Here is a 72,089-nt window from a genome sequence, read left to right as displayed (position 1 = left end):
GTCATTTGTTATCGAATCGACTTAAAGCCAGATCGTCACATTGGCCGTTCTGCTCTCGGAAACACTTGTACTTATCGTCTGCAAAGCTATGTCGCGTGTTGCCGTAGGCGGAAACAGGAAAAGCATCATAGTAGAACACAGATGAAGCTTCTAAGTTGATGTAATAGCCAGTAAGAAGTAGTCCATTTCAAGTTTTAGGTATCGATTATTGACTTTTTAGCTGGCTTTGGTGCCTTGGACATGAGCTAGGACCTTACGATTCTGCATGAAAGGAGGACTGGCAGCCGAGTTGCAGGGGAGAATGTGAAAAGTGTTCATATGTAGTAAAAACCTGAGAAATCCGTCCGTTTTCATCATTTGTTATCGAATCGACTTAAAGCCAGATCGTCACATTGCCCGCTGTGCTCTCGGAAACGGTTGTACTTATCGTCTGCAAAGCTATGTCGCGTGTTGCCGTAGGCGGAAACAGGAAAAGCACCGTAGTAGAACACAGATGAAGCTTCCAAGTTGATGTAATAGCCAGTAAGAAGTAGTCCAATTCAAGTTTTAGGTATCGATTATTGACTTTTTAGCTGGCTTTGGTGCCTTGGACATGAGCTAGGACCTTAACATTCTGCATGAAAGGAGGACTAGCTGCCGCGTTGCACGGGAGAATGTGAAAAGTGTTCATATGTAGTAAAATCCTGAGAAATCAGTCCGTTTTCGTCATTTGTTATCGAATCGACTTAAAGCCAGATCGTCACATTGGCCGCTCTTCTCTCTGAAACGGTTGTACTTATCGTCTGCAAAGCTATGTCACGTGCTGCGGTATGTGGAGACACTAAAAGCACCATAGTAGAACACAGATGAAGCTTCTAAGTTGATGTAATTGCCAGTAAGAAGTAGTACAATTCAAGTTTTAGGTATCGATTATTGACTTTTTAGCTGGCTTAGGTGCCTTGGACATGAGCTAGGACCTTAAATTTCTGCATGAAAGGAGGACTAGCAGCCGCGTTGCACGGGAGAATGTTAAAAGAGTTCATCTGTAGTATAAACCTTAGAAATCCGTCCGTTTTCGTCATTTGTTATCGAATCGACTTAAAGCCAGATCGTCACATTGGCCGCTCTTCTCTCTGAAACGCTTGTACTTATCGTCTGCAAAGCTATGTCGCGTGCTGCGGTATCCGGAGACACTGCACTCACCATAGTAGAACACAGATGAAGCATCTAAGTTGATGTAATAGCCAGTAAGAAGTAGTACAATTCAAGTTTTAGGTATCGATTATTGACTTTTTAGCTGGCTTTGGTGCCTTGGACATGAGCTAGGACCTTAAGATTCTGCATGAAAGGAGGACTAGCAGCCGAGTTGCACGGGAGAATGTGAAAAGTGTTCATATGTAGTAAAATCCTGAGAAATCAGTCCGTTTTCGTCATTTGTTATCGAATCGACTTAAAGCCAGATCGTCACATTGGCCGCTCTTCTCTCTGAAACGGTTGTACTTATCGTCTGCAAAGCTATGTCACGTGCTGCGGTATGTGGAGACACTAAAAGCACCATAGTAGAACACAGATGAAGCTTCTAAGTTGATGTAATTGCCAGTAAGAAGTAGTACAATTCAAGTTTTAGGTATCGATTATTGACTTTTTAGCTGGCTTAGGTGCCTTGGACATGAGCTAGGACCTTAAATTTCTGCATGAAAGGAGGACTAGCAGCCGCGTTGCACGGGAGAATGTGAAAAGTGTTCATATGTAGTAAAAACCTTAGAAATCCTTCCGTTTTCGTCATTTGTTATCGAATCGACTTAAAGCCAGATCGTCACATTGGCCGCTCTTCTCTCTGAAACGGTTGTACTTATCGTCTGCAAAGCTATGTCGCGTGCTGCGGTATGCGGAGACACTAAAATCACCATAGTAGAACACAGATGAAGCTTTTAAGTTGATGTAATAGCCAGTAAGAAGTAGTACAATTCATGTTTTAGGTATCGATTATTGACTTTTTAGCTGGCTTTGGTGCCTTGGACATGAGCTAGGACCTTAACATTTTGCATGAAAGGAGGACTAGCAGCCGAGTTGCACGGGAGAATGTTAAAAGAGTTCATCTGTAGTAAAAACCTTAGAAATCCGTCCGTTTTCGTCATTTGTTATCGAATCGACTTAAAGCCAGATCGTCACATTGGCCGCTCTTCTCTCTGAAACGCTTGTACTTATCGTCTGCAAAGCTATGTCGCGTGCTGCGGTATCCGGAGACACTGCACTCACCATAGTAGAACACAGATGAAGCTTCTAAGTTGATGTAATAGCCAGTAAGAAGTAGTACAATTCAAGTTTTAGGTATCGATTATTGACTTTTTAGCTGTCTTTGGTGCCTTGGACATGAGCTAGGACCTTAAGATTCTGCATGAAAGGAGGACTAGCAGCCGAGTTGCAGGGGAGAATGTGAAAAGTGTTCATATGTAGTAAAAACCTGAGAAATCCGTCCGTTTTCGTCATTTGTTATCGAATCGACTTAAAGCCAGATCGTCACATTGGCCGCTCTGCTCTCGGAAACGGTTGTACTTATCGTCTGCAAAGCTATGTCGCGTGTTGCCGTAGGCGGAAACAGGAAAAGCACCATTGTAGAACACAGACGAAGCTTCTAAGTTGATGTAATAGCCAGTAAGAAGTAGTCCAATTCAAGTTTTAGGTATCGATTATTGACTTTTTAGCTGGCTTTGGTGCCTTGGACATGAGCAAGGACCTTAAGATTCTGCATGAAAGGAGGACTAGCAGCCGAGTTGCAGGGGAGAATGTGAAAAGTGTTCATATGTAGTAAAAACCCGAGAAATCCGTCCGTTTTTGTCATTTGTTATCGAATCGACTTAAAGCCAGATCGTCACATTGGCCACTCTTCTCTCTGAAACGCTTGTACTTATCGTCTGCAAAGCTATGTCGCGTGCTGCGGTATGTGGAGACACTAAAAGCACCATAGTAGAACACAGATGAAGCTTCTAAGTTGATGTAATAGCCAGTAAGAAGTAGTGGAATTCAAGTTTTAGGAATCGATTATTGACTTTTTAGCTGGCTTTGGTGCCTTGGACATGAGCTAGCACCTTAAGATTCTGCATGAAAGGAGGACTAGCAGCCGAGTTGCACGGGAGAATGTGAAAAGTGTTCATATGTAGTAAAAACCTGAGAAATCCGTCCGTTTTTGTCATTTGTTATCGAATCGACTTAAAGCCAGATCGTCACATTGGCCGCTCTTCTCTCTGAAACGGTTGTACTTATCGTCTGCAAAGCTATGTCGCGTGCTGCGGTATGTGGAGACACTAAAATCACCATAGTAGAACACAGATGAAGCTTCTAAGTTGATGTAATAGCCAGTAAGAAGTAGTACAATTCAAGTTTTAGGTATCGATTATTGACTTTTTAGCTGGCTTTGTTGCCTTGGACATGAGCTAGGACCTTAAATTTCTGCATGAAAGGAGGACTAGCAGCCGCGTTGCACGGGAGAATGTTAAAAGTGTTCATATGCAGTAAAAACCTTAGAAATCCGTCCGTTTTCGTCATTCGTTATCGAATCGACTTAAAGCCAGATCGTAACATTGGCCGCTCTTCTCTCTGAAACGCTTGTACTTATCGTCTGCAAAGCTATGTCGCGTGCTGCGGTATGTGGAGACACGAAAAGCACCATAGTAGAACACAGATGAAGCTTCTAAGTTGATGTAATAGCCAGTAAGAAGTAGTACAATTCAAGTTTTAGGTATCGATTATTGACTTTTTAGCTGGCTTTGTTGCCTTGGACATGAGCTAGGACCTTAACATTCTGCATGAAAGGAGGACTAGCAGCCGAGTTGCACGGGAGAATGTGAAAAGTGTTCATATGTAGTAAAAACCTTAGAAATCCGTCCATTTTCGTCATTTGTTATCGAATCGACTTAAAGCCAGATCGTCACATTGGCCGCTCTTCTCTCCGAAACGCTTGTACTTATCGTCTGCAAAGCTATGTCGCGTGCTGCGGTATCCGGAGACACTGCACTCACCATAGTAGAACACAGTTCAAGCTTCTAAGTTGATGTAATAGACAGTAAGAAGTAGTACAATTCAAGTTTTAGGTATCGATTATTGACTTTTTAGCTGGCTTTGGTGCCTTGGACATGAGCTAGGACCTTATGATTCTGCATGAAAGGAGGACTAGCAGCCGAGTTGCAGGGAAGAATGTGAAAAATGTTCATATGTAGTACAAACCACAGAAATCCGTCCATTTTCGTCATTTGTTATCGAATCGACTTAAAGCCAGATCGTCACATTGGCCGTTCTGCTCTCGGAAACGCTTGTACTTATCGTCTGCAAAGCTATGTCGCGTGTTGCCGTAGGCGGAAACAGGAAAAGCATCATAGTAGAACACAGATGAAGCTTCTAAGTTGATGTAATAGCCAGTAAGAAGTAGTCCATTTCAAGTTTTAGGTATCGATTATTGACTTTTTAGCTGGCTTTGGTGCCTTGGACATGAGCTAGGACCTTACGATTCTGCATGAAAGGAGGACTGGCAGCCGAGATGCAGGGGAGAATGTGAAAAGAGTTCATATGTAGTTAAAACCTGAGAAATCCGTCCGTTTTCGTCATTTGTTATCGAATCGACTTAAAGTCAGATCGTCACATTGCCCGCTGTGCTCTCGGAAACGGTTGTACTTATCGTCTGCAAAGCCATGTCGCGTGTTGCCGTAGGCGGATACAGGAAAAGCACCGTAGTAGAACACAGATGAAGCTTCTAAGCTGATGTAATAGCCAGTAAGAAGTAGTACAATTCATGTTTTAGGTATCGATTATTGACTTTTTAGCTGGCTTTGGTGCCTTGGACATGAGCTAGGACCTTAACATTCTGCATGAAAGGAGGACTAGCTGCCGCGTTGCACGGGAGAATGTGAAAAGTGTTCATATGTAGTAAAAACCTTAGAAATCCGTCCATTTTCGTCATTTGTTATCGAATCGACTTAAAGCCAGATCGTCACATTGGCCGCTCTGCTCTCGGAAACGGTTGTACTTATCGTCTGCAATGCTATGTCGCGTGCTGCGGTAAGCGGAGACACTAAAATCACCATAGTAGAACACAGATGAAGCATCTAAGTTGATGTAATAGCCAGTAAGAAGTAATCCAATTCAAGTTTTAGGTATCGATTATTGACTTTTAAGCTGGCTTTGGTGCCTTGGACATGAGCTAGGACCTTAAGATTCTGCATGAAAGGAGGACTAGCAGCCGAGTTGCACGGGAGAATGTGAAAAGTGTACATATGTAGTAAAATCCTGAGAAATCAGTCCGTTTTCGTCATTTGTTATCGAATCGACTTAAAGCCAGATCGTCACATTGGCCGCTCTTCTCTCTGAAACGGTTGTACTTATCGTCTGCAAAGCTATGTCGCGTGCTGCGGTATGTGGAGACACTAAAAGCACCATAGTAGAACACAGATGAAGCTTCTAAGTTGATGTAATTGCCAGTAAGAAGTAGTACAATTCAAGTTTTAGGTATCGATTATTGACTTTTTCGCTGGCTTTGGTGCCTTGGACATGAGCTAGGACCTTAAATTTCTGCATGAAAGGAGGACTAGCAGCCGCGTTGCACGGGAGAATGTGAAAAGTGTTCATATGTAGTAAAAACCTTAGAAATCCTACCGTTTTCGTCATTTGTTATCGAATCGACTTAAAGCCAGATCGTCACATTGGCCGCTCTTCTCTCTGAAACGGTTGTACTTATCGTCTGCAAAGCTATGTCGCGTGCTGCGGTATGCGGAGACACTAAAATCACCATAGTAGAACACAGATGAAGCTTTTAAGTTCATGTAATAGCCAGTAAGAAGTAGTACAATTCATGTTTTAGGTATCGATTATTGACTTTTTAGCTGGCTTTGGTGCCTTGGACATGAGCTAGGACCTTAACATTCTGCATGAAAGGAGGACTAGCAGCCGAGTTGCACGGGAGAATGTGAAAAGTGTTCATATGTAGTAAAAACCTGAGACATCCATCCGTTTTCGTCATTTGTTATCGAATCGACTTAAAGCCAGATCGTCACATTGGCCGCTCTTCTCTCTGAAACGGTTGTACTTATCGTCTGCAAAGCTATGTTGCGTGCTGCGGTATGTGGAGACACTAAAAGCACCATAGTAGGAAACAGATGAAGCATCTAAGTTGATGTAATAGCCAGTAAGAAGTAATCCAATTCAAGTTTTGGGTATCGATTATTGACTTTTTAGCTGGCTTTGGTGCCTTGGACATGAGCTAGGACCTTAAGATTCTGCATGAAAGGAGGACTAGCAGCCGAGTTGCACGGGAGAATGTGAAAAGTTTTCATATGTAGTAAAAACCTGAGAAATCCGTCCGTTTTCGTCATTTGTTATCGAATCGACTTAAAGCCAGATCGACACATTGGCCGCTCTTCTCTCTGAAACGGTTGTACTTATCGTCTGCAAAGCTATGACGCGTGCTGCGGTATCCTGAGACACTACAAGCACCATAGTAGAACACAGATGAAGCTTCTAAGTTGATGTACTAGCCAGTAAGAGGTAGTACAATTCAAGTTTTAATTACTGAATATTGACCTTTTAGCTGGCTTTGGTGCCTTGGACATGAGCTAGGACCTTAAGATTTTGCATGAAAGGAGGACTAGCAGCCGAGTTGCACGGGAAAATGTGAAAAGTGTTCATATGTAGTAAAAACCTGAGACATCCATCCGTTTTCGTCATTTGTTATCGAATCGACTTAAAGCCAGATCGACACATTGGCCGCTCTTCTCTCTGAAACGGTTGTACTTATCGTCTGCAAAGCTATGTCGCGTGCTGCTGTATGCGGAGACACTAAAATCACCATAGTAGAACACAGATGAAGCTTCTAAGTTCATGTAATAGCAGGTAAGAAGTAGTACAATTCAAGTTTTAGGTATCGATTATTGACTTTTTAGCTGGCTTTGGTGCCTTGGACATGAGCTATTACCTAAACATTCTGCATGAAAGGAGGAGTAGCAGCCGAGTTGCACGGGAGAATGTGAAAAGTGTTCATATGTAGTTAAAACCTTAGAAATCCGTCCGTTTTCGTCATTTGTTATCGAATCGACTTAAAGCCAGATCGACACATTGGCCGCTCTTCTCTCTGAAACGGTTGTACTTATCGTCTGCAAAGCTATGTCGTGTGCTGCGGTATGCTGAGACACTACAAGCACCATAGTAGAACACAGATGAATCTTCTAAGTTGATGAACTAGCCAGTAAGAGGTAGTACAATTCAAGTTTTAGGTACTGAATATTGACCTTTTAGCTGGCTTTGGTGCCTTGGACATGAGCTAGGACCTTAAGATTCTGCATGAAAGGAGAACTAGCAGCCGAGTTGCAGGGGAGAATGTGAAAAGTGTTCAAATAGAGTAAAAACCTGAGAAATCCGTCCGTTTTCGTCATTTGTTATCGAATCGACTTAAAGCCAGATCGTCACATTGGCCGTTCTGCTCTCGGAAACGCTTGTACTTATCGTCTGCAAAGCTATGTCGCGTGTTGCCGTAGGCGGAAACAGGAAAAGCATCATAGTAGAACACAGATGAAGCTTCTAAGTTGATGTAATAGCCAGTAAGAAGTAGTCCATTTCAAGTTTTAGGTATCGATTATTGACTTTTTAGCTGGCTTTGGTTCCTATGACATGAGCTAGGACCTTACGATTCTGCATGAAAGGAGGACTGGCAGCCGAGTTGCAGGGGAGGATGTGAAAAGTGTTCATATGTAGTAAAAACCTGAGAAATCCGTCCGTTTTCGTCATTTGTTATCGAATCGACTTAAAGCCAGATCGTCACATTGCCCGCACTGCTGTCGGAAACGGTTGTACTTATCGTCTGCAAAGCTATGTCGCGTGCTGCGGTATGCTGAGACACTAAAAGCACCATAGTAGAACACAGATCAAGCTTCTAAGTTGATGTAATAGCCAGTAAGAAGTAGTACAATTCAAGTTTTAGGTATCGATTATTGACTTTTTCGCTGGCTTTGGTGCCTTGGACATGAGCTAGGACCTTAAATTTCTGCATGAAAGGAGGACTAGCAGCCGCGTTGCACGGGAGAATGTGAAAAGTGTTCATATGTAGTAAAAACCTTAGAAATCCTTCCGTTTTCGTCATTTGTTATCGAATCGACTTAAAGCCAGATCGTCACATTGGCCGCTCTTCTCTCTGAAACGCTTGTACTTATCGTCTGCAAAGCTATGTCGCGTGCTGCGGTATGCGGAGACACTAAAATCACCATAGTAGAACACAGATGAAGCTTTTAAGTTCATGTAATAGCCAGTAAGAAGTAGTACAATTCATGTTTTAGGTATCGATTATTGACTTTTTAGCTGGCTTTGGTGCCTTGGACATGAGCTAGGACCTTAACATTCTGCATGAAAGGAGGACTAGCAGCCGAGTTGCACGGGAGAATGTGAAAAGTGTTCATATGTAGTAAAAACCTGAGACATCCATCCGTTTTCGTCATTTGTTATCGAATCGACTTAAAGCCAGATCGTCACATTGGCCGCTCTTCTCTCTGAAACGGTTGTACTTATCGTCTGCAAAGCTATGTTGCGTGCTGCGGTATGTGGAGACACTAAAAGCACCATAGTAGGAAACAGATGAAGCATCTAAGTTGATGTAATAGCCAGTAAGAAGTAATCCAATTCAAGTTTTGGGTATCGATTATTGACTTTTTAGCTGGCTTTGGTGCCTTGGACATGAGCTAGGACCTTAAGATTCTGCATGAAAGGAGGACTAGCAGCCGAGTTGCACGGGAGAATGTGAAAAGTTTTCATATGTAGTAAAAACCTGAGAAATCCGTCCGTTTTCGTCATTTGTTATCGAATCGACTTAAAGCCAGATCGACACATTGGCCGCTCTTCTCTCTGAAACGGTTGTACTTATCGTCTGCAAAGCTATGACGCGTGCTGCGGTATCCTGAGACACTACAAGCACCATAGTAGAACACAGATGAAGCTTCTAAGTTGATGTACTAGCCAGTAAGAGGTAGTACAATTCAAGTTTTAATTACTGAATATTGACCTTTTAGCTGGCTTTGGTGCCTTGGACATGAGCTAGGACCTTAAGATTTTGCATGAAAGGAGGACTAGCAGCCGAGTTGCACGGGAAAATGTGAAAAGTGTTCATATGTAGTAAAAACCTGAGACATCCATCCGTTTTCGTCATTTGTTATCGAATCGACTTAAAGCCAGATCGTCACATTGGCCGCTTTTCTCGCTGAAACGGTTGCACTTATCGTCTGCAAAACTATGTCGCGTGCTGCGGTATGCGGAGAAACTAAAACCACCGTAGTAGAACACACATGAAGCTTCTAAGTTGATGTAATAGCCAGTAAGAAGTAATCCAATTCAAGTTTTGGGTATCGATTATTGACTTTTTAGCTTGCTTTGGTGCCTTGGACATGAGCTAGGACCTTAAGATTCCGCATGATAGGAGGACTAGCAGCCGAGTTGCACGGGAGAATGTGAAAAGTTTTCATATGTAGTAAAAACCTGAGAAATCCGTCCGTTTACGTCATTTGTTATCGAATCGACTTAAAGCCAGATCGACACATTGGCCGCTCTTCTCTCTGAAACGGTTGTACTTATCGTCTGCAAAGCTATGTTGCGTGCTGCGGTATGTGGAGACACTAAAAGCACCATAGTAGGAAACAGATGAAGCATCTAAGTTGATGTAATAGACAGTAAGAAGTAATCCAATTCAAGTTTTGGGTATCGATTATTGACTTTTTAGCTTGCTTTGGTGCCTTGGACATGAGCTAGGACCTTAAGATTCTGCATGAAAGGAGGACTAGCAGCCGAGTTGCACGGGAGAATGTGAAAAGTTTTCATATGTAGTAAAAACCTGAGAAATCCGTCCGTTTTCGTCATTTGTTATCGAATCGACTTAAAGCCAGATCGACACATTGGCCGCTCTTCTCTCTGAAACGGTTGTACTTATCGTCTGCAAAGCTATGTCGCGTGCTGCTGTATGCGGAGACACTAAAATCACCATAGTAGAACACAGATGAAGCTTCTAAGTTCATGTAATAGCAGGTAAGAAGTAGTACAATTCAAGTTTTAGGTATCGATTATTGACTTTTTAGCTGGCTTTGGTGCCTTGGACATGAGCTATTACCTAAACATTCTGCATGAAAGGAGGAGTAGCAGCCGAGTTGCACGGGAGAATGTGAAAAGTGTTCATATGTAGTTAAAACCTTAGAAATCCGTCCGTTTTCGTCATTTGTTATCGAATCGACTTAAAGCCAGATCGACACATTGGCCGCTCTTCTCTCTGAAACGGTTGTACTTATCGTCTGCAAAGCTATGTCGTGTGCTGCGGTATGCTGAGACACTACAAGCACCATAGTAGAACACAGATGAATCTTCTAAGTTGATGAACTAGCCAGTAAGAGGTAGTACAATTCAAGTTTTAGGTACTGAATATTGACCTTTTAGCTGGCTTTGGTGCCTTGGACATGAGCTAGGACCTTAAGATTCTGCATGAAAGGAGAACTAGCAGCCGAGTTGCAGGGGAGAATGTGAAAAGTGTTCAAATAGAGTAAAAACCTGAGAAATCCGTCCGTTTTCGTCATTTGTTATCGAATCGACTTAAAGCCAGATCGTCACATTGGCCGTTCTGCTCTCGGAAACGCTTGTACTTATCGTCTGCAAAGCTATGTCGCGTGTTGCCGTAGGCGGAAACAGGAAAAGCATCATAGTAGAACACAGATGAAGCTTCTAAGTTGATGTAATAGCCAGTAAGAAGTAGTCCATTTCAAGTTTTAGGTATCGATTATTGACTTTTTAGCTGGCTTTGGTTCCTATGACATGAGCTAGGACCTTACGATTCTGCATGAAAGGAGGACTGGCAGCCGAGTTGCAGGGGAGGATGTGAAAAGTGTTCATATGTAGTAAAAACCTGAGAAATCCGTCCGGTTTCGTCATTTGTTATCGAATCGACTTAAAGCCAGATCGTCACATTGCCCGCACTGCTGTCGGAAACGGTTGTACTTATCGTCTGCAAAGCTATGTCGCGTGCTGCGGTATGCTGAGACACTAAAAGCACCATAGTAGAACACAGATCAAGCTTCTAAGTTGATGTAATAGCCAGTAAGAAGTAGTACAATTCAAGTTTTAGGTATCGATTATTGACTTTTTAGCTGGCTTTGGTGCCTTGGACATGAGCTAGGACCTTAACATTTTGCATGAAAGGAGGAATAGCAGCCGAGTTGCACGGGAGAATGTGAAAAGTGTTCATATGTAGTAAAAACCTTAGAAATCTGTCCGTTTTCGTCATTTGTTATCGAATCGACTTAAAGCCAGATCGTCACATTGGCCGCTCTTCTCTCTGAAACGGTTGTACTTATCGTCTGCAAAGCTATGTTGCGTGCTGCGGTATGTGGAGACACTAAAAGCACCATAGTAGGAAACAGATGAAGCATCTAAGTTGATGTAATAGACAGTAAGAAGTAATCCAATTCAAGTTTTGTGTATCGATTATTGACTTTTTAGCTTGCTTTGGTGCCTTGGACATGAGCTAGGACCTTAAGATTCTGCATGAAAGGAGGACTAGCAGCCGAGTTGCACGGGAGAATGTGAAAAGTTTTCATATGTAGTAAAAACCTGAGAAATCCGTCCGTTTTCGTCATTTGTTATCGAATCGACTTAAAGCCAGATCGACACATTGGCCGCTCTTCTCTCTGAAACGGTTGTACTTATCGTCTGCAAAGCTATGTCGCGTGCTGCTGTATGCGGAGACACTAAAATCACCATAGTAGAACACAGATGAAGCTTCTAAGTTCATGTAATAGCAGGTAAGAAGTAGTACAATTCAAGTTTTAGGTATCGATTATTGACTTTTTAGCTGGCTTTGGTGCCTTGGACATGAGCTATTACCTAAACTTTCTGCATGAAAGGAGGAGTAGCAGCAGAGTTGCACGGGAGAATGTGAAAAGTGTTCATATGTAGTAAAAACCTTAGAAATCCGTCCGTTTTCGTCATTTGTTATCGAATCGACTTAAAGCCAGATCGTCACATTGGCCACTCTTCTCTCTGAAACGGTTGTACTTATCGTCTGCAAAGCTATGTTGCGTGCTGCGGTATGTGGAGACACTAAAAGCACCATAGTAGGAAACAGATGAAGCATCTAAGATGATGTAATAGCCAGTAAGAAGTAATCCAATTCAAGTTTTGGGTATCGATTATTGACTTTTTAGCTGGCTTTGGTGCCTTGGACATGAGCTAGGACCTTAAGATTCTGCATGAAAGGAGGACTAGCAGCCCAGTTGCACGGGAGAATGTGAAAAGTTTTCATATGTAGTAAAAACCTGAGAAATCCGTCCGTTTTCGTCATTTGTTATCGAATCGACTTAAAGCCAGATCGACACATTGGCCGCTCTTCTCTCTGAAACGGTTGTACTTATCGTCTGCAAAGCTATGTCGCGTGCTGCGGTATGCTGAGACACTACAAGCACCATAGTAGAACACAGATGAAGCTTCTAAGTTGATGTACTAGCCAGTAAGAGGTAGTACAATTCAAGTTTTAGGTACTGAATATTGATCTTTTAGCTGGCTTTGGTGCCTTGGACATGAGCTAGGACCTTAAGATTTTGCATGAAAGGAGGACTAGCAGCCGAGTTGCACGGGAGAATGTGAAAAGTGTTCATATGTAGTAAAAACCTGAGACATCCATCCGTTTTCGTCATTTGTTATCGAATCGACTTAAAGCCAGATCGTCACATTGGCCGCTCTTCTCTCTGAAACGGTTGTACTTATCGTCTGCAAAACTATGTCGCGTGCTGCGGTATGCGGAGACACTAAAAGCACCATAGTAGAACACAGATCAAGCTTCTAAGTTGATGTAATAGCCAGTAAGAAGTAGTACAATTCAAGTTTTAGGTATTGAATATTGACCTTTTAGCTGGCTTTGGTGCCTTGGACATGAGCTAGGACCTTAAGATTCTGCATGAAAGGAGGACTAGCAGCCGAGTTGCACGGGAGAATGTGAAAAGTGTTCATATGTAGTAAAAACCTGAGACATCCGTCCGTTTTCGACATTTGTTATCGAATCGACCTAAAGCCACATCGTCACATTGGCCGCTCTCCTCTCTGAAACGATTGTACTTATCGTCTGCAAAACTATGTCGCGTGCTGCGGTATGCGGAGAAACTAAAAGCACCGTAGTAGAACACAGATGAAGCTTCTAAGTTGATGTATTAGACAGTAAGAAGTGTACAATTCAAGTTTTAGGTATTGATTATTGACTTTTTAGCTGGCTTTGGTGCCTTGGACATGAGCTAGGACCTTAAGATTCTGCATGAAAGGAGGACTAGCAGCCGAGTTGCATGGGAGGATGTGAAAAGTGTTCATATGTAGTAAAAACCTGAGACATCCGTCTGTTTTCGTCATTTGTTATCGAATCGACTTAAAGCCAGATCGTCACATTGGCCGCTCTTCTCTCTGAAACGGTTGTAATTATCGTCTGCAAAACCATGTCGCGTGCTGCGGTATGCGGAGAAACTAAAAGCACCGTAGTAGAACACAGATGAAGCTTCTAAGTTTATGTAATAGCCAGTAAGAAGTACTAGAATTCAAGTTTTAGGTATCGATTATTGACTTTTTAGCTGGCTTTGGTGCCGTGGACATGAGCTAGGACCTTAAGATTCTGCATGAAAGGAGGACTAGCAGCCGAGTTGCATGGGAGGATGTGAAAAGTGTTCATATGTAGTAAAAACCTGAGACATCCGTCTGTTTTCGTCATTTGTTATCGAATCGACTTAAAGCCAGATCGTCACATTGGCCGCTCTTCTCCCTGAAACGGTTGTACTTATCGTCTGCAAAGCTATGTCGCGTGCTGCGGTATGCGGAGACACTAAAAGCACCATAGTAGAACACAGATGAAGCTTCTAAGTTGATGTAATATCCAGTAAGAAGTAGTACAATTCAAGTTTTAGGTATTGATTATTGACTTTTTAGCTGGCTTTGGTGCCTTGGACATGAGCTAGGACCTTAAGATTCTGCATGAAAGGAGGACTAGCAGCCGAGTTACACGGGAGAATGTGAAAAGTGTTCATATGTAGTAAAAACCTGAGAAATCCGTCCGTTTTCGTCATTTGTTATCGAATCGACTTAGAGCCAGATCGACACATTGGCCGCTCTTCTCTCTGAAACGGTTGTACTTATCGTCTGCAAAGCTATGTCGCGTGCTGCGGTATGCTGAGACACTACTAGCACCATAGTAGAACACAGATGAAGCTTCTAAGTTGATGTAATATCCAGTAAGAAGTAGTACAATTCAAGTTTTAGGTATTGATTATTGACTTTTTAGCTGGCTTTGGTGCCTTGGACATGAGCTAGGACCTTAAGATTCTGCATGAAAGGAGGACTAGCAGCCGAGTTGCACGGGAGAATGTGAAAAGTGTTCATATGTAGTAAAAACCTGAGAAATCCGTCCGTTTTCGTCATTTGTTATCGAATCGACTTAGAGCCAGATCGACACATTGGCCGCTCTTCTCTCTGAAACGGTTGTACTTATCGTCTACAAAGCTATGTCACGTGCTGCGTTATGCGGAGACACTAAAAGCACCATAGTAGAACACAGATGAAGCTTCTAAGTTGATGTAATAGCCAGTAAGAAGTAGTACAATTCAAGTTTTAGGTATCGATTATTGACTTTTTAGCTGGCTTTGGTGCCTTGGACATGAGCTAGGACCTTAAGATTCTGCATGAAAGGAGGACTAGCAGCCGAGTTGCAGGGGAGGATGTGAAAAGTGTTCATATGTAGTAAAAACCTGAGAAATCCGTCCGTTTTCGTCATTTGTTATCGAATCGACTTAAAGCCAGATCGTCACATTGCCCGCACTGCTGTCGGAAACGGTTGTACTTATCGTCTGCAAAGCTATGTCGCGTGCTGCGGTATGCTGAGACACTAAAAGCACCATAGTAGAACACAGATCAAGCTTCTAAGTTGATGTAATAGCCAGTAAGAAGTAGTACAATTCAAGTTTTAGGTATCGATTATTGACTTTTTAGCTGGCTTTGGTGCCTTGGACATGAGCTAGGACCTTAACATTTTGCATGAAAGGAGGAATAGCAGCCGAGTTGCACGGGAGAATGTGAAAAGTGTTCATATGTAGTAAAAACCTTAGAAATCTGTCCGTTTTCGTCATTTGTTATCGAATCGACTTAAAGCCAGATCGTCACATTGGCCGCTCTTCTCTCTGAAACGGTTGTACTTATCGTCTGCAAAGCTATGTTGCGTGCTGCGGTATGTGGAGACACTAAAAGCACCATAGTAGGAAACAGATGAAGCATCTAAGTTGATGTAATAGACAGTAAGAAGTAATCCAATTCAAGTTTTGGGTATCGATTATTGACTTTTTAGCTTGCTTTGGTGCCTTGGACATGAGCTAGGACCTTAAGATTCTGCATGAAAGGAGGACTAGCAGCCGAGTTGCACGGGAGAATGTGAAAAGTTTTCATATGTAGTAAAAACCTGAGAAATCCGTCCGTTTTCGTCATTTGTTATCGAATCGACTTAAAGCCAGATCGTCACATTGGCCGCTCTTCTCTCTGAAACGCTTGTACTTATCGTCTGCAAAGCTATGTCGCGTGCTGCTGTTTGTGGAGACACTAAAAGCACCACAGTAGAACACAGATGAAGCTTCTAAGTTGATGTAATAGCCAGTAAGAAGTAGTGGAATTCAAGTTTTGGGTATCGATTATTGACTTTTTAGCTGGCTTTGGTGCCTTGGACATGAGCTAGGACCTTAAGATTCTGCATGAAAGGAGGACTAGCAGCCGAGTTGCACGGGAGAATGTGAAAAGTGTTCATATGTAGTAAAAACCTGAGAAATCCGTCCGTTTTCTTCATTTGTTATCGAATCGACTTAAAGCCAGATCGTCACATTGGCCGATCTTCTCTCTGAAACGGATGTACTTATCGTCTGCAAAGCTATGTCGCGTGCTGCGGTATGCGGAGACACTAAAAGCACCATAGTAGAACACAGATCAAGCTTCTAAGTTGATGTAATAGCCAGTAAGAAGTAGTACAATTCAAGTTTTAGGTATTGAATATTGACCTTTTAGCTGGCTTTGGTGCTTTGGACATGAGCTAGGACCTTAAGATTCTGCATGAAAGGAGGACTAGCAGCCGAGTTGCAGGGGAGAATGTGAAAAGTGTTCATATGTAGTAAAAACCTGAGAAATCCGTCCGTTTTGGTCATTTGTTATCGAATCGACTTAAAGCCAGATCGTCACATTGGCCGCTCTTCTCTCTGAAACGCTTGTACTTATCGTCTGCAAAGCTATGTCGCGTGCTGCGGTATGTGGAGACACTAAAAGCACCATAGTAGAACACAGATGAAGCTTCTAAGTTGATGTAATAGCCAGTAAGAAATAGTGGAATTCAAGTTTTAGGTATCGATTATTGACTTTTTAGCTGGCTTTGGTGCCTTGGACATGAGCTAGGACCTTAAGATTCTGCATGAAAGGAGGAATAGCAGCCGAGTTGCACGGGAGAATGTGAAAAGTGTTCATATGTAGTAAAAACCTGAGAAATCCGTCCGTTTTCGTCATTTGTTACCGAATCGACTTAAAGCCAGATCGTCACATTGGCCGATCGTCTCTCTGAAACGGATGTACTTATCGTCTGCAAAGCTATGTCGCGTGCTGCGGTATGCTGAGACACTAAAAGCACCATAGTAGAACACAGATCAAGCTTCTAAGTTGATGTAATAGCCAGTAAGAAGCAGTACATTTCAAGTTTTAGGTATTGATTATTGACTTTTTAGCTGGCTTTGGTGCCTTGGACATGAGCTAGGACCTTAAGATTCTGCATGAAAGGAGGACTAGCAGCCGAGTAGCACGGGAGAATGTGAAAAGTGTTCATATGTAGTAAAAACCTGAGAAATCCGTCCGTTTTCGTCATTTGTTATCGAATCGACTTAGAGCCAGATCGACACATTGGCCGCTCTTCTCTCTGAAACGGTTGTACTTATCGTCTGCAAAGCTATGTCGCGTGCTGCGGTATGCTGAGACACTACTAGCACCATAGTAGAACACAGATGAAGCTTCTAAGTTGATGTAATATCCAGTAAGAAGTAGTACAATTCAAGTTTTAGGTATTGATTATTGACTTTTTAGCTGGCTTTGGTGCCTTGGACATGAGCTAGGACCTTAAGATTCTGCATGAAAGGAGGACTAGCAGCCGAGTTGCACGGGAGAATGTGAAAAGTGTTCATATGTAGTAAAAACCTGAGAAATCCGTCCGTTTTCGTCATTTGTTATCGAATCGACTTAGAGCCAGATCGACACATTGGCCGCTCTTCTCTCTGAAACGGTTGTACTTATCGTCTACAAAGCTATGTCACGTGCTGCGTTATGCGGAGACACTAAAAGCACCATAGTAGAACACAGATGAAGCTTCTAAGTTGATGTAATAGCCAGTAAGAAGTAGTACAATTCAAGTTTTAGGTATCGATTATTGACTTTTTAGCTGGCTTTGGTGCCTTGGACATGAGCTAGGACCTTAAGATTCTGCATGAAAGGAGGACTAGCAGCCGAGTTGCAGGGGAGGATGTGAAAAGTGTTCATATGTAGTAAAAACCTGAGAAATCCGTCCGTTTTCGTCATTTGTTATCGAATCGACTTAAAGCCAGATCGTCACATTGCCCGCACTGCTGTCGGAAACGGTTGTACTTATCGTCTGCAAAGCTATGTCGCGTGCTGCGGTATGCTGAGACACTAAAAGCACCATAGTAGAACACAGATCAAGCTTCTAAGTTGATGTAATAGCCAGTAAGAAGTAGTACAATTCAAGTTTTAGGTATCGATTATTGACTTTTTAGCTGGCTTTGGTGCCTTGGACATGAGCTAGGACCTTAACATTTTGCATGAAAGGAGGAATAGCAGCCGAGTTGCACGGGAGAATGTGAAAAGTGTTCATATGTAGTAAAAACCTTAGAAATCTGTCCGTTTTCGTCATTTGTTATCGAATCGACTTAAAGCCAGATCGTCACATTGGCCGCTCTTCTCTCTGAAACGGTTGTACTTATCGTCTGCAAAGCTATGTTGCGTGCTGCGGTATGTGGAGACACTAAAAGCACCATAGTAGGAAACAGATGAAGCATCTAAGTTGATGTAATAGACAGTAAGAAGTAATCCAATTCAAGTTTTGGGTATCGATTATTGACTTTTTAGCTTGCTTTGGTGCCTTGGACATGAGCTAGGACCTTAAGATTCTGCATGAAAGGAGGACTAGCAGCCGAGTTGCAGGGGAGAATGTGAAAAGTGTTCATATGTAGTAAAAACCTGAGAAATCCGTCCGTTTTGGTCATTTGTTATCGAATCGACTTAAAGCCAGATCGTCACATTGGCCGCTCTTCTCTCTGAAACGCTTGTACTTATCGTCTGCAAAGCTATGTCGCGTGCTGCGGTATGTGGAGACACTAAAAGCACCATAGTAGAACACAGATGAAGCTTCTAAGTTGATGTAATAGCCAGTAAGAAATAGTGGAATTCAAGTTTTAGGTATCGATTATTGACTTTTTAGCTGGCTTTGGTGCCTTGGACATGAGCTAGGACCTTAAGATTCTGCATGAAAGGAGGACTAGCAGCCGAGTTGCACGGGAGAATGTGAAAAGTGTTCATATGTAGTAAAAACCTGAGAAATCCGTCCGTTTTCGTCATTTGTTATCGAATCGACTTAAAGCCAGATCGTCACATTGGCCGATCGTCTCTCTGAAACGGATGTACTTATCGTCTGCAAAGCTATGTCGCGTGCTGCGGTATGCTGAGACACTAAAAGCACCATAGTAGAACACAGATCAAGCTTCTAAGTTGATGTAATAGCCAGTAAGAAGTAGTACAATTCAAGTTTTAGGTATTGAATATTGACCTTTTAGCTGGCTTTGGTGCCTTGGACATGAGCTAGGAACTTAAGATTCTGCATGAAAGGAGGACTACCAGCCGAGTAGCACGGGAGAATGTGAAAAGTGTTCATATTTAGTAAAAACCTGAGACATCCGTCCGTTTTCGTCATTCGTTATCGGATCGACTTAAAGCCAGATCGTCACATTGGCCGCTCTTCTCTCTGAAACGGTTGTACTTATCGTCTGCAAAACTATGTCGCGTGCTGCGGTATGCGGAGAAACTAAAAGCAACGTAGTAGAACACAGATGAAGCTTCTAAGTTGATGTAATAGCCAGTAAGAAGCAGTACATTTCAAGTTTTAGGTATTGATTATTGACTTTTTAGCTGGCTTTGGTGCCTTGGACATGAGCTAGGACCTTAAGATTCTGCATGAAAGGAGGACTAGCAGCCGAGTAGCACGGGAGAATGTGAAAAGTGTTCATATGTAGTAAAAACCTGAGACATCCGTCCGTTTTCGTCATTTGTTATCGAATCGACTTAAAGCCACATCGTCACATTGGCCGCTCTTCTCTCTGAAACGGTTGTACTTATCGTCTACAAAACTATGTCGCGTGCTGCGGTATACGGAGAAACTAAAAGCACCGTAGTAGAACACAGATGAAGCTTCTAAGTTGATGTATTAACCAGTAAGAAGTAGTACAATTCAAGTTTTAGGTATCGGTTATTGACTTTTTAGCTGGCTTTGGTGCCTTGGACATGAACTAGGACCTTAAGATTCTGCATGAAAGGAGGACTAGCAGCCGAGTTGCACGGGAGAATGTGAAAAGTGTTCATATGTAGTAAAAACCTGAGAAATCCGTCCGTTTTCGTCATTTGTTACCGAATCGACTTAAAGCCAGATCGTCACATTGGCCGATCTTCTCTCTGAAACGGTTGTACTTATCGTCTGCAAAGCTATGTCGCGTGTTGCCGTAGGCGGAAACAGGAAAAGCACCATAGTAGAACACAGATGAAGCTTCTAAGTTGATGTAATAGCCAGTAAGAAGTAGTCCAATTCAAGTTTTAGGTATCGGTTATTGACTTTTTAGCTGGCTTTGGTGCCTTGACCATGAGCTAGGACCTTAAGATTCTGCATGAAAGGAGGACTAGCAGCCGAGTTGCACGGCAGAATGTGAAAAGTGTTCACATGTAGTAAAAACCTGAGAAATCCGTCCGTTTTCGTCATTTGTTATGGAATCGACTTAAAGCCAGATCGTCACATTGGCCGCTCTTCTCTCTGAAACGCTTGTACTTATCGTCTGCAAAACTATGTCGCGTGCTGCTTTATGCGGAGAAACTAAAACCATCGTAGGAGAACACACATGAAGCTTCTAAGTTGATGTAATAGCCAGTAAGAAGTAGTACAATTCAAGTTTTAGGTATTGATTATTGACTTTTTAGCTGGCTTTGGTGCCTTGGACATGAGCTAGGACCTTAAGATTCTGCATGAAAGGGGGACTAGCAGCCGAGTTGCACGGGAGAATGTGAAAAGTGTTCATATGTAGTAAAAACCTGAGAAATCCGTCCGTTTTCGTCATTTGTTATCGAATCGACTTAAAGCCAAATCGACACATTGGCCGCTCTTCTCTCTGAAACGGTTGTACTTATCGTCTGCAAAGCTTTGTCGCGTGCTGCGGTATGCTGAGACACTATAAGCACTATAGTAGAACACAGATGAAGCTTCTAAGTTGAGGTAATAGCCAGTAAGAGGTAGTACAATTCAAGTTTTAGGTATTGAATATTGACCTTTTAGCTGGCTTTGGTGCCTTGGACATGAGATAGGACCTTAAGATTCTGCATGAAAGGAGGACTAGCAGCCGAGTTGCACGGGAGAATGTGAAAAGTGTTCATATGTAATAAAAACCTGAGACATCCGTCCGTTTTCGTCATTTGTTATCGAAACGACGTAAAGCCAGATCGTCACATTGGCCGCTCTGCTCTCTGAAATGGTTGTACTTATCGTCTGCAAAGCTATGTCGCGTACTGCGGTATTCGGAGACACTAAAAGCACCACAGTAGAACACAGATGAAGCTTCTAAGTTGATGTAATACCCAGTAAGAATTAGTACAATTCAAGTTTTAGGTATTGATTATTGACTTTTTAGCTGGCTTTGGTGCCTTGGACATGAGCTAGGACCTTACGATTATGCATGAAAGGAGGACTAGCAGCCGAGTTGCACGGGAGAATGTGAAAAGTGTTCATATGCAGTGAAAACCTGAGACATCCGTCCGTTTTCGTCATTTGTTATCGAATCGACTTAAAGCCAGATCGTCACATTGGCCGCTCTTCTCTCTGAAACGGTTGTACTTATCGTCTGCAAAACTATGTCGCGTGCTGCGGTATGCGGAGAAACTAAAAGCAACGTAGTAGAACACAGATGAAGCTTCTAAGTTGATGTAATAGCCAGTAAGAAGCAGTACATTTCAAGTTTTAGGTATTGATTATTGACTTTTTAGCTGGCTTTGGTGCCTTGGACATGAGCTAGGACCTTAAGATTCTGCATGGAAGGAGGACTAGCAGCCGAGTAGCACGGGAGAATGTGAAAAGTGTTCATATGTAGTAAAAACCTGAGACATCCGTCCGTTTTCGTCATTTGTTATCGAATCGACTTAAAGCCACATCGTCACATTGGCCGCTCTTCTCTCTGAAACGGTTGTACTTATCGTCTGCAAAACTATGTCGCGTGCTGCGGTATACGGAGAAACTAAAAGCACCGTAGTAGAACACAGATGAAGCTTCTAAGTTGATGTATTAGTAAGTAAGAAGTAGTACAATTCAAGTTTTAGGTATCGGTTATTGACTTTTTAGCTGGCTTTGGTGCCTTGGACATGAACTAGGACCTTAAGATTCTGCATGAAAGGAGGACTAGCAGCCGAGTTGCACGGGAGAATGTGAAAAGTGATCATATGTAGTAAAAACCTGAGAAATCCGTCCGTTTTCGTCATTTGTTACCGAATCGACTTAAAGCCAGATCGTCACATTGGCCGATCTTCTCTCTGAAACGGTTGTACTTATCGTCTGCAAAGCTATGTCGCGTGTTGCCGTAGGCGGAAACAGGAAAAGCACCATAATAGAACACAGATGAAGCTTCTAAGTTGATGTAATAGCCAGTAAGAAGTAGTCCAATTCAAGTTTTAGGTATCGGTTATTGACTTTTTAGCTGGCTTTGGTGCCTTGACCATGAGCTAGGACCTTAAGATTCTGCATGAAAGGAGGACTAGCAGCCGAGTTGCACGGCAGAATGTGAAAAGTGTTCATATGTAGTAAAAACCTGAGAAATCCGTCCGTTTTCGTCATTTGTTATGGAATCGACTTAAAGCCAGATCGTCACATTGGCCGCTCTTCTCTTGGAAACGCTTGTACTTATCGTCTGCAAAACTATGTCGCGTGCTGCGGTATGCGGAGAAACTAAAACCATCGTAGGAGAACACACATGAAGCTTCTAAGTTGATGTAATAGCCAGTAAGAAGTAGTACAATTCAAGTTTTAGGTATTGATTATTGACTTTTTAGCAGGCTTTGGTGCCTTGGACATGAGCTAGGACCTTAAGATTCTGCATGAAAGGAGGACTAGCAGCCGAGTTGCACGGGAGAATGTGGAAAGTGTTCATATGTAGTAAAAACCTGAGAAATCCGTCCGTTTTCGTCATTTGTTATCGCATCGACTTAAAGCCAGATCGACACATTGGCCGCTCTTCTCTCTGAAACGGTTGTACTTATCGTCTGCAAAGCTTTGTCGCGTGCTGCGGTATGCTGAGACACTACAAGCACTATAGTAGAACACAGATGAAGCTTCTAAGTTGAGGTAATAGCCAGTAAGAGGTAGTACAATTCAAGTTTTAGGTATTGAATATTGACCTTTTAGCTGGCTTTGGTGCCTTGGACATGAGATAGGACCTTAAGATTCTGCATGAAAGGAGGACTAGCAGCCGAGTTGCACGGGAGAATGTGAAAAGTGTTCATATGTAATAAAAACCTGAGACATCCGTCCGTTTTGTCATTTGTTATCGAATCGACGTAAAGCCAGATCGTCACATTGGCCGCTCTGCTCTCTGAAATGGTTGTACTTATCGTCTGCAAAGCTATGTCGCGTACTGCGGTATTCGGAGACACTAAAAGCACCACAGTAGAACACAGATGAAGCTTCTAAGTTGATGTAATATCCAGGAAGAAGTAGTACAATTCAAGTTTTAGGTATCGATTATTGACTTTTTAGCTGGCATTGGTGCCTTGGACATGAGCTAGGACCTTAAGATTCTGCATTAAAGGAGGACTAGCAGCCGAGTTTCACGGGAGAATGTGAAAAGTGTTCATATGTAGTAAAAACCTGAGAAATCCGTCCGTTTACGTCATTTGTTATCGAATCGACTTAAAGCCAGATCGTCACATTGGCCGCTCTTCTCTCTGAAACGGTTGTACTTATCGTCTGCAAAGCTATGTCGCGTGCTGCGGTATGCTGGGACACTAAAAGCACCATAGTAGAACACAGATGAAGCTTCTAAGTTGATGTAATACCCAGTAAGAATTAGTACAATTCAAGTTTTAGGTATTGATTATTGACTTTTTAGCTGGCTTTGGTGCCTTGGACATGAGCTAGGACCTTAAGATTCTGCATGAAAGGAGGACTAGCAGCCGAGTTGCACGGAAGAATGTGAAAAGTGTTCATATGTATTAAAAACCTGAGAGGTCCGTCCGTTTTCGTCATTTGTTATCGAATCGACTTAGAGCCAGATCGACACATTGGCCGCTCTTCTCTCTGAAACGGTTGTACTTATCGTCTACAAAGCTATGTCGCGTGCTGCGGTATTCGGAGACACTAAAAGCACCATAGTAGAACACAGATGAAGCTTCTAAAATGATGTAATAGCCAGTAAGAAGTAGTACAATTCAAGTTTTAGGTATCGGTTATTGACTTTTTAGCTGGCTTTGGTGCCTTGGACATGAGGTAGGACCTTACGATTCTGCATGAAAGGAGGACTACTAGCCGAGTTGCACGGGAGAATGAGAAAAGTGTTCATATGTAGTAAAAACCTGAGAAATCCGTCCGTTTTCGTCATTTGTTATCGAATCGACGTAAAGCCAGATCGTCACATTGGCCGATCTTCTCTCTGAAACGGATGTACTTATCGTCTGCAAAGCTATGTCGCGTGCTGCGGTATGCTGAGACACTAAAAGCACCATAGTAGAACACAGATCAAGGTTCTAAGTTGATGTAATAGCCAGTAAGAAGTAGTACTATTCAAGTTTTAGGTATTGAATATTGACCTTTTAGCTGGCTTTGGTGCTTTGGACATGAGCTAGGACCTTAAGATTCTGCGTGAAAGGAGGACTAGCAGCCGAGTTGCAGGGGAGAATGTGAAAAGTGTTCATATGTAGTAAAAACCTGAGACATCCGTCCGTTTTCGTCATTTGTTATCGAATCGACTTAAAGCCAGATCGTCACATTGGCCGCTCTTCTCTCTGAAACGGTTGTACTTATCGTCTGCAAAGCTATGTCGCGTGTTGCCATAGGCGGAAACAGGAAAAGCACCATAATAGAACACAGATGAAGCTTCTAAGTTGCTGTAATAGCCAGTAAGAAGTAGTCCAATTCAAGTTTTAGGTATCGGTTATTGACTTTTTAGCTGGCTTTGGTGCCTTGACCATGAGCTAGGACCTTAAGATTCTGCATGAAAGGAGGACTAGCAGCCGAGATGCACGGGAGAATGTGAAAAGTGTTCATATGTAGTAAAAACCTGAGAAATCCGTCCGTTTCCGTCATTTGTTATCGCATCGACTTAAAGCCAGATCGACACATTGGCCGCTCTTCTCTCTGAAACGGTTGTACTTATCGTCTGCAAAGCTTTGTCGCGTGCTGCGGTATGCTGAGACACTACAAGCACCATAGTAGAACACAGATGAAGCTTCTAAGTTGAGGTAATAGCCAGTAAGAGGTAGTAAAATTCAAGTTTTAGGTATTGAATATTGACCTTTTAGCTGGCTTTGGTGCCTTGGACATGAGATAGGACCTTAAGATTCTGCATGAAAGGAGGACTAGCAGTCGAGTTCCACGGGAGAATGTGAAAAGTGTTCATATGTAATAAAAACCTGAGACATCCGTCCGTTTTCGTCATTTGTTATCGAATCGACGTAAAGCCAGATCGTCACATTGGCCGCTCTGCTCTCTGAAATGGTTGTACTTATCGTCTGCAAAGCTATGTCGCGTACTGCGGTATTCGGAGACACTAAAAGCACCACAGTAGAACACAGATGAAGCTTCTAAGTTGATGTAATATCCAGTAAGAAGTAGTACAATTCAAGTTTTATGTATCGATTATTGACTTTTTAGCTGGCTTTGGTGCCTTGGACATGAGCTAGGACCTTAAGATTCTGCATGAAAGGAGGACTAGCAGCCGAGTTGCACGGGAGAATGTGAAAAGTGTTCATATGTAGTAAAAACCTGAGACATCCGTCCGTTTTCGTCATTTGTTATCGAATCGACTTAAAGCCAGATCGTCACATTGGCCGCTCTTCTCTCTGAAACGCTTGTACTTATCGTCTGCAAAGCTATGTCGCGTGCTGCGGTATGTGGAGACACTAAAAGCACCATAGTAGAACACAGATGAAGCTTCTAAGTTGATGTAATAGCCAGTAAGAAGTAGTACAATTCAAGTTTTAGGTATTGATTATTGACTTTTTAGCTAGCTTTGGTGCCTTGGACATGAGCTAGGACCTTAAGATTCTGCATGAAAGGAGGACTAGCAGCCGAGTTGCACGGGATAATGTGAAAAGTGTTCATATGTAGTAAAAACCTGAGAAATCCGTCCGTTTACGTCATTTGTTATCGAATCGACTTAAAGCCAGATCGTCACATTGGCCGCTCTTCTCTCTGAAACGGTTGTACTTATCGTCTGCAAAGCTATGTCGCGTACTGCGGTATTCGGAGACACTAAAAGCACCACAGTAGAACACAGATTAAGCTTCTAAGTTGATGTAATATCCAGTAAGAAGTAGTACAATTCATGTTTTAGGTATCGATTATTGACTTTTTAGCTGGCTTTGGTGCCTTGGACATGAGCTAGGACCTTAAGATTCTGCATGAAAGGAGGACTAGCAGCCGAGTTTCACGGGAGAATGTGAAAAGTGTTCATATGTAGTAAAAACCTGAGAAATCCGTCCGTTTACGTCATTTGTTATCGAATCGACTTAAAGCCAGATCGTCACATTGGCCGCTCTTCTCTCTGAAACGCTTGTACTTATCGTCTGCAAAGCTATGTCGCGTGCTGCGGTATGCTGGGACACTAAAAGCACCATAGTAGAACACAGATGAAGCTTCTAAGTTGATGTAATACCCAGTAAGAATTAGTACAATTCAAGTTTTAGGTATTGATTATTGACTTTTTAGCTGGCTTTGGTGCCTTGGACATGAGCTAGGACCTTAAGATTTTGCATGAAAGGAGGACTAGCAGCCGAGTTGCACGGAAGAATGTGAAAAGTGTTCATATGTATTAAAAACCTGAGAGGTCCGTCCGTTTTCGTCATTTGTTATCGAATCGACTTAGAGCCAGATCGACACATTGGCCGCTCTTCTCTCTGAAACGGTTGTACTTATCGTCTACAAAGCTATGTCGCGTGCTGCGTTATGCGGAGACACTAAAAGCACCATAGTAGAACACAGATGAAGCTTCTAAGTTGATGTAATAGCCAGTAAGAAGTAGTAGAATTCAAGTTTTAGGTATCGATTATTGACTTTTTAGCTGGCTTTGGTGCCTTGGACATGAGCTAGGACCTTCAGATTCTGCATGAAAGGAGGACTAGCAGCCGAGTTGCACGGGAGAATGTGAAAAGTCTTCATATGCAGTGGAAACCTGAGACATCCGTCCGTTTTCGTCATTTGTTATCGAATCGACTTAAAGCCAGATCGTCACATTGGCCGCTCTTCTCTCTGATACGGTTGTACATATCGTCTGCAAAGCTATGTCGCGTGCTGCGGTATGCTGAGACACTACAAGCACCATAGTAGAACACAGATCAAGCTTCTAAGTTGATGTAATATCCAGTATGAAGTAGTACAATTCAAGTTTTAGGTATTGAATATTGAATTTTTAGCTGGCTTTGGTGCCTTGGACATGAGCTAGGACCTTAATATTCGGCATGAAAGGAGGACTAGCAGCGAGTTGCACGGGAGAATGTGAAAAGTGTTCATATGTAGTAAGAACCTGAGAAATCCGTCCGTTTTCGTCATTTGTTATCGAATCGACTTAAAGCCAGATCGTCACATTGCCCGCTCTTCTCTCTGAAACGGTTGTACTTATCGTCTGCAAAGCTATGTCGCGTACTGCGGTATTCGGAGACACAAAAAGCACCATAGTAGAACACAGATGAAGCTTCTAAAATGATGTAATAGCCAGTAAGAAGTAGTACAATTCAAGTTTTAGGTATCGGTTATTGACTTTTTAGCTGGCTTTGGTGCCTTGGACATGAGGTAGGACCTTACGATTCTGCATGAAAGGAGGACTAGCAGCCGAGTTGCAAGGGAGAATGTGAAAAGTGTTCATATGTAATAAAAACCTGAGACATCCGTCCGTTTTCGTCATTTGTTATCGAATCGACGTAAAGCCACATCGTCACATTGGCCGCTCTTCTCTCTGAAACGGTTGTACTTATCGTCTGCAAAGCTTTGTCGCGTGCTGCGGTATGCTGAGACAATACAAGCACCATAGTAGAACACAGATGAAGCTTCTAAGTTGAGGTAATAGCCAGTAAGAGGTAGTACAATTCAAGTTTTAGGTATTGAACATTGACCTTTTAGCTGGCTTTGGTGTCTTGGACATGAGATAGGACCTTAAGATTCTGCATGAAAGGAGGATTAGCAGCCGAGTAGCACGGGAGAATGTGAAAAGTGTTCATATGTAGTAAAAACCTGAGACATCCGTCCGTTTTCGTCATTTGTTATCGAATCGACTTAAAGCCACATCGTCACATTGGCCGCTCTTCTCTCTGAAACGGTTGTACTTATTGTCTACAAAACTGTGTCGCGTGCTGCGGTATACGGAGAAACTAAAAGCACCGTAGTAGAACTTAGATGAAGCTTCTAAGTTGATGTATTAGCGAGTAAGAAGTAGTACAATTCAAGTTTTAGGTATCGGTTATTGACTTTTTAGCTGGCTTTGGTGCCTTGGACATGAGCTAGGACCTTAAGATTCTGCATGAAAGGAGGACTAGCAGCAGAGTTGCACGGGAGAATGTGAAAAGTGTTCATATGTAATAAAAACCTGAGACATCCGTCCGTTTTCGTCATTTGTTATCGAATCGACGTAAAGCCAGATCGTCACATTGGCCGCTCTGCTCTCTGAAATGGTTGTACTTATCGTCTGCAAAGCTATGTCGCGTACTGCGGTATTCGGAGACACTAAAAGCACCACAGTAGAACACAGATGAAGCTTCTAAGTTGATGTAATATCCAGTAAGAAGTAGTACAATTCAAGTTTTAGGTATCGATTATTGACTTTTTAGCTGGCTTTGGTGCCTTGGACATGAGCTAGGACCTTAAGATTCTGCATGAAAGGATGACTAGCAGCCGAGTTTCACGGGAGAATGTGAAAAGTGTTCATATGTAGTAAAAACCTGAGAAATTCGTCCGTTTTCGTCATTTGTTATCGAATCGACTTAAAGCCAGATCGTCACATTGGCCGCTCTTCTCTCTGAAACGGTTGTACTTATCGTTTGCAAAGCTATGTCGCGTGCTGCGGTATGCTGAGACACTAAAAGCACCATAGTAGAACACAGATCACGCTTCTAAGTTGATGTAATAGCCAGTAAGAAGTAGTACAAATCAAGTTTTAGGTATTGAATATTGACCTTTTAGCTGGCTTTGGTGCCTTGGACATGAGCTAGGACCTTACGTTTCTGCATGAAAGGAGGACTAGCAGCCGAGTTGCACGGGAGAATGTGAAAAGTGTTCATATGTAGTAAAAACCTGAGAAATCCGTTCGTTTTCTGTCATTTGTTGTCGAATCGACTTAGAGCCAGATCGACACATTGGCCGCTCTTCTCTCTGAAACGGTTGTACTTATCGTCTGCAAAGCTATGTCGCGTACTGCGGTATTCGGAGACACTAAAAGCACCACAGTAGAACACAGATGAAGCTTCTAAGTTGATGTAATATCCAGTAAGAAGTAGTAGAATTCAAGTTTTAGGTATCGAATATTGACTTTTTAGCTGGCTTTGGTGCCTTGGACATGAGCTAGGACCTTAACATTCTTCATGAAAGGAGGACTAGCAGCCGAGTTGCACGGGAGAATGTGAAAAGTGTTCATATGCAGTAAAAACCTGATATATCCGTCCGTTTTCGTCATTTGTTATCGAATCGACTTAAAGCCAGATCGTCACATTGGCCGCTCTTCTCTCTGAAACGCTTGTACTTATCGTCTGCAAAACAATGTCGCGTGCTGCGGTATGCGGAGAAACTAAAACCATCGTAGGAGAACACACATGAAGCTTCTAAGTTGATGTAATAGCCAGTAAGAAGTAGTACAATTCAAGTTTTAGGTATTGATTATTGACTTTTTAGCTGGCTTTGGTGCCTTGGACATGAGCTAGGACCTTAAGATTCTGCATGAAAGGAGGACTAGCAGCCGAGTTGCACGGGAGAATCTGAAAAGTGTTCATATGTAGTAAAAACCTGAGAAATCCGTCCGTTTTCGTCATTTGTTATCGAATCGACTTAAAGCCTGATCGACACAGTGGCCGCTCTTCTCTCTGAAACGGTTGTACTTATCGTCTGCAAAGCTTTGTCGCGTGCTGCGGTATGCTGAGACACTACAAGCACAATAGTAGAACACAGATGAAGCTTCTAAGTTGAGGTAATAGCCAGTAAGAGGTAGTACAATTCAAGTTTTAGGTATTGAATATTGACCTTTTAGCTGGCTTTGGTGCCTTGGACATGAGATAGGACCTTAAGATTCTGCATGAAAGGAGGACTAGCAGCCGAGTTGCACGGGAGAATGTGAAAAGTGTTCATATGTAATAAAAACCTGAGACATCCGTCCGTTTTCGTCATTTGTTATCGAATCGACGTAAAGCCAGATCGTCACATTGGCCGCTCTGCTCTCTGAAATGGTTGTACTTATCGTCTGCAAAGCTATGTCGCGTACTGCGGTATTCGGAGACACTAAAAGCACCACAGTAGAACACAGATGAAGCTTCTAAGTTGATGTAATATCCAGTAAGAAGTAGTACAATTCAAGTTTTAGGTATCGATTATTGACTTTTTAGCTGGCTTTGGTGCCTTGGACATGAGCTAGGACCTTAAGATTCTGCATGAAAGGAGGACTAGCAGCCGAGTTTCACGGGAGAATGTGAAAAGTGTTCATATTTAGTAAAAACCTGAGAAATCCGTCCGTTTTCGTCATTTGTTATCGAACCGACTTAAAGCCAGATCGTCACATTGGCCGCTCTTCTCTCTGAAACGGTTGTACTTATCGTCTGCAAAGCTATGTCGCGTGCTGCGGTATGCTGAGACACTAAAAGCACCATAGTAGAACACAGATGAAGCTTCTAAGTTGATGTAATACCCAGTAAGAATTAGTACAATTCAAGTTTTAGGTATTGATTATTAACTTTTTAGCTGGCTTTGGTGCTTGGACATGAGCTAGGACCTTAAGATTCTGCATGAAAGGAGGACTAGCAGCCGAGTTGCACAGGAGAATGTGAAAAGTGTTCATATGCAGTGAAAACCTGAGACATCCGTCCGTTTTCGTCATTTGTTATCGAATCGACTTAAAGCCAGATCGTCACATTGGCCGCTCTTCTCTCTGAAACGGTTGTACTTATCGTCTGCAAAACTATGTCGCGTGCTGCGGTATGCGGAGAAACTAAAAGCAACGTAGTAGAACACAGATGAAGCTTCTAAGTTGATGTAATAGCCAGTAAGAAGCAGTACATTTCAAGTTTTAGGTATTGATTATTGACTTTTTAGCTGGCTTTTTTGCCTTGGACATAAGCTAGGACCTTAAGATTCTGCATGGAAGGAGGACTAGCAGCCGAGTTGCACGGGAGAATGTGAAAAGTGTTCATATGTAGTAAAAAACTTAGAGGTCCGTCCGTTTTCGTCATTTGTTATCGAATCGACTTAAAGCCACATCGTCACATTGGCCGCTCTTCTCTCTGAAACGGTTGTACTTATCGTCTACAAAACTATGTCGTGTGCTGCGGTATACGGAGAAACTAAAAGCACCGTAGTAGAACACAGATGAAGCTTCTAAGTTGATGTATTAGCCAGTAAGAAGTAGTACAATTCAAGTTTTAGGTATCGGTTATTGACTTTTTAGCTGGCTTTGGTGCCTTGGACATGAGCTAGGACCTTAAGATTCTGCATGAAAGGAGGACTAGCAGCCGAGTTGCACGGGAGAATGTGAAAAGTGTTCATATGTAGTAAAAACCTGAGAAATCCGTCCGTTTTCGTCATTTGTTACCGAATCGACTTAAAGCCAGATCGTCACATTGGCCGATCTTCTCTCTGAAACGGTTGTACTTATCGTCTGCAAAGCTATGTCGCGTGTTGCCGTAGGCGGAAACAGGAAAAGCACCATAATAGAACACAGATGAAGCTTCTAAGTTGATGTAATAGCCAGTAAGAAGTAGTCCAATTCAAGTTTTAGGTATCGGTTATTGACTTTTTAGCTGGCTTTGGTGCCTTGACCATGAGCTAGGACCTTAAGATTCTGCATGAAAGGAGGACTAGCAGCCGAGTTGCACGGCGGAATGTGAAAAGTGTTCATATGTAGTAAAAACCTGAGAAATCCGTCCGTTTTCGTCATTTGTTATGGAATCGACTTAAAGCCAGATCGACACATTGGCCGCTCTTCTCTCTGAAACGCTTGTACTTATCGTCTGCAAAACTATGTCGCGTGCTGCGGTATGCGGAGAAACTAAAACCATCGTAGGAGAACACACATGAAGCTTCTAAGTTGATGTAATAGCCAGTAAGAAGTAGTACAATTCAAGTTTTAGGTATTGATTATTGACTTTTTAGCTGGCTTTGGTGCCTTGGACATGAGCTAGGACCTTAAGATTCTGCATGAAAGGAGGACTAGCAGCCGAGTTGCACGGGAGAATGTGAAAAGTGTTCATATGTAGTAAAAACCTGAGAAATCCGTCCGTTTTCGTCATTTGTTATCGCATCGACTTAAAGCCAGATCGACACATTGGCCGCTCTTCTCTCTGAAACGGTTGTAATTATCGTCTGCAAAGCTTTGTCGCGTGCTGCGGTGTGCTGAGACACTACAAGCACTATAGTAGAACACAGATGAAGCTTCTAAGTTGAGGCAATAGCCAGTAAGAGGTAGTACAATTCAAGTTTTAGGTATTGAATATTGACCTTTTAGCTGGCTTTGGTGCCTTGGACATGAGATAGGACCTTAAGATTCTGCATGAAAATAGGACTAGCAGCCGAGTTGCATGGGAGAATGTGAAAAGTGTTCATATGTAATAAAAACCTGAGACATCCGTCCGTTTTCGTCATTTGTTATCGAATCGACGTAAAGCCAGATCGTCACATTGGCCGCTCTGCTCTCTGAAATGGTTGTACTTATCGTCTGCAAAGCTATGTCGCGTACTGCGGTATTCGGAGACACTAAAAGCACCACAGTAGAACACAGATGAAGCTTCTAAGTTGATGTAATTTCCAGTAAGAAGTAGTACAATTCAAGTTTTAGGTATCGATTATTGACTTTTTAGCTGGCTTTGGTGCCTTGGACATGAGCTAGGACCTTAAGATTCTGCATGAAAGGAGGACTAGCAGCCGAGTTTCACGGGAGAATGTGAAAAGTGTTCATATGTAGTAAAAACCTGAGAAATCCGTCCGTTTTCGTCATTTGTTATCGAATCGACTTAAAGCCAGATCGTCACATTGGCCGCTCTTCTCTCTGAAACGGTAGTACTTATCGTCTGCAAAGCTATGTCGCGTGCTGCGGTATGCTGAGACACTAAAAGCACCATAGTAGAACACAGATGAAGCTTCTAAGTTGATGTAATACCCAGTAAGAATTAGTACAATTCAAGTTTTAGGTATTGATTATTGACTTTTTAGCTGGCTTTGGTGCCTTGGACATGAGCTAGGGCCTTAAGATTCTGCATGAAAGGAGGACTAGCAGCCGAGTTGCACGGGAGAATGTGAAAAGTGTTCATATGTATTAAAAACCTGAGAGGTCCGTCCGTTTTCGTCATTTGTTATCGAATCGACTTAGAGCCAGATCGACACATTGGCCGCTCTTCTCTCTGAAACGGTTGTACTTATCGTCTACAAAGCTATGTCGCGTGCTGCGTTATGCGGAGACACTAAAAGCACCATAGTAGAACACAGATGAAGCTTCTAAGTTGATGTAATAGCCAGTAAGAAGTAGTAGAATTCAAGTTTTAGGTATCGATTATTGACTTTTTAGCTGGCTTTGGTGCCTTGGACATGAGCTAGGACCTTCAGATTCTGCATGAAAGGAGGACTAGCAGCCGAGTTGCACGGGAGAATGTGAAAAGTGTTCATATGCAGTGAAAACCTGAGACATCCGTCCGTTTTCGTCATTTGTTATCGAATCGACTTAAAGCCAGATCGTCACATTGGCCGCTCTTCTCTCTGATACGGTTGTACATATCGTCTGCAAAGCTATGTCGCGTGCTGCGGTATGCTGAGACACTACAAGCACCATAGTAGAACACAGATCAAGCTTCTAAGTTGATGTAATATCCAGTATGAAGTAGTACAATTCAAGTTTTAGGTATTGAATATTGAATTTTTAGCTGGCTTTGGTGCCTTGGACATGAGCTAGGACCTTAAGATTCTGCATGAAAGGAGGACTAGCAGCCGAGTTGCACGGGAGAATGTGAAAAGTGTTCATATGTAGTAAGAACCTGAGAAATCCGTCCGTTTTCGTCATTTGTTATCGAATCGACTTAAAGCCAGATCGTCACATTGCCCGCTCTGCTCTCTGAAACGGTTGTACTTATCGTCTGCAAAGCTATGTCGCGTACTGCGGTATTCGGAGACACTAAAAGCACCATAGTAGAACACAGATGAAGCTTCTAAAATGATGTAATAGCCAGTAAGAAGTAGTACAATTCAAGTTTTAGGTATCGGTTATTGACTTTTTGGCTGGCTTTGGTGCCTTAGACATGAGGTACGACCTTACGATTCTGCATGAAAGGAGGACTAGCAGCCGAGTTGCACGGGAGAATGTGAAAAGTGTTCATATGTAGTAAAAACCTGAGAAATCCGTCCGTTTTCGTCATTTGTTATCGAATAGACGTAAAGCCAGATCGTCACATTGGCCGATCTTCTCTCTGAAACGGATGTACTTATCGTCTGCAAAGCTATGTCGCGTGCTGCGGTATGCTGAGACACTAAAAGCACCATAGTAGAACACAGATCAAGGTTCTAAGTTGATGTAATAGCCAGTAAGAAGTAGTACTATTCAAGTTTTAGGTATTGAATATTGACCTTTTAGCTGGCTTTGGTGCTTTGGACATGAGCTAGGACCTTAAGATTCTGCGTGAAAGGAGGACTAGCAGCCGAGTTGCAGGGGAGAATGTGAAAAGTGTTCATATGTAGTAAAAACCTGAGACATCCGTCCGTTTTCGTCATTTGTTATCGAATCGACTTAAAGCCAGATCGTCACATTGGCCGCTCTTCTCTCAGAAACGGTTGTACTTATCGTCTGCAAAGCTATGTCGCGTGTTGCCGTAGGCGGAAACAGGAAAAGCACCATAATAGAACACAGATGAAGCTTCTAAGTTGATGTAATAGCCAGTAAGAAGTAGTCCAATTCAAGTTTTAGTTATCGGTTATTGACTTTTTAGCTGGCTTTGGTGCCTTGACCATGAGCTAGGACCTTAAGATTCTGCATGAAAGGAGGACTAGCAGCCGAGTTGCACGGCAGAATGTGAAAAGTGTTCATATGTAGTAAAAAACTGAGAAATCCGTCGGTTTTCGTCATTTGTTATCGAATCGACTTAAAGCCAGATCGTCACATTGGCCGCTCTTCTCTCTGAAACGGTTGTACTTATCGTCTGCAAAGCTATGTCGCGTACTGCGGTATTCGGAGACACTAAAAGCACCATAGTAGAACACAGATGAAGCTTCTAAAATGATGTAATAGCCAGTAAGAAGTAGTACAATTCAAGTTTTAGGTATTGATTATTGACTTTTTAGCTGGCTTTGGTGCCTTGGACATGAGCTAGGACCTTAAGATTCTGCATGAAAGGAGGACTAGCAGCCGAGATGCACGGGAGAATGTGAAAAGTGTTCATATGTAGTAAAAACCTGAGAAATCCGTCCGTTTCCGTCATTTGTTATCGCATCGACTTAAAGCCAGATCGACACATTGGCCGCTCTTCTCTCTGAAACGGTTGTACTTATCGTCTGCAAAGCTTTGTCGCGTGCTTCGGTATGCTGAGACACTACAAGCACCATAGTAGAACACAGATGAAGCTTCTAAGTTAAGGTAATAGCCAGTAAGAGGTAGTACAATTCAAGTTTTAGGTATTGAATATTGACCTTTTAGCTGGCTTTGGTGGCTTGGACATGAGATAGGACCTTAAGATTCTCCATGAAAGGAGGACTAGCAGCCGAGTTGCATGGGAGAATGTGAAAAGTGTTCATATGTAATAAAAACCTGAGACATCCGTCCGTTTTCGTCATTTGTTATCGAATCGACGTAAAGCCAGATCGTCACATTGGCCGCTTTGCTCTCTGAAATGGTTGTACTTATCGTCTGCAAAGCTATGTCGCGTACTGCGGTATTCGGAGACACTAAAAGCACCACAGTAGAACACAGATGAAGCTTCTAAGTTGATGTAATATCCAGTAAGAAGTAGTACAATTCAAGTTTTAGGTATCGAATATTGACTTTTTAGCTGGCTTTGGTGCCTTGGACATGAGCTAGGACCTTAAGATTCTGCATGAAAGGAGGACTAGAAGCCGAGTTGCATGGGAGAATGTGAAAAGTGTTCATATGTAGTAAAAACCTGAGAAATCCGTCCGTTTTCGTAATTTGTTATCGAATCGACTTAAAGCCAGATCGTCACATTGGACGATCTTCTCTCTGAAACGGATGTACTTATCGTCTACAAAGCTATGTCGCGTGCTGCGGTATGCTGAGACACTAAAAGCACCATAGTAGAACACAGATCAAGCTTCTAAGTTGATGTAATAGCCAGTAAGAAGTAGTACAATTCAAGTTTTAGGTATTGAATATTGACCTTTTAGCTGGCTTTGGTGCCTTGGACATGAGCTAGGACCTTAAGATTCTGCATGAAAGGGGGACTAGCAGCCGAGTAGCACGGGAGAATGTGAAAAGTGTTCATATGTAGTAAAAACCTGAGAAATCCGTCCGTTTTCGTCATTTGTTATCGCACCGACTTAAAGCCAGATCGACACATTGGCCGCTCTTCTCTCTGAAACGGTTGTACTTATCGTCTGCAAAGCTTTGTCGCGTGCTGCGGTATGCTGAGACACTACAAGCACCATAGTAGAACACAGATGAAGCTTCTAAGTTGAGGTAATAGCCAGTAAGAGGTAGTACAATTCAAGTTTTAGGTATTGAACATTGACCTTTTAGCTGGCTTTGGTGCCTTGGACATGAGATAGGACCTTAAGATTCTGCATGAAAGGAGGACTAGCAGCCGAGTTGCACGGGAGAATGTGAAAAGTGTTCATATGTAATAAAAACCTGAGACATCCTTCCGTTTTCGTCATTTGTTATCGAATCGACGTAAAGCCACATCGTCACATTGGCCGCTCTTCTCTCTGAAACGGTTGTACTTATCGTCTGCAAAACTATGTCGCGTGCTGCGGTATGCGAGAAACTAAAAGCAACGTAGTAGAACACAGATGAAGCTTCTAAGTTGATGTAATAGCCAGTAAGGAGCAGTTCATTTCAAGTTTTAGGTATTGATTATTGACTTTTTAGCTGGCTTTGGTGCCTTGGACATGAGCTCCGACCTTAATATTCTGCATGAAAGGAGGACTAGCAGCCGAGTAGCACGGGAGAATGTGAAAAGTGTTCATATGTAGTAAAAACCTGAGACATCCGTCCGTTTTCGTCATTTGTTATCGAATCGACTTAAAGCCACATCGTCACATTGGCCGCTCTTCTCTCTGAAACGGTTGTACTTATCATCTACAAAACTATGTCGCTTGTTGCGGTATACGGAGAAATTAAAAGCACCGTAGTAGAACACAGATGAAGCTTCTAAGTTGATGTATTAGCGAGTAAGAAGTAGTACAATTCAAGTTTTAGGTATCGGTTATTGACTTTTTAGCTGGCTTTGGTGCCTTGGACATGAGCTAGGACCTTAAGATTCTGCATGAAAGGAGGACTAGCAGCCGAGTTGCACGGGAGAATGTGAAAAGTGTTCATATGTAGTAAAAATCTGAGAAATCCGTCCGTTTTCGTCATTTGTTATCGAATCGACTTAAAGCCAGATCGTCACATTGGCCGATCTTCTCTCTGAAACGGATGTACTTATCGTCTGCAAAGCTATGTCGCGTGCTGCGGTATGCTGAGACACTAAAAGCACCATAGTAGAACACAGATCAAGGTTCTAAGTTGATGTAATAGCCAGTAAGAAGTAGTACAATTCAAGTTTTAGGTATTGAATATTGACCTTTTAGCTGGCTTTGGTGCTTTGGACATGAGCTAGGACCTTAAGATTCTGCATGAAAGGAGGACTAGCAGCCGAGTTGCAGGGGAGAATGTGAAAAGTGTTCATATGTAGTGAAAACCTGAGACATCCGTCCGCTTTCGTCATTTGTTATCGAATCGACTTAAAGCCAGATCGTCACATTGGCCGCTCTTCTCTCCGAAACGCTTGTACTTATCGTCAGCAAAGCTATGTCGCGTGCTGCGGTATGTGGAGACACTAAAAGCACCATAGTAGAACACAGATGAAGCTTCTAATTTGATGTAATAGCCAGTAAGAAGTAGTACAATTCAAGTTTTAGGTATTGAATATTGACCTTTTAGCTGGCTTTGGTGCCTTGGACATGAGCTAGGACCTTAAGATTCTGCATGAAAGGAGGACTAGCAGCCGAGTAGCACGGGAGAATGTGAAAAGTGTTCATATGTAGTAAAAACCTGAGAAATCCGTCCGTTTTCGTCATTTGTTATCGCACCGACTTAAAGCCAGATCGACACATTGGCCGCTCTTCTCTCTGAAACGGTTGTACTTATCGTCTGCAAAGCTTTGTCGCGTGCTGCGGTATGCTGAGACACTACAAGCACCATAGTAGAACACAGATGAAGCTTCTAAGTTGAGGTAATAGCCAGTAAGAGGTAGTACAATTCAAGTTTTAGGTATTGAACATTGACCTTTTAGCTGGCTTTGGTGCCTTGGACATGAGATAGGACCTTAAGATTCTGTATGAAAGGAGGACTAGCAGCCAAGTTGCACGGGAGAATGTGAAAAGTGTTCATATGTAATAAAAACCTGAGACGTCCGTCCGTTTTCGTCATTTGTTATCGAATCGACATAAAGCCACATCGTCACATTGGCCGCTCTTCTCTCTGAAACGGTTGTACTTATCGTCTGCAAAACTATGTCGCGTGCTGCGGTATGCGGAGAAACTAAAAGCAACGTAGTAGAACACAGATGAAGCTTCTAAGTTGATGTAATAGCCAGTAAGGAGCAGTACATTTCAAGTTTTAGGTATAGATTATTGACTTTTTAGCTGGCTTTGGTGCCTTGGACATGAGCTAGGACCTTAATATTCAGCATGAAAGGAGGACTAGCAGCCGAGTAGGACGGGAGAATGTGAAAAGTGTTCATATGTAGTAAAAACCTGAGACATCCGTCCGTTTTCGTCATTTGTTATCGAATCGACGTAAAGCCAGATCGTCACATTGGCCGCTCTGCTCTCTGAAATGGTTGTACTTATCGTCTGCAAAGCTATGTCGCGTACTGCGGTATTCGGAGACACTAAAAGCACCACAGTAGAACACAGATGAAGCTTCTAAGTTGATGTAATATCCAGTAAGAAGTAGTACAATTCAAGTTTTAGGTATCGGTTATTGACTTTTTAGCTGGCTTTGGTGCCTTGGACATGAGCTAGGACCTTAAGATTCTGCATGAAAGGAGGACTAGCAGCAGAGTTGCACGGGAGAATGTGAAAAGTGTTCATATGTAATAAAAACCTGAGACATCCGTCCGTTTTCGTCATTTGTTATCGAATCGACGTAAAGCCAGATCGTCACATTGGCCGCTCTGCTCTCTGAAATGGTTGTACTTATCGTCTGCAAAGCTATGTCGCGTACTGCGGTATTCGGAGACACTAAAAGCACCACAGTAGAACACAGATGAAGCTTCTAAGTTGATGTAATATCCAGTAAGAAGTAGTACAATTCAAGTTTTAGGTATCGATTATTGACTTTTTAGCTGGCTTTGGTGCCTTGGACATGAGCTAGGACCTTAAGATTCTGCATGAAAGGAGGACTAGCAGCCGAGTTTCATGGGAGAATGTGAAAAGTGTTCATATGTAGTAAAAACCTGAGAAATCCGTCCGTTTTCGTCATTTGTTATCGAATCGACTTAAAGCCAGATCGTCACATTGGCCGCTCTTCTCTCTGAAACGGTTGTACTTATCGTTTGCAAAGCTATGTCGCGTGCTGCGGTATGCTGAGACACTAAAAGCACCATAGTAGAACACAGATCACGCTTCTAAGTTGATGTAATAGCCAGTAAGAAGTAGTACAAATCAAGTTTTAGGTATTGAATATTGACCTTTTAGCTGGCTTTGGTGCCTTGGACATGATCTAGGACCTTAAGGTTATGCATGAAAGGAGGACTAGCAGCCGAGTTGCACGGGAGAATGTGAAAAGTGTTCATATGTAGTAAAAAAATGAGACATCCGTCCATTTTCGTCATTTCTTTTCTAATCGACTTAAAGCCACATCGTCACATTGGCCGCTCTTCTCTGTGAAACGGTTGTACTTATCGTCTACAAAGCTATGTCGCGTGCTGCAGTATGCGGAGACACTAAAAGCACCATAGTAGAACACAGATGAAGCTTCTAAGTTGATGTAATAGCCAGTAAGGAGTAGTACAATTCAAGTTTTAGGTATCGGTTATTGACTTTTTAGCTGGCTTTGGTGCCTTGGACATGAGCTAGGACCTTAAGATTCTGCATGAAAGGAGGACTAGCAGCCGAGTTGCACGGGAGAATGTGAAAAGTGTTCATATGTAGTAAAAAACTGAGAAATCCGTTCGTTTTCTGTCATTTGTTATCGAATCGACTTAGAGCCAGATCGACACATTGGCCGCTCTTCTCTCTGAAACGGTTGTACTTATCGTCTACAAAGCTATGTCGCGTGCTGCGTTATGCGGAAACACTAAAAGCACCATAGTAGAACACAGATTAAGCTTCTAAGTTGATGTAATAGCCAGTAAGAAGTAGTAGAATTCAAGTTTTAGGTATCGAATATTGACTTTTTAGCTGGCTTTGGTGCCTTGGACATGAGCTAGGACCTTAACATTCTTCATGAAAGGAGGACTAGCAGCCGAGTTGCACGGGAGAATGTGAAAAGTGTTCATATGCAGTAAAAACCTGAGACATCCGTCCGTTTTCGTCATTTGTTATCGAATCGACTTAAAGCCAGATCGTCACATTGGCCGCTCTTCTCTCTGAAACGGTTGTACTTATCGTCTGCAAAGCTATGTCGCGTGCTGCGGTATGGTGAGACACTACAAGCACCATAGTAGAACACAGATGAAGCTTCTAAGTTGATGTAATATCCAGTAAGAAGTAGTACAATTCAAGTTTTAGGTATTGAATATTGAATTTTTAGCTGGCTTTGGTGCCTTGGACATGAGCTAGGACCTTAATATTCTGCATGAAAGGAGGACTAGCAGCCGAGTTGCACGGGAGAAAGTGAGAAGTGTTCATATGTAGTAAAAACCTGAGAAATCCGTCCGTTTTCGTCATTTGTTATCGAATCGACTTAAAACCACATCGTCACATTGACCGCTGTTCTCTCTGAAACGGTTGTACTTATCGTCTGCAAAGCTATGTCGCGTACTGCGGTATTCGGAGACACTAAAAGCACCATAGTAGAAGACAGATGAAGCTTCTAAAATGATGTACTAGCCAGTAAGAAGTAGTACAATTCAAGTTTTAGGTATCGGTTATTGACTTTTTAGCTGGCTTTGGTGCCTTGGACATGAGCTAGGACCTTAAGATTCTGCATGAAAGGAGGACTAGCAGCCGATGTGCACGGGAGAATGTGAAAAGTGTTCTTATGTAGTAAAAACCTGAGAAATCCGTCCGTTTTCGTCATTTGTTATCGAATCGACTTAAAGCCAGATCGTCACATTGGCCGATCTTCTCTCTGAAACGGATATACTTATCGTCTGCAAAGCTATGTCGGGTGCTGCGGTATGCTGAGACACTAAAATCACCATAGTTGAACACAGATCAAGGTTCTAAGTTGATGTAATAGCCAGTAAGAAGTAGTACAATTCAAGTTTTAGGTATTGAATATTGACCTTTTAGCTGGCTTTGGTGCTTTGGACATGAGCTAGGACCTTAAGATTCTGCATGAAAGGAGGACTAGCAGCCGAGTTGCAGGGGAGAATGTGAAAAGTGTTCATATGTAGTAAAAACCTGAGAAATCCGTCCGATTTGGTCATTTGTTATCGAATCGACTTAAAGCCAGATCGTCACATTGGCCGCTCTTCTCTCTTAAACGCTTGTACTTATCGTCTGCAAAGCTATGGCGCGTGCTGCGGTATGTGGAGACACTAAAAGCACCATAGTAGAACACAGATGAAGCTTCTAAGTTGATGTAATAGCCAGTAAGAAGTAGTGGAATTCAAGTTTTAGGTATCGCTTATTGACTTTTTAGCTGGCTTTGGTGCCTTGGACATGAGCTAGGACCTTAAGATTCTGCATTAAAGGAGGACTAGCAGCCGAGTTGCACGGGAGAATGTCAAAAGTGTTCATATGTAGTAAAAACCTGAGAAATCCGTCCGTTTTCGTCATTTGTTATCGAATCGACTTAAAGCCAGATCGTCACATTGGCCGATCTTCTCTCTGAAACGGATGTACTTATCGTCTGCAAAGCTATGTCGCGTACTGCGGTATTCGGAGACACTAAAAGCACCACAGTAGAACACAGATGAAGCTTCTAAGTTGATGTAATATCCAGTAAGAAGTAGTACAATTCAAGTTTTAGGTATCGATTATTGACTTTTTAGCTGGCTTTGGTGCCTTGGACATGAGCTAGGACCTTAAGATTCTGCATGAAAGGAGGTCTAGCAGCCGAGTTTCACGGGAGAATGTGAAAAGTGTTCATATGTAGTAAAAACCTGAGAAATCCGTCCGTTTTCGTCATTTGTTATCGAATCGACTTAAAGCCAGATCGTCACATTGGCCGCTCTTCTCTCTGAAACGGTTGTACTTATCGTTTGCAAAGCTATGTCGCGTGCTGCGGTATGCTGAGACACTAAAAGCACCATAGTAGAACACAGATCACGATTCTAAGTTGATGTAATAGCCAGTAAGAAGTAGTACAAATCAAGTTTTAGGTATTGAATATTGACCTTTTAGCTGGCTTTGGTGCCTTGGACATGATCTAGGACCTTAAGGTTCTGCATGAAAGGAGGACTAGCAGCCGAGTTGCACGGGAGAATGTGAAAAGTGTTCATATGTAGTAAAAAAATGAGACATCCGTCCATTTTCGTCATTTCTTTTCTAATCGACTTAAAGCCACATCGTCACATTGGCCGCTCTTCTCAGTGAAACGGTTGTACTTATCGTCTACAAAGCTATGTCGCGTGCTGCAGTATGCGGAGACACTAAAGCACCATAGTAGAACACAGATGAAGCTTCTAAGTTGATGTAATAGCCAGTAAGGAGTAGTACAATTCAAGTTTTAGGTATCGGTTATTGACTTTTTAGCTGGCTTTGGTGCCTTGGACATGAGCTAGGACCTTAAGATTCTGCATGAAAGGAGGACTAGCAGCCGAGTTGCACGGGAGAATGTGAAAAGTGTTCATATGTAGTAAAAACCTGAGAAATCCGTTCGTTTTCTGTCATTTGTTATCGAATCGACTTAGAGCCAGATCGACACATTGGCCGCTCTTCTCTCTGAAACGGTTGTACTTATCGTCTACAAAGCTATGTCGCGTGCTGCGTTATGCGGAGACACTAAAAGCACCATAGTAGAACACAGATTAAGCTTCTAAGTTGATGTAATAGCCAATAAGAAGTAGTAGAATTCAAGTTTTATGTATCGAATATTGACTTTTTAGCTGGCTTTGGTGCCTTGGACATGAGCTAGGACCTTAACATTCTTCATGAAAGGAGGACTAGCAGCCGAGTTGCACGGGAGAATGTGAAAAGTGTTCATATGCAGTAAAAACCTGAGACATCCGTCCGTTTTCGTCATTTGTTATCGAATCGACTTAAAGCCAGATCGTCACATTGGCCGCTCTTCTCTCTGAAACGGTTGTACTTATCGTCTGCAAAGCTATGTCGCGTGCTGCGGTATGCTGAGACACTACAAGCACCATAGTAGAACACAGATGAAGCTTCTAAGTTGATGTAATATCCAGTAAGAAGTAGTACAATTCAAGTTTTAGGTATTGAATATTGAATTTTTAGCTGGCTTTGGTGCCTTGGACATGAGCTAGGACCTTAATATTCTGCATGAAAGGAGGACTAGCAGCCGAGTTTCACGGGAGAATGTGAGAAGTGTTCATATGTAGTAAAAACCTGAGAAATCCGTCCGTTTTCGTCATTTGTTATCGAATCGACTTAAAGCCACATCGTCACATTGACCGCTGTTCTCTCTGAAACGGTTGTACTTATCGTCTGCAAAGCTATGTCGCGTACTGCGGTATTCGGAGACACTAAAAGCACCATAGTAGAACACAGATGAAGCTTCTAAAATGATGTACTAGCCAGTAAGAAGTAGTACAATTCAAGTTTTAGGTATCGGTTATTGACTTTTTAGCTGGCTTTGGTGCCTTGGACATGAGCTAGGACCTTAAGATTCTGCATGAAAGGAGGACTAGCAGCCGAGTTGCACGGGAGAATGTGAAAAGTGTTCTTATGTAGTAAAAACCTGAAAAATCCGTCCGTTTTCGTCATTTGTTATCGAATCGACTTAAAGCCAGATCGTCACATTGGCCGATCTTCTCTCTGAAACGGATATACTTATCGTCTGCAAAGCTATGTCGGGTGCTGCGGTATGCTGAGACACTAAAATCACCATAGTAGAACACAGATCAAGGTTCTAAGTTGATGTAATAGCCAGTAAGAAGTAGTACAATTCAAGTTTTAGGTATTGAATATTGACCTTTTAGCTGGCTTTGGTGCTTTGGACATGAGCTAGGACCTTAAGATTCTGCATGAAAGGAGGACTAGCAGCCGAGTTGCAGGGGAGAATGTGAAAAGTGTTCATATGTAGTAAAAACCTGAGAAATCCGTCCGATTTGGTCATTTGTTATCGAATCGACTTAAAGCCAGATCGTCACATTGGCCGCTCTTCTCTCTGAAACGCTTGTACTTATCGTCTGCAAAGCTATGTCGCGTGCTGCGGTATGTGGAGACACTAAAAGCACCATAGTAGAACACAGATGAAGCTTCTAAGTTGATGTAATAGCCAGTAAGAAGTAGTGGAATTCAAGTTTTAGGTATCGCTTATTGACTTTTTAGCTGGCTTTGGTGCCTTGGACATTAGCTAGGACCTTAAGATTCTGCATGAAAGGAGGACTAGCAGCCGAGTTGCACGGGAGAATTTCAAAAGTGTTCATATGTAGTAAAAACCTGAGAAATCCGTCCGTTTTCGTCATTTGTTATCGAATCGACTTAAAGCCAGATCGTCACATTGGCCGATCTTCTCTCTGAAACGGATGTACTTATCGTCTGCAAAGCTATGTCGCGTGCTGCGGTATGCTGAGACACTAAAAACACCATAGTAGAACACAGATGAAGCTTCTAAGTTAATGTAATAGCCAGTAAGAAGTAGTACAATTCAAGTTTTAGGTATTGAATATTGACCTTTTAGCTGGCTTTGGTGCCTTGGACATGAGCTAGGACCTTAAGATTCTGCATGAAAAGAGGACTAGCAGCCGAGTAGCACGGGAGAATGTGGAAAGTGTTCATATGTAGTAAAAACCTGAGAAATCCGTCCGTTTTCGTCATTTGTTATCGAATCGACTTAAAGCCACATCGTCACATTGGCCGCTTTTCTCTCTGAAACGGTTGTTCTTATCGTCTACAAAACTATGTCGCGTGCTGCGGTATACGGAGAAACTAAAAGCACCGTAGTAGAACACAGATGAAGCTTCTATGTTGATGTATTAGCCAGTAAGAAGTAGCACAATTCAAGTTTTAGGTATTGATTATTGACTTTTTAGCTGGCTTTGGTGCCTTGGACATGAGCTAGGACCTTAAGATTCTGCATGAAAGGAGGACTAGCAGCCAAGTTGCACGGGAGAATGTGAAAAGTGTTCATATGTAGTAAAAACCTGAGAAATCCGTCCGTTTTCGTCATTTGTTATCGAATGGACTTAAAGCCAGATCGTCAGATTGGCCGCTCTTCTCTCTGAAACGGTTGTACTTATCGTCTGCAAAACTATGTCGCGTGCTGCGGTATGCGGAGAAACTAAAAGCAACGTAGTAGAACACAGATGAAGCTTCTAAGTTGATGTAATAGCCAGTAAGAAGCAGTACATTTCAAGATTTAGGTATTGATTATTGACTTTTTAGCTGGCTTTGGTGCCTTGGAAATGAGCTAGGACCTTAATATTCTGCATGAAAGGAGGACTAGCAGCCGAGTTGCACGGGAGAATGTGAAAAGTGTTCATATGTAGTAAAAACCTGAGAAATCCGTCCGTTTTCGTCATTTGTTATCGAATCGACTTAAAGCCAGATCGTCACATTGGCCGCTCTTCTCTCTGAAACGGTTGTACTTATCGTCTGCAAAGCTATGTCGCGTACTGCGGTATTCGGAGACACTAAAAGCAACATAGTAGAACACAGATGAAGCTTCTAAAATGATGTAATAGCCAGTAAGAAGTAGTACAATTTAAGTTTTAGGTATCGGTTATTAACTTTTTAGCTGGCTTTGGTGCCTTGGACATGAGCTAGGACCTTAAGATTCTTCATGAAAGGAGGACTAGCAGCCGAGTTGCACGGGAGAATGTGAAAAGTGTTCATATGCAGTAAAAACCTGAGACATCCGTCCGTTTTCGTCATTTGTTATCGAATCGACTTAAAGCCAGATCGTCACATTGGCCGCTCTTCTCTCTGAAACGGTTGTACTTATCGTCTGCAAAGCTATGTCGCGTGCTGCGGTATGCTGAGACACTACAAGCACCATAGTAGAACACAGATGAAGCTTCTAAGTTGATGTAATATCCAGTAAGAAGTAGTACAATTCAAGTTTTAGGTATTGAATATTGAATTTTTAGCTGGCTTTGGTGCCTTGGACATGAGCTAGGACCTTAATATTCTGCATGAAAGGAGGACTAGCAGCCGAGTTTCACGGGAGAATGTGAGAAGTGTTCATATGTAGTAAAAACCTGAGAAATCCGTCCGTTTTCGTCATTTGTTATCGAATCGACTTAAAGCCACATCGTCACATTGACCGCTGTTCTCTCTGAAACGGTTGTACTTATCGTCTGCAAAGCTATGTCGCGTACTGCGGTATTCGGAGACACTAAAAGCACCATAGTAGAACACAGATGAAGCTTCTAAAATGATGTACTAGCCAGTAAGAAGTAGTACAATTCAAGTTTTAGGTATCGGTTATTGACTTTTTAGCTGGCTTTGGTGCCTTGGACATGAGCTAGGACCTTAAGATTCTGCATGAAAGGAGGACTAGCAGCCGAGTTGCACGGGAGAATGTGAAAAGTGTTCTTATGTAGTAAAAACCTGAAAAATCCGTCCGTTTTCGTCATTTGTTATCGAATCGACTTAAAGCCAGATCGTCACATTGGCCGATCTTCTCTCTGAAACGGATATACTTATCGTCTGCAAAGCTATGTCGGGTGCTGCGGTATGCTGAGACACTAAAATCACCATAGTAGAACACAGATCAAGGTTCTAAGTTGATGTAATAGCCAGTAAGAAGTAGTACAATTCAAGTTTTAGGTATTGAATATTGACCTTTTAGCTGGCTTTGGTGCTTTGGACATGAGCTAGGACCTTAAGATTCTGCATGAAAGGAGGACTAGCAGCCGAGTTGCAGGGGAGAATGTGAAAAGTGTTCATATGTAGTAAAAACCTGAGAAATCCGTCCGATTTGGTCATTTGTTATCGAATCGACTTAAAGCCAGATCGTCACATTGGCCGCTCTTCTCTCTGAAACGCTTGTACTTATCGTCTGCAAAGCTATGTCGCGTGCTGCGGTATGTGGAGACACTAAAAGCACCATAGTAGAACACAGATGAAGCTTCTAAGTTGATGTAATAGCCAGTAAGAAGTAGTGGAATTCAAGTTTTAGGTATCGCTTATTGACTTTTTAGCTGGCTTTGGTGCCTTGGACATTAGCTAGGACCTTAAGATTCTGCATGAAAGGAGGACTAGCAGCCGAGTTGCACGGGAGAATTTCAAAAGTGTTCATATGTAGTAAAAACCTGAGAAATCCGTCCGTTTTCGTCATTTGTTATCGAATCGACTTAAAGCCAGATCGTCACATTGGCCGATCTTCTCTCTGAAACGGATGTACTTATCGTCTGCAAAGCTATGTCGCGTGCTGCGGTATGCTGAGACACTAAAAACACCATAGTAGAACACAGATGAAGCTTCTAAGTTAATGTAATAGCCAGTAAGAAGTAGTACAATTCAAGTTTTAGGTATTGAATATTGACCTTTTAGCTGGCTTTGGTGCCTTGGACATGAGCTAGGACCTTAAGATTCTGCATGAAAAGAGGACTAGCAGCCGAGTAGCACGGGAGAATGTGGAAAGTGTTCATATGTAGTAAAAACCTGAGACATCCGTCCGTTTTCGTCATTTGTTATCGAATCGACTTAAAGCCACATCGTCACATTGGCCGCTTTTCTCTCTGAAACGGTTGTTCTTATCGTCTACAAAACTATGTCGCGTGCTGCGGTATACGGAGAAACTAAAAGCACCGTAGTAGAACACAGATGAAGCTTCTATGTTGATGTATTAGCCAGTAAGAAGTAGCACAATTCAAGTTTTAGGTATTGATTATTGACTTTTTAGCTGGCTTTGGTGCCTTGGACATGAGCTAGGACCTTAAGATTCTGCATGAAAGGAGGACTAGCAGCCAAGTTGCACGGGAGAATGTGAAAAGTGTTCATATGTAGTAAAAACCTGAGAAATCCGTCCGTTTTCGTCATTTGTTATCGAATGGACTTAAAGCCAGATCGTCAGATTGGCCGCTCTTCTCTCTGAAACGGTTGTACTTATCGTCTGCAAAACTATGTCGCGTGCTGCGGTATGCGGAGAAACTAAAAGCAACGTAGTAGAACACAGATGAAGCTTCTAAGTTGATGTAATAGCCAGTAAGAAGCAGTACATTTCAAGATTTAGGTATTGATTATTGACTTTTTAGCTGGCTTTGGTGCCTTGGAAATGAGCTAGGACCTTAATATTCTGCATGAAAGGAGGACTAGCAGCCGAGTTGCACGGGAGAATGTGAAAAGTGTTCATATGTAGTAAAAACCTGAGAAATCCGTCCGTTTTCGTCATTTGTTATCGAATCGACTTAAAGCCAGATCGTCACATTGGCCGCTCTTCTCTCTGAAACGGTTGTACTTATCGTCTGCAAAGCTATGTCGCGTACTGCGGTATTCGGAGACACTAAAAGCAACATAGTAGAACACAGATGAAGCTTCTAAAATGATGTAATAGCCAGTAAGAAGTAGTACAATTTAAGTTTTAGGTATCGGTTATTAACTTTTTAGCTGGCTTTGGTGCCTTGGACATGAGCTAGGACCTTAAGATTCTGCATGAAAGGAGGACTAGCAGCCGAGTTGCACGGAAGAATGTGAAAAGTGTTCATATGTAGTAAAAACCTGAAAAATCCGTCCGTTTTCGTCATTTGTTACCGAATCGACTTAAAGCCAGATCGTCACATTGGCCGATCTTCTCTCAGAAACGGTTGTACTTATCGTCTGCAAAGCTATGTCGCGTGTTGCCGTAGGCGGAAACAGGAAAAGCACCATAATAGAACACAGATGAAGCTTCTAAGTTGATGTAATAGCCAGTAAGAAGTAGTCCAATTCAAGTTTTAGGTATCGGTTATTGACTTTTTAGCTGGCTTTGGTGCCTTGACCATGAGCTAGGACCTTAAGATTCTGCATGAAAGGAGGACTAGCAGCCGGGTTCCACTGGCAGAATGAGAAAAGTGTTCAATTTTAGTAAAAACCTGAGAAATCCGTCCGTTTTCGTCATTTGTTATCGAATCGACTTAAAGCCAGATCGTCACATTGGCCGCTCTTCTCTCTGAAACGGTTGTACTTATCGTCTGCAAAACTATGTCGCGTGCTGCGGTATGCGGAGAAACTAAAACCACCGTAGGAGAACACACATGAAGCTTCTAAGTTGATGTAATAGCCAGTAAGAAGTAGTACAATTCAAGTTTTAGGTATTGATTATTGACTTTTTAGCTGGCTTTGGTGCCTTGGACATGAGCTAGGACCTTAAGATTCTGCATGAAAGGAGGACTAGGAGCCGAGTTGCACGGGAGAATGTGAAAAGTGTTCATATGTAGTAAAAACCTGAGAAATCCGTTCGTTTTCGTCAATTTGTTATCGAATCGACTTAAAGCCAGATCGACACTTTGGCCGCTCTTCTCTCTGAAACGGTTGTACTTATCGTCTGCAAAGCTTTATCGCGTGCTGCGGTATGCTGAGACACTACAAGCACCATAGTAGAACACAGATGAAGCTTCTAAGTTGAGGTAATAGCCAGTAAGAGGTAGTACAATTCAAGTTTTAGGTATTGAATATTGACCTTTTAGATGGCTTTGGTGCCTTGGACATGAGATAGGACCTTAAGATTCTGCATGAAAGGAGGACTAGCAGCCGAGTTGCACGGGAGAATGTGAAAAGTGTTCATATGTAATAAAAACCTGAGACATCCGACCGTTTTCGTCATTTGTTATCGAATCGACGTAAAGCCAGATCGTCACATTGGCCGCTCTGCTCTCTGAAATGGTTGTACTTATCGTCTGCAAAGCTATGTCGCGTGCTGCGGTATGCGGAGAAACTAAAAGCAACGTAGTAGAACACAGATGAAGCTTCTAAGTTGATGTAATAGCCAGTAAGAAGCAGTACATTTCAAGATTTAGGTATTGATTATTGACTTTTTAGCTGGCTTTGGTGCCTTGGACATGAGCTAGGACCTTAAGATTCTGCATGAAAGGAGGACTAGCAGCCGAGTTGCACGGGAGAATGTGAAAAGTGTTCATATGTAGTAAAAACCTGAGAAATCCGTCCGTTTTCGTCATTTGTTATCGAATCGACTTAAAGCCAGATCGTCACATTGGCCGCTCTTCTCTCTGAAACGGTTGTACTTATCGTCTGCAAAGCTATGTCGCGTACTGCGGTATTCGGAGACACTAAAAGCAATATAGTAGAACACAGATGAAGCTTCTAAAATGATGTAATAGCCAGTAAGAAGTAGTACAATTCAAGTTTTAGGTATCGGTTATTGACTTTTTAGCTGGCTTTGGTGCCTTGGTCATGAGCTAGGACCTTAAGATTCTGCATGAAAGGAGGACTAGCAGCCGAGTTGCACGGGAGAATGTGAAAAGTGTTCATATGTAGTAAAAACCTGAGAAATCCGTCCGTTTTCGTCATTTGTTACCGAATCGACTTAAAGCCAGATCGTCACATTGGCCGATCTTCTCTCTGAAACGGTTGTACTTATCGTCTGCAAAGCTATGTCGCGTGTTGCCGTAGGCGGAAACAGGAAAAGTACCATAATAGAACACAGATGAAGCTTCTAAGTTGATATAATAGCCAGTAAGAAGTAGTCCAACTCAAGTATTAGGTATCGGTTATTGACTTTTTAGCTGGCTTTGGTGCCTTGACCATGAGCTAGGACCTTAAGATTCTGCATGAAAGGAGGACTAGCAGCTGAGTTGCACGGCAGAATGTGAAAAGTGTTCATATGTAGTAAAAACCTGAGAAATCCGTCCATTTTCGTCATTTGTTATCGAATCGACTTAAAGCCAGATCGTCACATTGGCCGCTCTTCTCTCTGAAACGGTTGTACTTATCGTCTGCAAAACTATGTCGCGTGCTGCGGTATGCGGAGAAACAAAACCACCGTAGGAGAACACACATGAAGCTTCTAAGTTGATGTAATAGCCAGTAAGAAGTAGTACAATTCAAGTTTTAGGTATTGATTATTGACTTTTTAGCTGGCTTTGGTGCCTTGGACATGAGCTAGGACCTTAAGATTCTGCATGAAAGGAGGACTAGCAGCCGAGTTGCACGGGAGAATGTGAAAAATGTTCATATGTAGTAAAAACCAGAGAAATCCGTCCGTTTTCGTCATTTGTTATCGAATCGACTTAAAGCCAGATCGACACATTGGCCGCTCTTCTCTCTGAGACGGTTGTACTTATCGTCTGCAAAGCTTTGTCGCGTGCTGCGGTATGCTGAGACACTACAAGCACCATAGTAGAACACAGATGAAGCTTCTAAGTTGAGGTAATAGCCAGTAAGAGGTAGTACAATTCAAGTTTTAGGTATTGAATATTGACCTTTTAGCTGGCTTTGGTGCCTTGGATATGAGCTAGGACCTTAATATTCTGCATGAAAGGAGGACTAGCAGCCGAGTTTCACGGGAGAATCAGAAAAGTGTTCATATGTAGTAAAAACCTGAGAAATCCGTCCGTTTTCGTCATTTGTTATCGAATCGACTTAAAGCCAGATCGTCACATTGGCCGATCTTCTCTCTGAAACGGATATACTTATCGTCTGCAAAGCTATGTCGCGTGCTGCGGTATGCTGAGACACTAAAAGCACCATAGTAGAACACAGATCAAGGTTCTAAGTTGATGTAATAGCCAGTAAGAGGTAGTACAATTCAAGTTTTAGGTATTGAATATTGAATTTTTAGCTGGCTTTGGTGCTTTGGACATGAGCTAGGACCTTAAGATTCTGCATGAAAGGAGGACTAGCAGCCAAGTTGCACGGGAGAATGTGAAAAGTGTTCATATGTAGTAAAAACCTGAGACATCCGTCCGTTTTCGTCATTTGTTATCGAATCGACTTAAAGCCACATCGTCACATTGGCAGCTTTTCTCTCTGAAACGGTTGTACTTATCGTCTACAAAACTATGTCGCGTGCTGCGGTATACGGAGAAACTAAAAGCACCGTAGTAGAACACAGGTGAACCTTCTATGTTGATGTATTAGCCAGTAAGAAGTAGTACAATTCAAGTTTTAGGTATTGATTATTGACTTTTTAGCTGGCTTTGGTGCCTTCGACATGAGCTAGGACCTTAAGATTCTGCATGAAAGGAGGACTAGCAGCCAAGTTGCACGGGAGAATGTGAAAAGTGTTCATATGTAGTAAAAACCTGAGAATTCAGTCCGTTTTCCTCATTTGTTACCGAATCGACTTAAAGCCAGATCGTCACATTGGCCGATCTTCTCTCTGAAAAGGTTGTACTTATCGTCTGCAAAGCTATGTCGCGTGTTGCCGTAGGCGGAAACAGGAAATGCACCATAACAGAACACAGATGAAGCTTCTAAGTTGATGTAATAGCCAGTAAGAAGTAGTCCAACTCAAGTTTTAGGTATCGGTTATTGACTTTTTAGCTGGCTTTGGTGCCTTGACCATGAGCTAGGACCTTAAGATTCTGCATGAAAGGAGGACTAGCAGCCGAGTTGCACGGCAGAATGTGAAAAGTGTTCATATGTAGTAAAAACCTGAGAAATCCGTCCGTTTTCGTCATTTGTTATCGAATCGACTTAAAGCCAGATCGTCACATTGACCGCTCTTCTCTCTGAAACGGTTGTACTTATCGTCTGCAAAACTATGCCGCGTGCTGCGGTATGCGGAGAAACTAAAAGCAACGTAGTAGAACACAGATGAAGCTTCTAGGTTGATGTAATAGCCAGTAAGAAGCAGTACATTTCAAGTTTTAGGTATTGATTATTGACTTTTTAGCTGGCTTTGGTGCCTTGGACATGAGCTAGGACCTTAAGATTCTGCATGAAAGGAGGACTAGCAGCCGAGTTGCACGGGAGAATGTGAAAAGTGTTCATATGTAGTAAAAACCTGAGACATCCGTCCGTTTTCGTCATTTGTTATCGAATCGACTTAAAGCCAGATCGTCACATTGGCCGCTCTTCTCTCTGAAACGGTTGTACTTATCGTCTGCAAAACTATGTCGCGTGCTGCGGTATACGGAGAAACTAAAAGCACCGTAGTAGAACACAGATGAACCTTCTATGTTGATGTATTAGCCAGTAAGAGGTAGTACAATACAAGTTTTAGGTATTGATTATTGACTTTTTAGCTGGCTTTGGTGCCTTGGACACGAGCTAGGACCTTAAGATTCTGCATGAAAGGAGGACTAGCAGCCAAGTTGCACGGGAGAATGTGAAAAGTGTTCATATGTAGTAAAAACCTGAGAAATCCGTCCGTTTTCGTCATTTGTTATCGAATCGACTTAAAGCCAGATCGTCACATTGGCCGCTCTTCTCTCTGAAACGGTTGTACTTATCGTCTGCAAAACTATGTCGCGTGCTGCGGTATGCGGAGAAACTAAAAGCAACGTAGTAGAACACAGATGAAGCTTCTAAGTTGATGTAATAGCCAGTAAGAAGCAGTACATTTCAAGTTTTAGGTATTGATTATTGACTTTTTAGCTGGCTTTGGTGCCTTGGACATGAGCTAGGACCTTAAGATTCTGCATGAAAGGAGGACTAGCAGCCGAGTTGCACGGGAGAATGTGAAAAGTGTTCATATGTAGTAAAAACCTGAGAAATCCGTCCGTTTTCGTCATTTGTTATCGAATCGACTTAAAGCCAGATCGTCACATTGGCCGCTTTTCTCTCTGAAACGGTTGTACTTATCGTCTGCAAAGCTATGTCGCGTACTGCGGTATTCGGAGACACTAAAAGCAACATAGTAGAACACAGATGAAGCTTCTAAAATGATGTAATAGCCGGTAAGAAGTAGTACAATTCAAGTTTTAGGTATCGGTTATTGACTTTTTAGCTGGCTTTGGTGCCTTGGACATGAGCTAGGACCTTAAGATTCTGCATGAAAGGAGGACTAGCAGCCGAGTTGCACGGGAGAATGTGAAAAGTGTTCATATGTAGTAAAAACCTGAGAAATCAGTCCCTTTCCTCATTTGTTACCGAATGGACTTCAAGCCAGATCGTCACATTGGCCGATCTTCTCTCTGAAACGGTTGTACTTATCGTCTGCAAAGCTATGTCGCGTGTTGCCGTAGGCGGAAACAGGAAAAGCACCATAATAGAACACAGATGAAGCTTCTAAGTTGATGTAATAGCCAGTAAGAAGTAGTCCAATTCAAGTTTTAGGTATCGGTTATTGACTTTTTAGCTGGCTTTGGTGCCTTGACCATGAGCTAGGACCTTAAGACTCTGCATGAAAGGAGGACTAGCAGCCGAGTTGCATGGGAGAATGTGAAAAGTGTTCATATGTAGTAAAAACCTGAGAAATCCGTCCGTTTTCGTCATTTGTTATCGAATCGACTTAAAGCCAGATCGTCACATTGGCCGCTCTTCTCTCTGAAACGGTTGTACTTATCGTCTGCAAAGCTATGTCGCGTGCTGCGGTATACGGAGAAACTAAAAGCACCGTAGTAGAACACAGATGAACCTTCTATGTTGATGTATTAGCCAGTAAGAAGTAGTACAATTCAAGTTTTAGGTATTGATTATTGACTTTTTAGCTGGCTTTGGTGCCTTGGACACGAGCTAGGACCTTAAGATTCTGCATGAAAGGAATACTAGCAGCCAAATGCACGGGAGAATGTGAAAAGTGTTCATATGTAGTAAAAACCTGAGAAATCCGTCCGTTTTCGTCATTTGTTATCGAATCGACTTAAAGCCAGATCGTCACATTGGCCGCTCTTCTCTCTGAAACGGTTGTACTTATCGTCTGCAAAACTATGCCGCGTGCTGCGGTATGCGGAGAAACTAAAAGCAACGTAGTAGAACACAGATGAAGCTTCTAAGTTGATGTAATAGCCAGTAAGAAGCAGTACATTTCAAGTTTTAGGTATTGATTATTGACTTTTTAGCTGGCTTTGGTGCCTTGGACATGAGCTAGGACCTTAAGATTCTGCATGAAAGGAGGACTTGCAGCCGAGTTGCACGGGAGAATGTGAAAAGTGTTCATATGTAGTAAAAACCTGAGAAATCCGTCCGTTTTCGTCATTTGTTATCGAATCGACTTAAAGCCAGATCGTCACATTGGCCGCTCTTCTCTCTGAAACGGTTGTACTTATCGTCTGCAAAGCTATGTCGCGTACTGCGGTATTCGGAGACACTAAAAGCAACATAGTAGAACACAGATGAAGCTTCTAAAATGATGTAATAGCCGGTAAGAAGTAGTACAATTCAAGTTTTAGGTATCGGTTATTTACTTTTTAGCTGGCTTTGGTGCCTTGGACATGAGCTAGGACCTTAAGATTCTGCATGAAAGGAGGACTAGCAGCCGAGTTGCACGGGAGAATGTGAAAAGTGTTCATATGTAGTAAAAACCTGAGAAATCAGTCCGTTTTCCTCATTTGTTACCGAATCGACTTAAAGCCAGATCGTCACATTGGCCGATCTTCTCTCTGAAACGGTTGTACTTATCGTCTGCAAAGCTATGTCGCGTGTTGCCGTAGACGGAAACAGGAAAATCACCATAACAGAACACAGATGAAGCTTCTAAGTTGATGTAATAGCCAGTAAGAAGTAGTCCAATTCAAGTTTTAGGTATCGGTTATTGACTTTTTAGCTGGCTTTGGTGCCTTGACCATGAGCTAGGACCTTAAGATTCTGCATGAAAGGAGGACTAGCAGCCGAGTTGCACGGCAGAATGTGAAAAGTGTTCATATGTAGTAAAAACCTGAGAAATCCGTCCGTTTTCGTCATTTGTTATCGAATCGACTTAAAGCCAGATCGTCACATTGGCCGCTCTTCTCTCTGAAACGGTTGTACTTATCGTCTGCAAAACTATGTCGCGTGCTGCGGTATGCGGAGAAACTAAAACCACCGTAGGAGAACACACATGAAGCTTCTAAGTTGATGTAATAGCCAGTAAGAAGTAGTACAATTCAAGTTTTAGGTATTGATTATTGACTTTTTAGCTGGCTTTGGTGCCTTGGACATGAGCTAGGACCTTAAGATTCTGCATGAAAGGAGGACTAGCAGCCGCGTTGGATGGGAGAATGTGAAAAGTGTTCATATGTAGTAAAAACCTGAGAAATCCGTCCGTTTTCGTCATTTGTTATCGCATCGACTTAAAGCCAGATCGACACATTGGCCGCTCTTCTCTCTGAAACGGTTGTACTTATCGTCTGAAAAGCTTTGTCGCGTGCTTCGGTATGCTGAGACACTAAAAGCAACATAGTAGAACACAGATGAAGCTTCTAAAATGATGTAATAGCCGGTAAGAAGTAGTACAATTCAAGTTTTAGGTATCGGTTATTTACTTTTTAGCTGGCTTTGGTGCCTTGGACATGAGCTAGGACCTTAAGATTCTGCATGAAAGGAGGACTAGCAGCCGAGTTGCACGGGAGAATGTGAAAAGTGTTCATATGTAGTAAAAACCTGAGAAATCAGTCCGTTTTCCTCATTTGTTACCGAATCGACTTAAAGCCAGATCGTCACATTGGCCGATCTTCTCTCTGAAACGCTTGTACTTATCGTCTGCAAAACTATGTCGCGTGCTGCGGTATGCGGAGAAACTAAAACCACCGTAGGAGAACACACATGAAGCTTCTAAGTTGATGTATTAGCCAGTAAGAGGTAGTACAATACAAGTTTTAGGTATTGATTATTGACTTTTTAGCTGGCTTTGGTGCCTTGGACACGAGCTAGGACCTTAAGATTCTGCATGAAAGGAGGACTAGCAGCCAAGTTGCACGGGAGAATGTGAAAAGTGTTCATATGTAGTAAAAACCTGAGAAATCCGTCCGTTTTTGTCATTTGTTATCGAATCGACTTAAAGCCAGATCGTCACATTGGCCGCTCTTCTCTCTGAAACGGTTGTACTTATCGTCTGCAAAACTATGTCGCGTGCTGCGGTATGCGGAGAAACTAAAAGCAACGTAGTAGAACACAGATGAAGCTTCTAAGTTGATGTAATAGCCAGTAAGAAGCAGTACATTTCAAGTTTTAGGTATTGATTATTGACTTTTTAGCTGGCTTTGGTGCCTTGGACATGAGCTAGGACCTTAAGATTCTGCATGAAAGGAGGACTAGCAGCCGAGTTGCACGGGAGAATGTGAAAAGTGTTCATATGTAGTAAAAACCTGAGAAATCCGTCCGTTTTCGTCATTTGTTATCGAATCGACTTAAAGCCAGATCGTCACATTGGCCGCTTTTCTCTCTGAAACGGTTGTACTTATCGTCTGCAAAGCTATGTCGCGTACTGCGGTATTCGGAGACACTAAAAGCAACATAGTAGAACACAGATGAAGCTTCTAAAATGATGTAACAGCCGGTAAGAAGTAGTACAATTCAAGTTTTAGGTATCGGTTATTGACTTTTTAGCTGGCTTTGGTGCCTTGGACATGAGCTAGGACCTTAAGATTCTGCATGAAAGGAGGACTAGCAGCCGAGTTGCACAGGAGAATGTGAAAAGTGTTCATATGTAGTAAAAACCTGAGAAATCAGTCCCTTTCCTCATTTGTTACCGAATCGACTTCAAGCCAGATCGTCACATTGGCCGATCTTCTCTCTGAAACGGTTGTACTTATCGTCTGCAAAGCTATGTCGCGTGTTGCCGTAGGCGGAAACAGGAAAAGCACCATAATAGAACACAGATGAAGCTTCTAAGTTGATGTAATAGCCAGTAAGAAGTAGTCCAATTCAAGTTTTAGGTATCGGTTATTGACTTTTTAGCTGGCTTTGGTGCCTTGACCATGAGCTAGGACCTTAAGACTCTGCATGAAAGGAGGACTAGCAGCCGAGTTGCACGGGAGAATGTGAAAAGTGTTCATATGTAGTAAAAACCTGAGAAATCCGTCCGTTTTCGTCATTTGTTATCGAATCGACTTAAAGCCAGATCGTCACATTGGCCGCTCTTCTCTCTGAAACGGTTGTACTTATCGTCTGCAAAGCTATGTCGCGTGCTGCGGTATACGGAGAAACTAAAAGCACCGTAGTAGAACACAGATGAACCTTCTATGTTAATGTATTAGCCAGTAAGAAGTAGTACAATTCAAGTTTTAGGTATTGATTATTGACTTTTTAGCTGGCTTTGGTGCCTTGGACACGAGCTAGGACCTTAAGATTCTGCATGAAAGGAATACTAGATGCCAAATGCACGGGAGAATGTGAAAAGTGTTCATATGTAGTAAAAACCTGAGAAATCCGTCCGTTTTCGTCATTTGTTATCGAATCGACTTAATGCCAGATCGTCACATTGGCCGCTCTTCTCTCTGAAACGGTTGTACTTATCGTCTGCAAAACTATGCCGCGTGCTGCGGTATGCGGAGAAACTAAAAGCAACGTAGTAGAACACAGATGAAGCTTCTAAGTTGATGTAATAGCCAGTAAGAAGCAGTACATTTCAAGTTTTAGGTATCGATTATTGACTTTTTAGCTGGCTTTGGTGCCTTGGACATGAGCTAGGACCTTAAGATTCTGCATGAAAGGAGGACTTGCAGCCGAGTTGCACGGGAGAATGTGGAAAGTGTTCATATGTAGTAAAAACCTGAGAAATCCGTCCGTTTTCGTCATTTGTTATCGAATCGACTTAAAGCCAGATCGTCACATTGGCCGCTCTTCTCTCTGAAACGGTTGTACTTATCGTCTGCAAAGCTATGTCGCGTACTGCCGTATTCGGAGACACTAAAAGCAACATAGTAGAACACAGATGAAGCTTCTAAAATGATGTAATAGCCGGTAAGAAGTAGTACAATTCAAGTTTTAGGTATCGGTTATTTACTTTTTAGCTGGCTTTGGTGCCTTGGACATGAGCTAGGACCTTAAGATTCTGCATGAAAGGAGGACTAGCAGCCGAGTTGCACGGGAGAATGTGAAAAGTGTTCATATGTAGTAAAAACCTGAGAAATCAGTCCGTTTTCCTCATTTGTTACCGAATCGACTTAAAGCCAGATCGTCACATTGGCCGATCTTCTCTCTGAAACGGTTGTACTTATCGTCTGCAAAGCTATGTCGCGTGTTGCCGTAGACGGAAACAGGAAAAGCACCATAATAGAACACAGATGACGCTTCTAAGTTGATGTAATAGCCAGTAAGAAGTAGTCCAATTCAAGTTTTAGGTATCGGTTATTGACTTTTTAGCTGGCTTTGGTGCCTTGACCATGAGCTAGGACCTTAAGATTCTGCATGAAAGGAGGACTAGCAGCCGAGTTGCACGGCAGAATGTGAAAAGTGTTCATATGTAGTAAAAACCTGAGAAATCCGTCCGTTTTCGTCATTTGTTATCGAATCGACTTAAAGCCAGATCGTCACATTGGCCGCTCTTCTCTCTGAAACGGTTGTACTTATCGTCTGCAAAACTATGTCGCGTGCTGCGGTATGCGGAGAAACTAAAACCACCGTAGGAGAACACACATGAAGCTTCTAAGTTGATGTAATAGCCAGTAAGAAGTAGTACAATTCAAGTTTTAGGTATTGATTATTGACTTTTTAGCTGGCTTTGGTGCCTTGGACATGAGCTAGGACCTTAAGATTCTGCATGAAAGGAGGACTAGCAGCCGCGTTGGATGGGAGAATGTGCAAAGTGTTCATATGTAGTAAAAACCTGAGAAATCCGTCCGTTTTCGTCATTTGTTATCGCATCGACTTAAAGCCAGATCGACACATTGGCCGCTCTTCTCTCTGAAACGGTTGTACTTATCGTCTGAAAAGCTTTGTCGCGTGCTTCGGTATGCTGAGACACTACAAGCACCATAGTAGAACACAGATGAAGCTTCTAAGTTGAGGTAATAGCCAGTAAGAGGTAGTACAATTCAAGTTTTAGGTATTGAATATTGACCTTTTAGCTGGCTTTGGTGCCTTGGACATGAGATAAGACCTTAAGATTCTGCATGAAAGGAGGACTAGCAGCCGAGTTGCAGGGGAGAATGTGAAAAGTGTTCATATGTAGTAAAAACCTGAGAAATCCGTCCGTTTTCGTCATTTGTTATCGAATCGACTTAAAGCCAGATCGTCACATTTCCCGATCTTCTCTCTGAAACGGATATACTTATCGTCTGCAAAGCTATGTCGCGTGCTGCGGTATGCTGAGACACTAAGAGCACAATAGTAGAACACAGATCAAGGTTCTAAGTTGATGTAATAGCCAGTAAGAAGTAGTACAATTCAAGTTTTAGGTATTGAATATTGACCTTTTAGCTGGCTTTGGTGCTTTGGACATGAGCTAGGACCTTAAGATTCTGCATGAAAGGAGGACTAGCAGCCGAGTTGCACGGGAGAATGTGAAAAGTGTTCATATGTAGTAAAAACCTGAGAAATCCGTCCGTTTTGGTCATTTGTTATCGAATCGACTTAAAGCCAGATCGTCACATTGGCTGCTCTTCTCTCTGAAACGGTTGTACTTATCGTCTGCAAAACTATGTCGCGTGCTGCGGTATGCGAAGAAACTAAAACCACCGTAGGAGAACACACATGAAGCTTCTAAGTTGATGTAATAGCCAGGAGAAGTAGTACAATTCAAGTTTTAGGTATTGATTATTGACTTTTTAGCTGGCTTTGGTGCCTTGGACATGAGCTAGGACCTTAAGATTCTGCATGAAAGGAAGACTAGCAGTTGAGTTGCACGGGAGAATGTGAAAAGTGTTCATATGTAGTAAAAACCTGAGAAATCCGTCCGTTTTCGTCATTTGTTATCGCATCGACTTAAAGCCAGATCGACACATTGGCCGCTCTTCTCTCTGAAACGGTTGTACTTATCGTCTGCAAAGCTTTGTCGCGTGTTGCGGTATGCTGAGACACTACAAGCACCATAGTAGAACACAGATGAAGCTTCTAAGTTGAGGTAATAGCCATTAAGAGGTAGTACAATTCAAGATTTAGGTATTGAATATTGAACTTTTAGCTGGCTTTGGTGCCTTGGACATGAGATAGGACTTTAAGATTCTGCATGAAAGGAGGACTAGCAGCCGAGTTGCACGGGAGAATGTGAAAAGTGTTCATATGTAATAAAAACCTGAGACATCCGACCGTTTTCGTCATTTGTTATCGAATCGACGTAAAGCCAGATCGTCACATTGGCCGCTCTGCTCTCTGAAATGGTTGTACTTATCGTCTGCAAAGCTATGTCGCGTACTGCGGTATTCGGAGACACTAAAAGCACCACAGTAGATCACAGATGAAGCTTCTAAGTTGATGTAATAGCCAGTAAGAAGTAGTACAATTCAAGTTTTAGGTATCGATTATTGACTTTTTAGCTGGCTTTGGTGCCTTGGACATGAGCTAGGACCTTAAGATAATGCATGAAAGGAGGACTAGCAGCCGAGTTTCACGGGAGAATGTGAAAAGTGTTCATATGTAGTACAAACCTGAGAAATCCGTCCGTTTTCGTCATTTGTTATCGAATCGACTTAAAGCCAGATCGTCACATTGGCCGCTCTTCTCTCTGAAACGGTTGTACTTATCGTCTGCAAAGCTATGTCGCGTGCTGCGGTATGCTGAGACACTAAAAGCACCATAGTAGAACACAGATCACGCTTCTAAGTTGATGTAATAGCCAGTAAGAAGTAGTACAATTCAAGTTTTAGGTATTGAATATTGACCTTTTAGCTGGCTTAGGTGCCTTGGACATGAGCTAGGACCTTAAGGTTCTGCATGAAAGGAGGACTAGCAGCCGAGTTGCACGGGAGAATGTGAAAAGTGTTCATATGTAGTAAAAAAATGAGACATCCGTCCGTTTTCATCATTTGTTATCGAATCGACTTAAAGCCACATCGTCACATTGGCCGCTCTTCTCTCTGAAACGCTTGTACTTATCGTCTGCAAAACTATGTCGCGTGCTGCGGTATGCGGAGAAACTAAAAGCACCGTAGTAGAACACAGATGAAGCTTCTAAGTTGATGTAATAGCCAGTAAGAAGTAGTACAATTCAAGTTTTAGGTATTGATTATTGACTTTTTAGCTGGCTTTGGTGCCTTGGACATGAGCTAGGATCTTAATATTCTGCATGAAAGGAGGACTAGCAACCGAGTTGCACGGGAGAATGTAAAAAGTGTTCATATGTAGTAAAAACCTTAGAAATCCGTCCGTTTTCGTCATTTGTTATCGAATCGACTTAAAGCCAGATCGTCACATTAGCCGCTCTTCTCTCTGAAACGGTTGTACTTATCGTCTGCAAAGCTATGTCGCGTGCTGCGGTATGCGGAGACACTAAAATCACCACAGTAGAACACAGATGAAGCTTCTAAGTTGATGTAACAGCCAGTAAGAAGTAGTACAATTCCAGTTTTAGGTATTGAATATTGACCTTTTTGCTGGCTTTGGTGCCTTGGACATGTGCTAGGACCTTAAGATTCTGCATGAAAGGAGGACTAGCTGCCGAGTTGCACGGGAGAATTTTAAAAGTGTTCATATGTAGTAAAAACCTGAGAAATCCGTCCGTTTTCGTCATTTGTTATCGAATAGACTTAAAGCCAGATCGTCACATTGGCCGCTCTTCTCAATGAAACGGTTGTACTTATCGTCTGCAAAGCTATGTCGCGAGCTGTGGTATGCGGATACACTAAAATCACCATAGTAGGAACAGATGAAGCATCTAAGTTGATGTAATAGCCAGTAAGAAGTATATCCAATTCAAGATTTGGGTATCGATTATTTACTTTTTAGCTGGCTTTGGTGCCTTGGACATGAGCTAGGACCTTAAGATTCTGCATGAAAGGAGGACTAGCAGCCGAGTTGCACGGGAGAATGTGAAAAGTGTTCATATGTAATAAAAACCTGAGAAATCCGTCCGTTTTCGTCATTTGTTATCGAATCGACTTAAAGCCAGATCGTCACATTGGCAGCTCTTCTCTCTAAAACGGTTGTACTTATCGTCTGCAAAGCTATGTCGCGTGCTGCGGCATGCTGAGACACTAAAAGCACTATAGTAGAACACAGATGAAGCTTCTAAGTTGATGTAATAGCCAGTAAGAAGTAGTACAATTCAAGTTTTAGGTATTGAATATTGAATTTTTAGCTGGCTTTGGTGCCTTGGACATGAGCTAGGACCTTAATATTCTGCATGAAAGTAGGACTAGCAGCCGAGTTGCATGAGACAATGTGAAAAGTGTTCAAATGTAGTAAAAACCTGAGAAATACGTCTGTTTTCGTCATTGGTTATCGAATCGACTTCAAGCCAGATCGTCACATTGGCCGCTCTTCTCTCTGAAACGCTTGTACTTATCGTCTGCAAAGCTATGTCGCGTGCTGCGGTATGCGGAGACACTAAAAGCACCATAGTAGAACACAGATGAAGCTTGTAAGTTGATGTAATACCCAGTAAGAAGCGGTACAATTCAAGTTTTAGGTATTGATTATTGACTTTTTAGCTGGCTTTGGTGCCTTGGACATGAGCTAGGACCTTAAGATTCTGCATGAAAGGAGGACTAGCAGCCGAGTTGCACGGGAGAATGTGAAAAGTGTTCATATGTAGTAAATACCTGAGAAATCCGTCCGTTTTCGTCATTTGTTATCGAATCGACTTAAAGCCAGATCGTCACATTGGCCGCTCTTCTCTCTGAAACGGTTGTACTTATCGTCTGCAAAGGTATGTCGCGTGCTGCGGTATGCTGAGACACTAAGAGCACCGTAGTAGAACACAGATGAAGCTTCTAAGTTGATGTATTAGCCAGTAAGAAGTAGTACAATTCTAGTTTTAGGTATCGATTATTGACTTTTTAGCTGGCTTTGGTGCCTTGGACATGAGCTAGGACCTTAAGATTCTGCATGAAAGGAGGACTTGCAGCCGAGTTGCACGGGAGAATGTGGAAAGTGTTCATATGTAGTAAAAACCTGAGAAATCCGTCCGTTTTCGTCATTTGTTATCGAATCGACTTAAAGCCAGATCGTCACATTGGCCGCTCTTCTCTCTGAAACGGTTGTACTTATCGTCTGCAAAGCTATGTCGCGTACTGCCGTATTCGGAGACACTAAAAGCAACATAGTAGAACACAGATGAAGCTTCTAAAATGATGTAATAGCCGGTAAGAAGTAGTACAATTCAAGTTTTAGGTATCGGTTATTTACTTTTTAGCTGGCTTTGGTGCCTTGGACATGAGCTAGGACCTTAAGATTCTGCATGAAAGGAGGACTAGCAGCCGAGTTGCACGGGAGAATGTGAAAAGTGTTCATATGTAGTAAAAACCTGAGAAATCAGTCCGTTTTCCTCATTTGTTACCGAATCGACTTAAAGCCAGATCGTCACATTGGCCGATCTTCTCTCTGAAACGGTTGTACTTATCGTCTGCAAAGCTATGTCGCGTGTTGCCGTAGACGGAAACAGGAAAAGCACCATAATAGAACACAGATGAAGCTTCTAAGTTGATGTAATAGCCAGTAAGAAGTAGTCCAATTCAAGTTTTAGGTATCGGTTATTGACTTTTTAGCTGGCTTTGGTGCCTTGACCATGAGCTAGGACCTTAAGATTCTGCATGAAAGGAGGACTAGCAGCCGAGTTGCACGGCAGAATGTGAAAAGTGTTCATATGTAGTAAAAACCTGAGAAATCCGTCCGTTTTCGTCATTTGTTATCGAATCGACTTAAAGCCAGATCGTCACATTGGCCGCTCTTCTCTCTGAAACGGTTGTACTTATCGTCTGCAAAACTATGTCGCGTGCTGCGGTATGCGGAGAAACTAAAACCACCGTAGGAGAACACACATGAAGCTTCTAAGTTGATGTAATAGCCAGTAAGAAGTAGTACAATTCAAGTTTTAGGTATTGATTATTGACTTTGTAGCTGGCTTTGGTGCCTTGGACATGAGCTAGGACCTTAAGATTCTGCATGAAAGGAGGACTAGCAGCCGCGTTGGATGGGAGAATGTGAAAAGTGTTCATATGTAGTAAAAACCTGAGAAATCCGTCCGTTTTCGTCATTTGTTATCGCATCGACTTAAAGCCAGATCGACACATTGGCCGCTCTTCTCTCTGAAACGGTTGTACTTATCGTCTGAAAAGCTTTGTCGCGTGCTTCGGTATGCTGAGACACTACAAGCACCATAGTAGAACACAGATGAAGCTTCTAAGTTGAGGTAATAGCCAGTAAGAGGTAGTACAATTCAAGTTTTAGGTATTGAATATTGACCTTTTAGCTGGCTTTGGTGCCTTGGACATGAGATAAGACCTTAAGATTCTGCATGAAAGGAGGACTAGCAGCCGAGTTGCAGGGGAGAATGTGAAAAGTGTTCATATGTAGTAAAAACCTGAGAAATCCGTCCGTTTTCGTCATTTGTTATCGAATCGACTTAAAGCCAGATCGTCACATTTCCCGATCTTCTCTCTGAAACGGATATACTTATCGTCTGCAAAGCTATGTCGCGTGCTGCGGTATGCTGAGACACTAAGAGCACAATAGTAGAACACAAATCAAGGTTCTAAGTTGATGTAATAGCCAGTAAGAAGTAGTACAATTCAAGTTTTAGGTATTGAATATTGACCTTTTAGCTGGCTTTGGTGCTTTGGACATGAGCTAGGACCTTAAGATTCTGCATGAAAGGAGGACTAGCAGCCGAGTTGCACGGGAGAATGTGAAAAGTGTTCATATGTAGTAAAAACCTGAGAAATCCGTCCGTTTTGGTCATTTGTTATCGAATCGACTTAAAGCCAGATCGTCACATTGGCCGCTCTTCTCTCTGAAACGGTTGTACTTATCGTCTGCAAAACTATGTCGCGTGCTGCGGTATGCGAAGAAACTAAAACCACCGTAGGAGAACACACATGAAGCTTCTAAGTTGATGTAATAGCCAGTAAGAAGTAGTACAATTCAAGTTTTAGGTATTGATTATTGACTTTTTAGCTGGCTTTGGTGCCTTGGACATGAGCTAGGACCTTAAGATTCTGCATGAAAGGAAGACTAGCAGTTGAGTTGCACGGGAGAATGTGAAAAGTGTTCATATGTAGTAAAAACCTGAGAAATCCGTCCGTTTTCGTCATTTGTTATCGCATCGACTTAAAGCCAGATCGACACATTGGCCGCTCTTCTCTCTGAAACGGTTGTACTTATCGTCTGCAAAGCTTTGTCGCGTGTTGCGGTATGCTGAGACACTACAAGCACCATAGTAGAACACAGATGAAGCTTCTAAGTTGAGGTAATAGCCATTAAGAGGTAGTACAATTCAAGATTTAGGTATTGAATATTGAACTTTTAGCTGGCTTTGGTGCCTTGGACATGAGATAGGACTTTAAGATTCTGCATGAAAGGAGGACTAGCAGCCGAGTTGCACGGGAGAATGTGAAAAGTGTTCATATGTAATAAAAACCTGAGACATCCGACCGTTTTCGTCATTTGTTATCGAATCGACGTAAAGCCAGATCGTCACATTGGCCGCTCTGCTCTCTGAAATGGTTGTACTTATCGTCTGCAAAGCTATGTCGCGTACTGCGGTATTCGGAGACACTAAAAGCACCACAGTAGATCACAGATGAAGCTTCTAAGTTGATGTAATAGCCAGTAAGAAGTAGTACAATTCAAGTTTTAGGTATCGATTATTGACTTTTTAGCTGGCTTTGGTGCCTTGGACATGAGCTAGGACCTTAAGATAATGCATGAAAGGAGGACTAGCAGCCGAGTTTCACGGGAGAATGTAAAAAGTGTTCATATGTAGTACAAACCTGAGAAATCCGTCCGTTTTCGTCATTTGTTATCGAATCGACTTAAAGCCAGATCGTCACATTGGCCGCTCTTCTCTCTGAAACGGTTGTACTTATCGTCTGCAAAGCTATGTCGCGTGCTGCGGTATGCTGAAACACTAAAAGCACCATAGTAGAACACAGATCACGCTTCTAAGTTGATGTAATAGCCAGTAAGAAGTAGTACAATTCAAGTTTTAGGTATTGAATATTGACCTTTTAGCTGGCTTAGGTGCCTTGGACATGAGCTAGGACCTTAAGGTTCTGCATGAAAGGAGGACTAGCAGCCGAGTTGCACGGGAGAATGTGAAAAGTGTTCATATGTAGTAAAAAAATGAGACATCCGTCCGTTTTCATCATTTGTTATCGAATCGACTTAAAGCCACATCGTCACATTGGCCGCTCTTCTCTCTGAAACGGTTGTACTTATCGTCTGCAAAACTATGTCGCGTGCTGCGGTATGCGGAGAAACTAAAAGCACCGTAGTAGAACACAGATGAAGCTTCTAAGTTGATGTAATAGCCAGTAAGAAGTAGTACAATTCAAGTTTTAGGTATTGATTATTGACTTTTTAGCTGGCTTTGGTGCCTTGGACATGAGCTAGGATCTTAATATTCTGCATGAAAGGAGGACTAGCAACCGAGTTGCACGGGAGAATGTAAAAAGTGTTCATATGTAGTAAAAACCTTAGAAATCCGTCCGTTTTCGTCATTTGTTATCGAATCGACTTAAAGCCAGTTCGTCACATTAGCCGCTCTTCTCTCTGAAACGGTTGTACTTATCGTCTGCAAAGCTATGTCGCGTGCTGCGGTATGCGGAGACACTAAAATCACCACAGTAGAACACAGATGAAGCTTCTAAGTTGATGTAACAGCCAGTAAGAAGTAGTACAATTCCAGTTTTAGGTATTGAATATTGACCTTTTTGCTGGCTTTGGTGCCTTGGACATGTGCTAGGACCTTAAGATTCTGCATGAAAGGAGGACTAGCTGCCGAGTTGCACGGGAGAATTTTAAAAGTGTTCATATGTAGTAAAAACCTGAGAAATCCGTCCGTTTTCGTCATTTGTTATCGAATAGACTTAAAGCCAGATCGTCACATTGGCCGCTCTTCTCAATGAAACGGTTGTACTTATCGTCTGCAAAGCTATGTCGCGAGCTGTGGTATGCGGATACACTAAAATCACCATAGTAGGAACAGATGAAGCATCTAAGTTGATGTAATAGCCAGTAAGAAGTATATCCAATTCAAGATTTGGGTATCGATTATTTACTTTTTAGCTGGCTTTGGTGCCTTGGACATGAGCTAGGACCTTAAGATTCTGCATGAAAGGAGGACTAGCAGCCGAGTTGCACGGGAGAATGTGAAAAGTGTTCATATGTAATAAAAACCTGAGAAATCCGTCCGTTTTCGTCATTTGTTATCGAATCGACTTAAAGCCAGATCGTCACATTGGCAGCTCTTCTCTCTGAAACGGTTGTACTTATCGTCTGCAAAGCTATGTCGCGTGCTGCGGCATGCTGAGACACTAAAAGCACTATAATAGAACACAGATGAAGCTTCTAAGTTGATGTAATAGCCAGTAAGAAGTAGTACAATTCAAGTTTTAGGTATTGAATATTGAATTTTTAGCTGGCTTTGGTGCCTTGGACATGAGCTAGGACCTTAATATTCTGCATGAAAGTAGGACTAGCAGCCGAGTTGCATGAGACAATGTGAAAAGTGTTCAAATGTAGTAAAAACCTGAGAAATACGTCTGTTTTCGTCATTGGTTATCGAATCGACTTCAAGCCAGATCGTCACATTGGCCGCTCTTCTCTCTGAAACGCTTGTACTTATCGTCTGCAAAGCTATGTCGCGTGCTGCGGTATGCGGAGACACTAAAAGCACCATAGTAGAACACAGATGAAGCTTGTAAGTTGATGTAATACCCAGTAAGAAGCGGTACAATTCAAGTTTTAGGTATTGATTATTGATTTTTAGCTGGCTTTGGTGCCTTGGACATGAGCTAGGACCTTAAGATTCTGCATGAAAGGAGGACTAGCAGCCGAGTTGCACGGGAGAATGTGAAAAGTGTTCATATGTAGTAAATACCTGAGAAATCCGTCCGTTTTCGTCATTTGTTATCGAATCGACTTAAAGCCAGATCGTCACATTGGCCGATCTTCTCTCTGAAACGGTTGTACTTATCGTCTGCAAAGCTATGTCGCGTGTTGCCGTAGGCGGAAACCGGAAAAGCACCATAATAGAACACAGATGAAGCTTCTAAGTTGATGTAATAGCCAGTAAGAAGTAGTCCAATTCAAGTTTTATGTATCGGTTATTGACTTTTTAGCTGGCTTTGGTGCCTTGGACATGAGCTAGGACCTTAAGAATCTGCATGAAAGGAGGACTAGCAGCCGAGTTGCACGGGAGAATGTGAAAAGTGTTCATATGTAGTAAAAACCAGAGAAATACGTCCGTTTTCGTCATTTGTTATCGAATCGACTTAAAGCCAGATCGTCACATTGGCCGATCTTCTCTCTGAAATGGTTGTACTTATCGTATGCAAAGCTATGTCGCGTGTTGCCGTAGGCGGAAACAGGAAAAGCACCATAATAGAACACAGATGAAGCTTCTAAGTTGATGTAATAGCCAGTAAGAAGTAGTCCATTTCAAGTTTTAGGTATCGATTATTGACTTTTTAGCTGGCTTTGGTGCCTTGGACATGAGCTAGGACCTTAAGATTCTGCATGAAAGGAGGACTAGCAGCCGAGTTGCACGGGAGAATGTGAAAAGTGTTCATATGTAGTAAAAACCTGAGACATCCGTCCGTTTTCATCATTTGTTATTGAATCGATGTAAAGCCAGATCGTCACATTGGCCGCTCTTCTCTCTGAAACGGTTGTACTTATCGTCTGCAAAGCTATGTCGCGTACTGCGGTATTCGGAGACACTAAAAGCACCACAGTAGAACACAGATGTAGCTTCTAAGTTGATGTAATATCCAGTAAGAAGTAGTACAATACAAGTTTTAGGTATCGATTATTGAGTTTTTAGCTGGCTTTGGTGCCCTGGACATGAGCTGTTACATTAAGATTCTGCATGAAAGGAGGACTAGCAGCCGAGTTGCACGGGAGAATGTGAAAAGTGTTCATATGTAGTAAAAACCTGAGAAACCCGTCCGTTTTCGTCATTTGTTATCGAATCGACTTAAAGCCAGATCGTCACATTGGCCGCTCTTCTCTCGGAAACGGTTGTACTTATCGTCTGCAAAGCTATGTCGCGTGCTGCGATATGCTGAAACACCAAAAGCACAATATTAGAATACAGATCAAGCTTCTAAGTTGATGTAATAGCCAGTAAGAAGTAGTACAATTCAAGTTTTAGGTATTGAATATTGACCTTTTAGCTGGCTTTGGTGCCTTGGACATGAGCTAGGACCTTAAGATTCTGCATGAAAGGAGGACTAGCAGCCGAGTTGCACGGGAGAATGTGAAAAATGTTCATATGTAGTAAAAGAATGAGACATCCGTCCATTTCGTCATTTGTTATCGAATCGACTTAAAGCCACATCGTCACATTGGCCGCTCTTCTCTCTGAAACGGATGTACTTATCGTCTGCAAAACTATGTCGCGTGCTGCGGTATGCGGAGAAACTAAAAGCACCATAGTAGAACACAGATGAAACTTCTAAGTTGATGTAATAGCCAGTAAGAAGTAGTACAATTCAAGTTTTATGTATTGAATATTGACCTTTTTGTTGGCTTTGGTGCCTTGGACATGTGCTAATACCTTAAGATTCTGCATGAAAGGAGGACTAGCAGCCGAGTTGCACGGGAGAATGTGAAAAGTGTTCATATGTAGTAAAAACCTGAGAAATCCGTCCGTTTTCGTCATTTGTTATCGAATCGACTTAAAGCCAGATCCTCACATTGGCCGCTCTTCTCTCTGAAACGGTTGTACTTATCGTCTGCAAAGCTATGTCGCGTACTGCGGTATTCGGAGACACTAAAAGCACCATAGTAGAACACAGATCAAGCTTCTAAGATGATGTAATAACCAGTAAGAAGAAGTACAATTCTAGTTTTAGGTATCGGTTATTGACTTTTTAGCTGGCTTTGGTGCCTTGGACATGAGCTAGGACCTTAAGATTCTGCATGAAAGGAGGACTAGCAGCCGAGTTGCACGGGAGAATGTGAAAAGTGTTCATATGTAGTACAAACCTGAGAAATCCGTCCGTTTTCGTCATTTGTTATCGAATCGACTTAAAGCCAGATCGTCACATTGGCCGCTCTTCTCTCTGAAACGGTTGTACTTATCGTCTGCAAAGCTATGTCGCGTGTTGCCGTAGGCGGAAACAGGAAAACCACCATAATAGAACACAGATGAAGCTTCTAAGTTGATGTAATAGCCAGTAAGAAGTAGTCCAATTCAAGTTTTAGGTATCGATTATTGACTTTTTAGATGGCTTTGGTGCCTTGGACATGAGCTAGGACTTTAAGATTCTGCATAAAAGGAGGACTAGCAGCCCAGTTGCACGGGAGAATGTGAAAAGTGTTCATATGTAGTAAAAACCTGAGACATCCGTCCGTTTTCGTCATTTGTTATCGAATTGACTTAAAGCCAGATCGTACATTTTCCGCTCTTCTCTCTGAAACGGTTGTACTTATCGTCTGCAAAGCTATGTCGCGTGCTGCGGTATGCGGAGACACTAAAAGCACCATAGTAGAACACAGATGATGCTTCTAAGTTGATGTAATAGCCAGTAAGAAGTAGTACAATTCAAGTTTTAGGTATTGAATATTGACCTTTTAGCTGGCTTTGGTGCCTTGGACATGAGCTAGGACCTTAAGATTCTGCATGAAAGGAGGACTAGCAGCCGAGTTGCACGGGAGAATGTGAAAAGTGTTCATATGTAGTAAAAACCTGAGAAATCCGTCCGTTTTCGTCATATGTTATCGAATTGACTTAAAGCCAGATCGTCACATTGGCCGCTCTTCTCACTGAAACGGTTGTACTTATCGTCTGCAAAGCTATGTCGCGTGCTGCGGTACGTGGAGACACTAAAAGCACCTTAATAGAACACAGATGAAGCTTCTAAGTTGATGTAATACCCAATAAGAAGTAGTACAATTCAAGTTTTAGGTATCGAATATTGACTTTTTAGCTGGCTTTGGTGCCTTGGACATGAGCTAGGACCTTAAGATTCTGCATGAAAGGAGGAATAGCAGCCGAGTT

The sequence above is a fragment of the Schistocerca gregaria genome, chromosome 9 (genome assembly GCF_023897955.1).
Source record: "Schistocerca gregaria isolate iqSchGreg1 chromosome 9, iqSchGreg1.2, whole genome shotgun sequence".
Classification (NCBI taxonomy): domain Eukaryota; kingdom Metazoa; phylum Arthropoda; class Insecta; order Orthoptera; family Acrididae; genus Schistocerca; species Schistocerca gregaria.
Note: the sequence above shows the minus strand (reverse complement) of the source record.